Source organism: Procambarus clarkii, chromosome 29, assembly GCF_040958095.1.
Source record: "Procambarus clarkii isolate CNS0578487 chromosome 29, FALCON_Pclarkii_2.0, whole genome shotgun sequence".
In the NCBI taxonomy this organism is placed as follows: domain Eukaryota; kingdom Metazoa; phylum Arthropoda; class Malacostraca; order Decapoda; family Cambaridae; genus Procambarus; species Procambarus clarkii.
Genome location: NC_091178.1, coordinates 14,618,363 through 14,690,451, shown reverse-complemented (window position 1 = coordinate 14,690,451; position 72,089 = coordinate 14,618,363). Strand labels below are relative to the sequence as shown.

Sequence of the window (72,089 nt, the reverse complement as noted above, 5' to 3'; positions counted from 1 at the left end):
CCCATTAATATTAGGGGTATTAATCCCATGAATCCGCCTACCCGCCGAAGCCGGAAAAGCCAAAACAATGCTGCAATTTAGGATCCAAATAGATAAAATCATCAAGACAAGTGGGGGAACCTTTGACAAGCTGCTGCCTTCCTGTCCTCGTCGAAGCCTCATAACAGCTTCATAACCTGGGGATAACACCTCATGACCGCTTCATAACCTGGGGATAACACCTCATAACCGCTTCATAACCTGGGGATAACACCTCATGACCGCTTCATAACCTGGGGATAACACCTCATGACCGCTTCATAACCTGGGGATAACACCTCATGACCGCTTCAATAGAAGTCCGCATTTGCCTGAACACTTTCTGTGATTTGATGAAGGGTCAGTACATAGCCAGGAACAGAGAAGCGTAATTGTACGTCAAGAGAAGCGTAGATTTAACACGCTTAAATCATTGTATATGAGTTAAGAGTTTTAAATATGATACACACCAGAAGCGGCGAGCAGCATACATTATACAGGCTGGAACACTTTCCAGTATGCAAACCACGGGAATTGTTGAATATATTCAATGTGTTCTGTATCGAGGAACATTATCGGAACACTCTCCCTCCCTGGAACACTATCATCACCCTCTCACTATCCCTGGAACACCATCCTCACCCCTCCCAATCTCTGAAACACCGTCAACACCCTCTCTCGACCACTACATGGAACACACACACCCATCACTCTCTCACTCCCTGGAACACAATCACTCTCTCACTCCCTGGAACACAATCAAGACTCTCACTACGTGGAACACAATCATCACACTCCCTGGAACTCCGCCCATCCGCCCCGCACCCTCTCGACAACACCCTCAGTGACATCACCGTCGTAAGATGTCACCTCAGACGCCCTCAGAGCACTGGTAACCTCTCTCGCCCCAGCTAGAGACGACAAGTTAAAGCAGTCCGACTCCTTAGATTCATTCACGATGTTGTCTCTTATACATTATACACGCCATAAATTATGTATTACTCGCGCTTGATATCTTGCCCGATAATCCCTTTAACTGAATAAAGAACATTAAAGAGAAGCAACGGGAATGATTGATGTTACAAGTATTTTATTTTGTAATGTAACATTGCGCAAGATTTGTTCTCTCTCTCTCTGTAATCTGCTTGACCTCGTCCACCTGTCGAGTGGTCCATGGAACGCTGTTATGAAACTTTGGATTTGCTGTTTGTTGTTGACCTAAATATTAATTGCTTGTGCGTACTTGGTTCTGCGTCGATATGTGTGGATAATCTTCATATATATATGGTTTGTAACTATACATAAACCCTTACACCGATATTTCTAAGTGTACTTCAGAGGACATTCACTATTGTTGGTTTGAGTGTGATGGCGGATTATTATCTTCGTTCCGTGAAGATAATTGGTAATTCAGTGAAGATCTATTGTTAACTTTTGTAACGTTGTTTTTTCTGGCGGTTGTTTGAGTAAACTCGTATGTGAATCTCTCGTCACGAATGAGGTCGTTGTCTTCTCAGACTCCCTGCGCCTTCTTGTTGACACTAGGTATTCTGCTTGTCTTGGAATATTCTGTCTGTTGCTAGTCCTCGGATACTGATTGTCTGTTGCAAGTTCTGGGATACAGGGTGCAATATATCCCATGTCTTATATTCACAGTACCCAGCTCTTCCCCACAGTCAACTGCCAGCCTGGCAACTTCTTTAAGGGAGAAATTATCAGCCCTTTCTTTTAGTTTGGCTTAACTTACAAAATATAAAGTGCTAACCTAACCTAACTTAACCTAGCCTAATCTAACCTAGCCTAACCTAACCAGAAACGCACGAACCCAAGCCACACATGTAACCTAACCTAACCTGGCTTATGCATAGAAGACGTGGATATATGTGAGCCGCTGGTTTTCATAACACTTTGTAATGTGTAACTCTACAAGAGCTTCAGCGATCCAAGCTAAAGCTCGCTGAAGCTTCAGATTTTTAGCTGTTAAAGCATATATATATACTACTATAGCTCTCCCCAGGATTTCTACTGTAAAGTGCAACATGTGTTGTAATTATATCCCATTATCTGCACCCCCCTCTTCCTCCCATTCATCCTGTAACCCTCTCTTTTGCTCCCAGACTACATTATCCCTCCCTCAACAACCCCTTTCTCTCACTCTCTCTCTCTCTCTCTCTCTCTCTCTCTCTCTCTCTCTCTCTCTCTCTCTCTCTCTCTCTCTCTCTCTTTCTCTCTCTCTCTCTCTCTCTCTCTCTCTCTCTCTCTCTCTCTCTCTCTCTCTCTCTCTCTCTCTCTCTCTCTCTCTCTCTCTCTCTCTCTCTGTTGCCCAAGAAACATGACTGACGGTGATTATATCACACAAAATCTCCAGGAAGAGACCTTGTGTTATTTCTCTCAGGATCTTATTTTTTATACACGTCCTGATCATGGTCAGTTTCATCACCCGGAAGGCTGACACAAAGTAAGCACTTCCCCCTCCTGCCCATCTCCGGGATAGTTCACACTCTCCTCTTCCCATACTCCCCTTCAACGACCCTCATCCCTGCTGGCTGAGAGGCTGCTTGGATTGTGAGATAAGATGGTCGTACGGACCGGGAGCTAGAGCCTTTCTTGACCGGCTACAATCAAAGTAACACAAGCCGATGAAAGACAATTATGTTTGTTAAATATTAAATATATTAGAGAGAGAGAGAGAGAGAGAGAGAGAGAGAGAGAGAGAGAGAGAGAGAGAGAGAGAGAGAGAGAGAGAGAGAGAGAGAGAGAGAGAGAGAGAGAGAGAGAGAGAGAGAGAGAGAGAGAGAGAGAGAGAGAGAGAGAGAGAGAGAGAGAGAGAGAGAGAGAGGGAGAGAGAGAGAGAGAGAGAGAGAGAGAGACAGTCTATGTCTAAATTGGTCACAATGAATCCATTGTTAAGAGTTTTATCTCAATTCGCATTTTCATTTTCAAATTTTTCATTTTATTTGTGCCGTTCATGAAATGTCTTCACTTCAGTCATATCGCCATTGTCTATGCTTATCAAACCTTGGCCCAGGGAGGATTGACTGGGCGCCAGTTCCTAGTTGCTCGCTGCTGATCACCCAGCGTTGATTGCGACCCTGGTTCATAGCCGCCTGGTTGGTGGTGTTCCAGGGAAGAGTAGTAGGTTTACCATGAGCCATGGATAGAGAAAACCTGCTAACAGGAGCCAGAAGTTGGCTGCTCCTGTGTAAAACAAAAGAAAACAAGATGTCAAAAATCACACTCCAGAAAATGTCCAAGTGACAGGATGAACAACCCAGCGGGGTTTCTTCCTTTTGGGGGAGGTGTTGTACATGCTGCTATGTTGACCAGACCACACACTAGAAAGTGAAGGGACGACGACGTTTCGGTCCGTCCAGGACCATTCTCAAGTCTCACAATCGACTTGAGAATGGTCCAGGACGGACCAAAACAACGTCGTCGTCCCTTCACTTTCTAGTGTGTGGTTTGGTCAACTTACTTCAGCCACGTTATTGTGACTCATCGCCTGCATATGCTGCTATGGCGGTGTGTCCACTCACAGGATGAGTCGCGCTGCCCACTAATCTCGCCCCTCGGGGCAAAATAAAAAATAACAATCAGAAAATGATAGAAACGACCACGTTTCGGCCCGTCTTGGACCATTATCAACTCGTGCGAAAAGAAAATATGTTCTCAGTGTATCTAAGAAAGATCCCAGATGCTGCAATATACTGTGTCAGGTTTTGTGGTATCTTTACAAAAAATAAAAATAAAATTCCTTTGTGAAGTACAGTAATCCAACTTGTCGATCAGGCACAGCCCAATTGAGATAAGTTGGGAGAAAGTTCAACACCAGGAGATAAGACTCATTCCTGAACTAAGTCAAATCTCCTATCATTAAGTTATTATAAAAAAGGCAAGTTTCAGCTGTTCTACCATAACTAGATATAAGCCAAGGGCTCTACTGTTTTGATTACATAATTAAATTATCCCCAGCTCTTTATCACGATCATATTTAGCAATAACTCGTATTCTAAACTAACACCGAGTGACTGACTTATCCCAAGCTACGAGTCTCATATTAATCTTCTCTTGTAGTTTCGTTTAGATTTTTTGTTGTCTTTATTGGTAAAAATAACAAGGTATATATAAACAGATACAAATAGCATACAAGATGCACCACAACAACAAACTAAAATCATACAGGAAACAGTTATGAACGAAACACAACCAAAACAAGACATACAGAGGACATACAATATATACAGAGGACATACAATATATACAGAGGACATACAATATATACAGAGGACATACAATATATACAGAGGACATACAATATATACAGAGGACATACAATATATACAGAGGACATACAATATATACAGAGGACATCATTACAGTAGAGTATACAGCTAGAGACCTCACACGTCACCATACAACAGAGACCAAGGCATACACATGACGGAGCCTCAAACACACTGAGGCCGCTATACACCCACACAACATACACTCTATGGGCGAACTAGGAAAACAGCGCCATCAATACACTTGATGAATACACACAGACACGTGGCAGAACAAATAGGCACAAGGGGCACAACATGACTGGATACAATATGGATACAAGATGCATAAAAGACCACATTAACCATTGCAAATTGAGACCTGAATCCCACAGAATCAACACTTTACGACCTTGAAAACCCTGGAAGGTCATTCTCGATCCAAGATCATTACTGCTACAGATAACCTCGAAGAGTTTCCCAGCTCGTAAACTAAATACAAATTAATCCCCCGTGATTGAGGAGAGCTGCACAGGTTTCGTACGAGGACACATTAGTGATGGATGAATCACGGTCCCTTGTCTAATGCACGTCTCTTAATACCTGTTCTATACTAGTATAAGACGACCCAAGAAAATAGGGAACTCTTAGTGCATTTATTTGTAATTTCTCTGTTTCAAAAACTGTTTATTTTGCTAAATGGGTCTTTCAGGAATATTAATTTCCACGTTGGGTCATAGAGAACTTGCTTCAGGAAACAGCCCTGGATGACTGGTAAGAAATTATGTCCCAACATTTCCTGATTGGCTTAGCAAATTTATTCAACTTCCTTGTGGCAGTGTGTAATTAGTGGTGATGGTGGTAATCGAGCATTGGTGGTGAGAGACTGGGCAAGCGATGGTGATGATAGTGCCGGCGGTGATTGTGACGACACAGATGGTGGTGGTGGTGGGGGCGGGGGGGGGAGCGTTTGGGATTGGTGGAGGCTGTGGGAAGTGGGGATAGAGGGCACTGAGGCTAGTGGGTACATTATGCCACTGCACCTTCAGTTTCTCTCCTCCCTACTGACGTCTTGCTATCCCTCAGTCCCAGGGATAGTGAGATTCCACATTGCTTTGAGTAAATTTTTACGGGCTCACCATAGCCCGTGCTACTTGGAACTTTTTGTTCCAGGTAGCGAATCTTAAATAACAACAACAATTTGATTAAATGTCAATTTGTTCGCATGCAGTGTTTCATGCCACTGACAAATGTAGTAATTTGTAGAGAAAGCCCCTTTATTCTCTCTCCGTCTTTCACATAAACTAGGAGACATCAGTGGCATATGATGATATGGCTTATTAAGAATAACCTTCAAGAGATGAAACAAGGATTCATTCCACATACATAAGACCACCTATCGAAAATGCAGCGCCAGTGCAAACCTCCTTTCACGAAGCCTATATCTTGTAAATGACTGGAAAAAAATAATAATTTGACCATGAAACTGACCTTGGAACTGATGACTATGTATTAGATACGCAAAAAGGCTGAACCTCAAATAAATAGGGCCGATAAAAATATTCTCGGCCCTATTTATATGAGGAGAGTTAATAAATAGGTTAACCCAGGCAAAGAGGATTTGAGATCTCTGTTCTTCTACCCTATAGTGGAGTGGGTTTACTTAACTACTGAAAGTGACTGAAGTGCCTAAAACAATGACCAATTTCATTTCTAATCAGCACATGTGTATTGAGTGGTTTGTGATGCTGGGAGTAATGGTAGTGGAAATGGTTTGTTGTAATGGTGATGTTATTCGTACAATGGTGATAATGGTGATAGCATCGGAGGCGGTGGGAATAGGTCACTAAAGACCAGCAGGACTGTACACAATGACTGAAGACCATCCCTTAGAACTAACAAATAAAAACAAAAAGACACACCAGGAAGGAGACATAATGCAAAGTCTGGGGAACTTTAAGAGAGCCTTGAAGCAGCTCGATAAGGGGGGGCCCTCAGAACCGTCAACACTTCCTTCGTGAAGCCAGTTCTAAAGTACACAGTCCTTGCCTGGAGTCCGCACCTCAAGATGCGTATACACAAACGTGAAAAAAAAGATGCAGTCGTTTGCAAAATGGCTCGACCTTGATCTACATTGGATGGTGTACTCGGAAACACTGAAGGAGATGGATCTTGCTTTGTTGAAAGAGTAAATGAGAGAGAGAGAGAGAGAGAGAGAGAGAGAGAGAGAGAGAGAGAGAGAGAGAGAGAGAGAGAGAGAGAGAGAGAGAGAGAGAGAGAGAGAGAGAGAGAGAGAGAGAGAGAGAAAGAGAGAGAGAGAGACGGTATGATAGATAAAAACCCTGTCAAAGAACTCAAAGTTTGTCTCTGGCACAAATTTCAGTTTCTAAATCAATGCTGACTTTTTTGTTACATTGTTGGTCGTCCATAGATGTCCTTCCATTCACGACCTGGATCCTTTTTCCATCACTTTACGTGGTACATTTGTCAACGGCACTGGTCTGTCATTTAGTGTCTATTGTCTATATCTTTATTTTTTAAATATTGTGACTATGCTTGTCTTTTACCATAATTCTGAGAGATTTCCAGTCTTAAGCATTTTATTAAAAATGTTGATAGCGGATGACATAGTAATTCTGTAGTCTCCTTCAGCAGTCATGGCGATATTAAGTCTGGTCTCAGGGATTTTGTCGTATTTAGTTCCTCCATGTGTCTTTTACCTGGTCTATAGTGACTACAGAGGTAGCTTTGTAGATGCGTGATGTGAAGTTGTGTGGTGAAGGCTGTAGTGTGAGGCTGTGTGGTGGAATTTGCTGGTCGCGACACTCAAGGGAATTAACTCAAGGGAATTAACCAATGGGTAAATAATAGTCATGAAAAAATTCAGTGTGTGTGAGTAGGGGTCGGTGAGAGGTACCAAGGTGCTCAAGCGTGAGTCTAAGCCCCCAATTGACCCGGTGTTGACCCGGTGCTACCACTCATCCTGGGGGAATCTCCCAGGGGGTTCACATAGTTAACGGGTGAGACAGGAACGAGGTGGACTCCGCCTGGCAACCCTCTACGACATCAGATGGCGCCGAGATCTCGAAATTCCTTCTTAAAACTTCCTAAGCAACGGTGAAAGCATAAAACATTACCACCTACGATGTGCATGTGCAAGCACACGCTCATTCCCGTTGTTGCTGTGCCTCAGCGTGATGCCAGGTTTAAACAGGAGTAATTGTCGAGGCTTTGTTTTTGGTTCGGAAAAGTGCACAGTCGGCAACCACAGGAGGAAGCAATGGGGTTCTCCAATGCCTGGCGATTGACGTCACCCGAAACTAGTTTTTGTAGTCAGAGTAAAGTTTGGTCTATAAATGTTCGGTGCAGTGAACTTTTTCCAACGACCCCGTTCTATTTTAGGAGCGATTAGAGAATTTTGAAGAGAGTAATGCTGAATGAAGAGTCTTCCAAATGGTGCTTCCATTTGTCAACCTCCCCCCCCACACACACACATCTTTCACGCACTCGCGCGTGTGTGTGTGTACTCACCTAGTACTCACCTAGTTGTGTTTGCGGGGGTTGAGCTCTGGCTCTTTGGTCCCGCCTCTCAACCGTCAATCAACAGGTGTACAGATTCCTGAGCCTATCGGGCTCTGTCATATCTACACTTGAAACTGTGTATGGAGTCAGCCTCCACCACATCACCCCCTAATGCATTCCATTTGTCAACCACTCTGACACTAAAAAAGTTCTTTCTAATATCTCTGTGGCTCATTTGGGCACTCAGTTTCCACCTGTGTCCCCTTGTGCGTGTTCCCCTTGTGTTAAATAGACTGTCTTTGACACACACACACACACACACTGTGTGTGTGTGTGTGTGTGTGTGTGTGCGTGTGTGTGTGTGTGTGTGTGTGTGTGTGTGTGTGCGTGTGTGTGTGTGTGTGAGTGTGTGTGTGTGTGCGTGTGTGTGTGTGTGTGTGTGTGTGTGTGTGTGTGTGTGTGTGTGTGTGTGTGTGTGTGTGTGTGTGTGTCACGCGTTCCTCAGTCCTTACGATCAAGTATCAAGCTACGAGCATTTGTATATACTGGGCTCAATGTTTCTATCATTCTCTCTCGTAAATTGAACGAGAGATTTACAAATTTGTTATAGTTCTGATACGTGTGTTGTGTCGTATGTAAATATTTTGAATTGCAAATTTGCCTTTGAGAGGCAATCTGCAACTAGCTTAATCATGTATCCTCGTGAGGTTATAAGTCAGAGCACGCATCATATTTTTGACTAATGACCAATTATCCGGCTGTAATAATACGTGATTGCAGTCAGCCTATTGGCCCGTACGTGTTGATGATTTCGATAATTTCTCTACAAACTTAGTAGAGAAATTATCAGCCAGAGCTAAGCTGAAATTATCAGCTAAGATCAGCCTTCTCTGGTAATTACTTGGTTTGTAAGTCTTTCTTCGTATATTCCGCAGGCCCACGTACCCATCACATTCAGACTGATCCGGTAACTTCGCCAGGGGCCTGGAAAGTGCCCTCTTAACAGCTCTATGGTTATTTCAGCAACATTTCTTACACTTGCTGGCAAGAGGTTGAAGAGTTGCGGATCTCTTATCTTCACACTTTTCTTCCTTAATTTTTGGTTATGGCATTCCAGTTCTTTATTGGATTTGACAGTTTTATTGTGTAGGTTTCGAACCTGATACTGCAGCCTTTCCAGTGTCGATTTTGAGACATATGTTTGGCCTCTGTCCCTAGGAGCTCAGTTTGACAGCTTTCATGTTGTCCCAGTTGTCTAAGTGCTTCGCTGGCTCCATGTAGGAAGTAGAGGATCAGTATATTTTCTACCTATGCTATTTTATCTGCCTTGAAAGGGAATGTGAGGACTGAGCAATATTCCATACGAGATAACATCAGTGCTTGGAGGTGTAACTTCTCTTGTTTTGAAAGTTCTCATTATCCATCCTATCATTTTCTCTGGTTGCCTCTATGTGTTATTTCTTGTGCTCTCTAAATGTTACGTCTTGGGACATTATGATTATTCCAAGATTATTTTCTTGGTCGTTGCATTCTTCTGAGGACATCTGACACGGTCTTGAATGAACAAATCCACAAGGGCCATGACGAGGATTCTGTCTTCTGTCTTCCAGCGACGTGAGGTTTAATTCCCGTAGTCTCTCCTCGTAGCTCATACCTCTCAGCTCGGGTACTAGTCTGGTGGCAAACCTTTGAACCTTTTCCAGTTTAGTCTTATGCTTGACTAGATATGGACTCCATGCTGGGGCTGCATACTCCAGGATTGGCCTGACATATGTGGTATACATAGTTCTGATTTAATAGTTTAGTTTATTTTTTTAGTAATAGTTTAATTAATAATTTTTATTATTTCTCATAGTTTTTCATAGTTTATTTTTTCCTAATTTAATTGAATTAATTAAATTTAATTTAATTGTTCATAGTTTAATTCTGAAGTCACAATCGACTTGAGAATGGTCCAGGATGGACCGAAACGTCGTCGTCCCTTCGACTTGAGAATGGTCCAGGACGGACCGAAACGTCGTCGTCCCTTCGACTTGAGAATGGTCCAGGACGAACCGAAACGTCGTCGTCCCTTCACCTTCTAGTGTGTGGTCTGGTCATCATATTTCAGCCAAATGACTTCTTGCCTTCAAGTACATTTATGTAAATTGACAATTACCTGTGTCTCTTTACACCCATATGGAAACACAGGAGGTAGAACACGTGGTCTGAAACACCTGCATGAAACATCTTGATGGAATTAATAAATAGTTTAGAATTCCACACCGTTGTTTTGGCTTCGGGGAAAATGGTCCTTCTTACTATACTATGAAGTCCATCACAACACCACTCCACCCTCCTGAGTCACGCTCACCCACCACAGCTATACTCACCTAGTTGTGCTTGCGGGGGTCAAGCTTCGGCTCTTTGGTCTTATCTCTCAAGTCAATCAACTGGTGTGATAGGTCATGTAACCTGCTGTAACCTGATGTAACCACTGTCGCTTCATGTCCCAGAGACTCCACTTATGACTGGGTTTTAATTGTCACTTTGGTGGTTGCCGGAGCCAAGAGCTAACGCTTAACCCCCGGGGTGTCGTCTATTTAGAGCCTACCGTATGTAGGGTGGCAGCATGGATGCTCTCTAATGAGGCAGCAACACTGGAGGGCCAGTATGTATCACATGTTAGTGTGTAGCACATGTTAGTATGAATCACAAGTCAGTTTCTATCATATGTCAGTATGTAACACATATTAATATGTTACACACATATCAGTATGTAACACATGTCAGTAAGCATCGCTGGGAGTTTGTAAATCGACTGTACACATCCGGGACATGTGATTGTTAAGTAAACGGCTGACTCAGGTCGGAACTGAGGATATGGAGTCAGCTGTGGGAGTATTGTGGTAGGTAGAACCAGGTGTTAATGATGTCATGAGCACATATTGACCTATTATGGGTAAAGTATAATAGGTACTCTTTTTTACAATTTTACGAATAGCAGCACATAATGTTTTGCTATATGACAAGATAAAACTAGTTTTGAAATTATTTAGAATGTTTTAAAAGTAGAGTCGGATCGAGAATTGCCAGGTTAGGTGCTTCACGGTATTCCCAAAGGTATCATGCCATGCTGTACTCGCTTGATTGATGCGAACCCCGACCCAGACATGTTTGGCACATACCCAACAGCAATTACATTGCTGTTGGGTATGTGACCAGCATGAGTAAGTTAAGTCACTTATCTAACCTCTTTCCTTCCCTCTCACTCCACCCATCCACCTCCTGCCCTGCACTCTACACTCCTTACTCTCTCCCTTCTTACTCACTCACCCACTTACTCACACACCTGACTAATAAGATCCTCCTTCCTCGCAACAGATGCCTGTTGAGCTCCCACATAACAATTAGCTATACCAGCGCCTTTCACTCAACCTTGACGCGACGCAAATGAATTCAAGAACTCTCTCACACTTACCCCAATCCAGAGGCACACTACCGTGCCCTGTGTAAAGACCTGGCCGTGGTTCAAGACTTCCTCTCTCACTCTCTCTCCCGACATCCTCTGCCCCTCAACCCTCGCAGGAAAAGAAATTCCACACGAGTACTATTAAAAGCCGGAGGAAGGTATTTATAGACCAACCTTGACTCCTGCGACCCGCCGCCCCCTCTTATATATTTCTTCATCGTCTCCAAGACATTTTGTGTCTGTAGCCCTCCTCCTCCTCCTTCCCCTGAGCGTGCTGATGTGCACTGTAAGGGGGGGTCGTTGTGCTTATTTAACAGTGGGGTAAGGGGGGTTGTTGGGGTTAATTCTTTATGATGACCAGACCACACAATAGAATGCGAAGGGACGACGAAGTTTCGGTCCGTCCTGGACCATTCTCAAGTCGATCACAATCGACTTGAGAATGGTCCAGGACGGACCGAAACGTCGTCGTCCCTTCACCTTCTAGTGTGGGGTCTGGTCATCATACTTTAGCCACGTTATTGTGACTCATCGCCTGCTTAACTCTTTATGACTCGTCTGTTAGCCTTTTCTTATATACTTTTTTTTTGCTGACGGTTGAATTTTTGGTCGTATCTGGCCTACAAGTAGTCCTTACCCATCGGTGCTTGCCAATCAGTGTCTATGCCTCCTAGCCTTGTTATAATTGACCTATTCTGATGTCTGAATTTTTCTCACAGCTGGCCTTGAAGTTGTGGATGGAGGTGGCTTCCACAACTACTGCTTCCGTGTATTCCACTTGTTGGCCACCCGTACTGAGTACAAGTATTTTCTAGCATTACTGAGTTCATTTGAGTTTCAAGCTGGCACTTACATCCTCTCGCCCTAATTTCTCTTAATCTAAGAAGACGGTCATTTTCCAACTTGTCTATTTCATTCAGTATCTTGTATGCCGTAATCATATCTCCTCTGTTCCGTCTCGCCTGTAGTGTTCGGATATTTATTTGCCTTAACTTAGCTTTCTAGCTTTGCCCTATTAATTATAGCACTAATCTGTTGCAAACATCTGCACATTTTCAATTTTAGTTTTGAATTTTACGAGAATCGGATTTCAAGCCAGCATGGTGTATTATGATACGAGATTTGCATATGGTACTATGGATTATCTTCACGTATCTTTATTTAGATTTTTAAATGCCTTTTATAACATATAAAAGGACTTTTAAATATGCCTTTTATAGTTGCTCACATTCTGCTGATGTGTTCATGTGCCTTTTGGCATTAGAGCTGGAATTACATCCACTCTTTAAGTATTTCTGATTGCTGTAGTTCCCCTTATGGTGTAAGTTTATTTCGTCTTCTTTCTCCCTATCCCCTTTTCATTACCTTACACATGTTGGGATTGAACTCTGACAGCCATTTTTCTCCTTCCTCCTGCAACATGTCAATTGAAGCAGGGTAGGTGTGGGGTTCTTGCCTAGTTGGTGTGGCACTTTTGGTGTTGTTAAAAATCTTTTCAAGAATGACAATTCATACGAACATTGTTATATAAGTAATCTTGATGTTTAGTTCATATATCATGAAAATCATTGTTTCTGCCTTGTATCTGGTGGAGGTTCTTAGTCTGGTGGAGGTAGGTTCTTGTCCTTGGCGGAGGTTCTTAGTCTGGTGGAGGTAGGTTCTTGTCCTTGGCGGAGGTTCTTAGTCTGGTGGAGGTAGGTTCTTGTCCTTGGCGGAGGTTCTTAGTCTGGTGGAGGTAGGTTCTTGTCCTTGGCGGAGGTTCTTAGTCTGGTGGAGGTAGGTTCTTGTCCTTGGCGGAGGTTCTTAGTCTGGTGGAGGTAGGTTCTTGTCCTTGGCGGAGGTTCTTAGTCTGGTGGAGGTAGGTTCTTGTCCTTGGCGGAGGTTCTTAGTCTGGTGGAGGTAGGTTCTTGTCCTTGGCGGAGGTTCTTAGTCTGGTGGAGGTAGGTTCTTGTCCTTGGCGGAGGTTCTTAGTCTGGTGGAGGTAGGTTCTTGTCCTTGGCGGAGGTTCTTAGTCTGGTGGAACTTTTTGGCCTGAGTGGAGGTTCTTGGTCAGGTGTATGATGTGTATGCATGTAGTGGCGGCGGTTCGAGGTGTTTAAAGGACACTCACACATGTTTTGACTCCTATGTTGTGAGTGCTTTCAATATTTGATCGTGTGTGTTTTACGTTGTTGCCAGTGGGGCTCTCAACGGTGTTGCCAGTGGGGCTCTCAACGGTGTTGCCAGTGGGGCTCTCAACGGTGTTGCCAGTGGGGCTCTCAACGGTGTTGCCAGTGGGGCTCTCAACGGTGTTGCCAGTGGGGCTCTCAACGGTGTTGCCAGTGGGGCTCTCAACGCTGCTGTTGCCAGTGGGGCTCTCAACGCTGCTGTTGCCAGTGGGGCTCTCAACGCTGCTGTTGCCAGTGGGGCTCTCAACGCTGCTGTTGCCAGTGGGGCTCTCAACGCTGCTGTTGCCAGTGGGGCTCTCAACGCTGCTGTTGCCAGTGGGGCTCTCAACGGTGTTGCCAGTGGGGCTCTCAACGCTACTGTTGGCAGTGGGGCTCTCAACAGTGTTAACAGTGGGGCTCTCAACGCTACTGTTGGCAGTGGGGCTCTCAACGCTACTGTTGGCAGTGGGGCTCTCTCAACAGTGTTAACAGTGGGGCTCTCAACGGTGCTGTTAACAGTGGGGAAAAAGGTTCGCCTCTGATGAGTTTAAGCTTTCGTCAAAACAAAAAAACAGAACAAATAAAAAATGAGTGCTAATAAAGTAACATATATGCTAATAAGGTAACGTGGGCCAATAGAAGTAAACTGTTAGCTTGCACAGAGTAGCACTTGGGGACATCTCCGCCCCGCACGGCTTGATAAGCTTGCCGACCGCTGTTATTGCGGCGTTATTTAAGAAGGTTGTTATTGTTGTTGAGGTTTAAAGGTGTGTGTGTGTGTGCGTGTGTGCGTGCGTGTGTGTGTGTGTGTGTGTGTGTGTGCGTGTGTGTGTGTGTGTGTGTGTGTGTGTGTGTGTGTGTGTGTGTGTGTGTGTGTGTGTGTGTGTGTGTGTGCGTGTGTGTGTGTGTGTGTGTGTGTGTGTGTGTGTGTGGCGGGTCGTGTTATGGGGTGTGTGATGCAACACGCAATACTCTCCCCCTCAGTGTAGCAACTTGCGATCATGCGCTCGGCTGTGTTGATAAATTGACGGCGATCATTTTCTCTTTGTAGGTCCCGTCTCTCTGTCTCTTTTTTCTGTCTGTCTGTCTCTCTCTCTCTCACTCTCTTTCAGTTTGTCTCTCTGTCTTTCAATCTGCATGTGTGTGTGTGTCTCTCCCTCTCTTTTAGTTTGTCTTTCTGTCTCTCAGAGTCTCTGTGTCTCTCTCTCTCTCCCCCGTCGCAAGGACTGTGTACCATATAACTTTATGTGTACGAAGTGTAGACGGTTTTGATTATGGTACACCCTCTCTCCTGTATGATATATTACTCAGTATATACGCTATTGAAATTTTGTCTAAATAGAGAACCTACTTCATAAATTTTTGTAACATTTTGAGGATACGTTTCAATATTACAGTCTTGATACAGCCATATATTACAGTTACTGTGTATTAGCGGATCGTTGCTGTAGCTTGAGAGAGTTGGTCGTTGTGTCTGTAATGTACAGCGACTGTAGCTGTCGTCCTCTAAATCAACGACGTCGTCTAAATCAAATCTAAATCAATAAAAAGCATCTAAATCAACGACAATAACAATCGTTGTGGATGCATATGTTGCTCTTGATATTATTATTTACAATCCTGGAAATAAAGTAAATATTGTAAGATTCACATATGTGATGATAGTGATGACTACAGCAACAGTACGGTTAATGTTATTGCATAGTGTTATTAGACTCGTGTACGCCTGGTCTCCACACCTGGTCTCCACACCTGGACCAAGACCCAGGGCCACACCTGGCACATAACACCAAGTCCAAAAGCAACACTCCTCTTCGAATCTGCACTCACCACATACCTTACCCCTCACATCCTAAATAATACACTATACTCATCACCCTCCTCCTTCAGTCACTCAACATACTCATACACTCACCGACTACGATGATGGGTAACTCACCCCCGCGAACGGCTCTAGCAGGAGGCTTCAACCTCCACCTAATCCTCCTTCATTTTTAACTATCCCGGCGTGTCACTCAAGAGTAGAACAACGAAAGCGTTAGTGTCTCCGATCCCCGTTGTTGCCTCGTGGCAGACCCTTCTGAGGCAACGGGTCAGCGGTTATACCTTGCGTTGATTTCGGGGCTCAACGTCCCCGCGACCCGGTCCCCCTGACCATCGCTCTTTCACTTTTTCGCTACAGTGCCTTGAGTGGCCTGAACCCGTGGTGGAGTCACCAGTCTGATCTGTGACCTCACACGAGGACGTCTTGACCTCACACAAGGACGTCTTGACCTCACACAAGGACGTCTTGACCTCACACAAGGACGTCTTGACTTCGTAGATTCTCCTGTAGCGTCTAGCTGCCACTGTGCTGTTCACTATACCGGTATACCTCACTCTGCTAATTCATTAGTATTCCTCCACTTGACACCTTAATGGGTTCTGTTAGCTAAATATACTATTTGGTTTACAACTGCACTCCACCATGGCAACTCATCATTTAAGATGGTATAAACATTCCAAAATGGCAACGCTTCATCTAGAAGTGTCAACATGTAAGTCATTACGTATTCGAAGGCGTAATATCTTCCCTTTGGCCTGGAAACTGTTAAAATGTAATTGCCAGTGTGTCGCCCTGGGTGTGCCAGTGTGTGCCACACTGCTCGTGCCTGTGTGCCACCCTGGGGCTGTAGGTTCACCTGCCAGGACGAACCATTCCACCACCAACAGCTGGAGGAGTGGAGTTCAAATAATGAGGTAACGTGACTTCCACTCTGGTCACACCCACGTCCTGAGTGGGTTCAGGGTCCTGAGTGCCCAGGGCCCCTGAGTGCCCAGGGTTCTCATCGGTCTGATCAGCAGGCAAGTGGAGGTCGTGCACCTGTCTGTGGGACATTTTGGGACTGTGTGAATCTTAAAAGAAGAAGAGATTCAAGCAATAAGTGGAAGCCAGGGATCCATCACACTTCCCTCGCTTCCTAGGACTCAACGCTCCGGTTCTCTCATATTCCTCACCTGCAACGGAAACTTATCTGATTGCAAATTAACTTCAGTGTACTTTAATCAATATATTGATACAAGTTTTTTTTTTTTTGAAGTGGCGTATGTACAAAGTCATCGTCTCTCTCATCTTTCCCCCGTGACGAAGTCTGGCTCAGTGATGCAACAAACACTATAAGATGACCGGTAGCTCTTCCTGCTGAATACGGGCGACCACGACGTACCTTCAAACTGCCTGCGAAGAGATTTGTGGGCGGGTCGTAAGACATCTCATCTTTCCAGTGTAGCGAAGGTAGGTATGGCATGCTTCCTCACTCGGTCCGCGGCCGTGAGTGATCACCCCTTGAATAAGTTGATTCGCAAATATTTTAAGAGTCCCTGCACGATGATTGGGCATCACCTGCCCTTGCAAGGTGGCCCTGATACCCCTCCCTTCCTCCCTACTTCACCCCCCTAAAATATAATGATCAGTGGGTAATACTCGACTCTCATCATTGACTTCATTGTGGTCCAAGGAAGTCATAATTGGTTAAAAAATGATATATATGTAACAAAAAGTTTGTTAAACACTACGTTGGTGTGTAGAGTAAAACAGAACATTCCCTCCCAAGATATTGATATCTTGATTATTTTGGCATAATATTCACACTTGCTGAAAAGTATTATTGAACTCCGAAGGTTGTGGTGGTGGAACGCCGACGCGTGTAACCAAACAAGGACAATAGACTTGTATGCCACAGCATGAGCATAACAGTGAAGGATTGTAAACATTACCCAAACGCGGCTATCCGGGGGCATGTATCGGTGTCCTTCTCCGCGTGTATGCATTCAGCGACGGCGCTGACCTTAAACCCTGCCGGAATATGGAGGTATACTTGAAGGTTACAGGCAAGGCTGGTTGTCTAGTCTTGCTGAATCTGGTAGCTAACTGGCCTGAAACTTTATATATTTGTGGGATATTGCCCGCCTGATCGGCTAGATTAGTGGTGCTCGACGTGGGCCGTCTGCCCTCCTCCATCCCCTGGTGCTCTCTCTAGTGCTAATGTTGCTCTAGTGTGTATATATTCCAAGGTTGCCTCTAGTGTCTAAAAGCTCCAAGGTTTCTCGCCCAACCACTTGGGCTGGACGGTAGAGCGACGGTCTCGCTTCATTCAGGTCGGCGTTCAATCCCCGACCGTCCAAGTGGTTGGACACCATTCCTTTCCCCCCCGTCCCCATCCCAGATCCTTATCCTGATCCCTTCCAAGTGCTATACAGTTGAAATAGCTTGTCTCTTTTCACTAATAATTCCCTCCCTCCCTCCGAGGTTTCTCCAGTATATATATGATATGTTCAAAAGTAGCGCTTGTCTAGTGTGTTCCAACGCTGCTCTAGGGAATCTAGTCACTAAAGCAATCGAGGGGACAGATACAAACTAGAATGACTATCCCGATGCAATACGGCCCACTGTGGCTCACTCTAGAGTCCACCAATGAGCCAACTGCTGACCTGTGCCTCGCATAGGATAGCTAGAACCACCTTCTGCGTCGAAAAGGCAAATCTCTACTATGACTAAAGAAAATTTTTAAAGCAATGAAAACATTATGAAACAAGTCTTTACGAAGGCACACAACACTCCGCAAGGACATGTTTACACACGCACACGCACACAAACATGCACACACCCCACACACATTCGGGCTAACAGCTCGATCCTTCAGGCTCAAATTGGTGGCTACACACACAAACACACACACACACACACACACACTCAAGGGTAAAAACAAGGAAGGAGAGAGAGAGAGAGAGAGAGAGAGAGAGAGAGAGAGAGAGAGAGAGAGAGAGAGAGAGAGAGAGAGAGAGAGAGAGAGAGAGAGAGAGAGAGAAAGCGAGAGAAAGAGAGAAAGAGAGAGAGAGAGAGAGAGAGAGAGAGAGAGAGAGAGAGAGAGAGAGAGAGAGAGAGAGAGAGAGAGAGAGAGAGAGAGAGAGAGAGAGAGAGAAAGAGAGAGAGAGAGAGAGAGAGAGAGAGAGAGAGAGAGAGAGAGAGAGAGAGAGAGAGAGAGAGAGAGAGAGAGAGAGAGAGAAGAGAGAGAGAGAGAGAGAGAGAGAGAGAGAGAGAGAGAGAGAGAGAGAGAGAGAGAGAGAGAGAGAGAGAGAGAGAGAGAGAGAGAGAGAGAGAGAGAGAGAGAAGAGAGAGAGAGAAAGAGAGAACGAGAGAAAGAGAGAGAGAGAGAGAGAGAGAGAGAGAGAGAGAGAGAGAGAGAGAGAGAGAGAGAGAGAGAGAGAGAGAGAGAGAGAGAGAGAGGTGGGGGGCGGGCGGGCAGTCAAGCCTGGATGGCTGCCTCCGGGAAACAGTAACTGAGGACTGGCTCAGGGAATTGGACGCGTGGCCAGAAAATTCAATGACTGGGCATTGCACACTGAGTTGAGAATTGTGAGAGAAGTAGGAGGAGGAGGAGGAAGAGGAAAAGGAGAAGGGGGAAGAGAAGGAGGCGGAGAAGGAGACGGAGGAGAAGAAGGAGAAGAATAATTCAGAGTACGAAGCAATCATGCGCAAAACCAATGTCAAGAAAACTAATTAAACAAATATAAACAACCTATTGATACAAGCAAGTGTACACTGTCGACATTTCCTCTACCTGACAGCCAAACAAAAATCGATTTACCGGGACAAATTCTAAGTTTCTCGGACATAACTGGCGATCAAAGAGGTGCAAATGTAATTTAAGAAGGTCTTTAACAATCTCAGCACGTAGTTCAGAGTGCTTCGAAGTGCCTCTGTATACTCGGGAGATAAGCAACGGCCTCTTGATAGCAGCATCTTGAAGACCGTGTGAGGCTTGGAGGAAATTCCATTGTGTTTCTTATCCTGTCAGAATCGAATGTTTCTGTCATGCAGTTGAGACCATAGGCTCCAGTCATCTAGTCAGGACTATACTGCTCCAGTTATCCAGTCAGGACCACATTGCTCCAGTCATCCAGTCAGGATCACATTGCTCCAGTCATCCAGTCAGGACCACATTGCTCCAGTCATCCAGTCAGGACCACATTGCTCCAGTCATCCAGTCAGGACCACATTGCTCCAGTCATCCAGTAAGGACCACATTGCTCCAGTCATCCAGTAAGGATCACATTGCTCCAGTCATCCAGTAAGGACCACATTGCTCCAGTCATCCAGTAAGGACCACATTGCTCCAGTCATCCAGTAAGGATCACATTGCTCCAGTCATCCAGTAAGGACCACATTGCTCCAGTCATCCAGTAAGGATCACATTGCTCCAGTCACCCAGTCATATAGGCTCCAATAATCCAGTTAGAGATAAAGGCTTCAGATGACCAAACCACACATTAGATAATGTAGAAACGACGACGTTTCGGTCCGTCCTGGACCATTATCAAGTCGTGTGTAACGTCACACACGACTTGATAACGGTCCTGGACGGACCGAAACGTCGTCGTTGTCTCCTCATCTTCGGATATGGTGTTTGGTCATCATATCTTCAGCCACGTTATTGTGAGTCGTCGCTTGCATACAGGCTTCAGTTATCCGCTTAGAACCGTATATTCCAGCCATACAGACCGAGACATCGGATGTAGTCTTCAAATTGCTTACTCTCTTGATGATCTTAAATATAATTTTTGACCAGGAAACATTAGTGTCAACTAATGTTTAACTAACTAAAGGAGTAATAAGATTTCCCCATGTGATTAGAAGTGCTGCTGTCACCAAAAAAATTATTCACCAAGGCAACAAGTGTTAACAAACTGACCAGGAAGACGTCCAACTTGGGCCAGGCGGGCCAGGTGATCGGGCAAACGGCCAAAAGTGACGTTCTTTTTAAGAGGACAGGTTGGATGACGAGGCAGCCTTCACCAGTGTTTGGATTTTTTTTTTTTTTATTAAGATATGAGGTACAGCTGCATTAGTGCAGCTACCCTAGACTATATGAAGTGGAGTACAGTGTGTCAAAAAAGCTAACTAGGTGATGCTAAAAAATCCCCATCACACAGGATGGTTAGTCATACAGAGGCATGTGATAAGCGGTCTGCACTGGCAGACTCCGGATGCATTTTGAGGATATCAACAACACAAGATTGAATAAGGTAGCAGTGGTAATAAAAGTCCCCATCTCGCAGGATGGTTAGTCATACAGAGCATGTGTTTAGTAGCCTGCACTGGCAAATTTTGGGTACACTGTGAGGATATCTTCAAGAATACGAGAATGAATAAAGTAATTGCAAAGCTCCAGGTGAGAACTGATTTTTTTTTTATTAACATATTAGGTACATCTGCATTAGTGCAGCTACCCTAGACTATATGAAGTGGAGTACAGTGTGTCAAAAAAGCTAACTAGGTAATGCTAAGAAATCCCAGTGTTGGGAGACCCCCCTGGAATAACTCTACGGAACTCACCCTGAACATTTCAACTTTTTTTTTCATGCTTTCATATACCTATCCCACACGCTTTTTCTTCCACATATGTTTGATTAGTCTAAATTTTTCTGTATGTTTTTGTACGTCAACTAAGAGAACTGAATAGACGATAGGTTATAAGAACAGCTAAGAAAATTAAGGCTTTTAACTGATAATGCACAAAATTTAGCCAAATTAAGACGATTAATCACACACATTATTAACCAAACTAAGAAGATTAATCACACATTATTAACCAAACTAAGACGATTAATCACACATTATTAACCAAACTAAGACGATTAATCACATTATTAACCAAACTAAGACGATTAATCACACATCATTAACCAAACTAAGACGATTAATCACACATTTTTAACCAAACTAAGACGATTAATCACACATTTTTAACTAAACTAAGACTATTAATCACACACAATATTAACCAAACTAAGACTATTAATCACACACATTATTAACCACACTAAGGCGATTAAGCACATGGCAACCATTAATATCACCGACTAAGGACGGACTTTAACTCACGAGGGAAAACATGAAATTTTCCCTAGACTCATCGTCCCAAACGTTTCTGGAACTTACACAAGAGTCTGTCAGTTATCAGGTTTCCCCCCAAGTGAAAGCTGAGGCGGCGGTTGTCATGGCGCCAAGACCTTAATGTTCTTCCTATAATTTCCAGGTTATCGCCTGCAGCGTGACTGGCGGCGCCCCGGGCCCTGACCAGCAGGTTGACTGTGGCCTCCAGTACTGGTCTCCACGCTCCTGGTCCTCAACGTTCCTGGGCCTCCACGCTGTTGGGCCTCCACGCCTCCTCCTCAGCCTCTAGGCTTGAACGGCCTACACTGTCCGCCAGTAATCAATACTTCCCTTTGCGCCTGTAGGTTGTGCGCGCGAGAAGAAGAGAGAATGCTCCAGCAGGTTATCGAGGGTGCTGCTACACGACAATAATAAGAGGCTTCTTCAGCGCCCCGACCAAAACACGCAGAGATACGACGCTTCTGACCAGTACAACTACCAGGGAGACAGAGAGAGAGAGAGAGAGAGAGAGAGAGAGAGAGAGAGAGAGAGAGAGAGAGAGAGAGAGAGAGAGAGAGAGAGAGAGAGAGAGAGAGAGAGAGAGAGAGAGAGAGAGAGTCCACATTGTGCTTCACAGTAGCAAAAGAAGCGCCAAGACTGTGCTGCACCAAATGCATCATCGTGTCTCATATCCCCGAGGTAGACAGCTTTGTCTATGAAGAAGCAGCATTATCTCTGTTTACTGTTGACACCCCTCCAGGAGACGCTGCAGGAGACGCTGCAGCACATTACCAACCGCTGCTTTACAGCTTGATATATACATTCAGGTCGCTTTGGTTTCACAAGCTCTTTCATGTTCTACTTCTCCCTGTGATACAACCCAAATTGTTCTGTCGTACTGTCTGCTGCTGCTTCAAGACTTCCCGTGTCTGCTACCCCCAACCTCTGCCTCACCACTCAGGAGCTGACAATCGGTGACTTCGTCAGGAAGTACCATTAAGGGCGCCTTCAGCCCCATATACGAAGTTCCTTGCGGCCACCTCTCCGTCACTACTCAGGCAGCAGCACCAGCTTCAAAAGTGCTCGCGAAATACCTGTTCTGGTGAGAAGTACCCGTAAGCCGCGGAAAAAATATGTAACACTTGCAAATGAAAAAAAAGGGCTGTTGGGTTTAACTTCCTCTCAGTGCCATAGTTCCCGCGCTGCATCCGGGAGCTGGACCGGGTATGTGACGTCACATCCGCGCCACGACGAGGAACGTTGGTGGTCAGGCGGGAAAATTCAGATGTTTCAACACGTGGATTATACCTCCCTCGTTTGTTTAACAATTTGTTAATCAGTATACACATGTTCAAGAGTCAAGGGGAGAGAGGTGTACACAGTAACTGATCCTCCACCCCCCCCCTAGAGAGGAGGAGGAGGAGGAGGAGGGAGGCTCTTTCCCGCGCAGACGCTCTGGCGTTCCGAGGTGATCTCGACGGGACGGTCCCTTGCCAGCTGCCAGTTCAGTGTTGACCGCCGGAGCTGCCGTCGCACGCTGCCGCGCTACGGCCACTTTTACTTCCACCACCCGGGGGACTGTCTGTCTGGCCGGGGCCTCTCAACCCACAACTCTCAACCCACACCTCTCAACCCACAACTCTCAACCCACAACTCGTGGATTCTATTTAAAAAAAATAAAGCCGTTCGTGTGAGAAAATGTGATTTGATTTATGAGTGCATTGCAAGAAACGTGTGGATATATTATTATTTATTTAAATCAAGACTTCGTGTGAGTTTAATAAGGAGCTTATAGAAAAAATCACATCAATGGTGATTTTGTGTAATTGTTTCAAGTGCCACAACTCTACAAGAGAAAACATACCCAAAGAGCCATACTCGAAGACCTGTGAATAATAGTTTAAGACAAAAAATTATATATCTGTATATATATATATAAATATATATATATATATATTATATATATTATATATATTATATATATATTATATATATATTTATATATATATATATATTTATAAATAAACACGTGCCTGACATTTTATCTTCGCTATGGCTCCTAATATCTCGCTGAAAGATATAAGGGAAGAGAGCGAGGAGACGAGCCAAGAAGCCCTCTTGGCTTTCCCTGAAGCCTCAGTGGCCGTGGATGTGCCGGAGGTGTTCCTGCCCCACCTCCCACACGAACTACAGAACCCAGACAGTCCCAACTTGCATTTCCTCCAGCGGCACGACATCCCCAGCGCCAGGTCCACCCTCAGGGCCTACCGACCTACCCCCGCCACCCGCGGTCCTGATGCCCTCCTCATCAGCGAGCCTAGCGATATTACAGTCTTGGAAGACGCCGCTAGCGTCATCCACAGACAGCCCACCGTAACCAGCGACGCTCCTGAGATATCCACTCGGGTACATAGTCTACAATTTACCAAAGAACCGGTCTTTAGAACTGCGGGGGAGGCGTCGGGAAAGGTGATTATAGTTCAGGAACAGGCGGGGGGGCCAGGAACTGAGCCCTCCTCCACCCTCCCCACCAGCACTCATAGTATAGATCCAGGCGTGCTCAAGCTCCCGGGCCACGAGCCAGAGGCGCCAGCTGATCTGGTCCTCGTCCATCACGAGCGAGCCATCGACACTCGCAATCAGACGGGTCTTAACGGATATTCGTGAGAGATGACACCACGTCAATCACTCCTGAAGGTACGTTACTTATCCTTTGCTACGTTCTAATGGGGCACGTTTGTCACGTCTGGTGAGACGTGTATTGGGCCGCGCGGCAGGTGAGGACGTGTCATAATGTGTTGTGAGGTTTCATCTTATTTGGCTTCATTATCGTATAATGTCTTCACAAAACACCAGATGATAATAATTAATCTATAAAGTCTTCATGACAAGTGAGCCACACTGACGTATCACCTGTCATCATGACACACAAGGGAGCCACAATGACGTCCCACTGACAAAACTCCACCAGATTTAGTGACAAATCACAAAACAAACAAGCCCTCCGATGACAGAATAAACAACCCAGCGGGTTTTCTTCCTATTGGAGGGGGCGGTGCTGTACATGCTGCTATGGAGGACTCCTCACTCACAGGATGAATGGTACTGCAATATAAACTTGCCCCTCGGGGCAAAATTAGAATTCATGAGCACCTCGGTTACAATGCTCGTCTCCTGTAATGTGAGAAAAATACGCCATGACACCCCCATGCTCTCATAACAAACGTATAGCCAATTGGAGACCAAGTAAGCCACCCCGGGCTATGTACAGGATCCAGAGACGTGACTTGCAGGCAGGTTTTACACACCTTTCTCTCCCCTAAGCTGTATAACACACATGGAGCAGATGACAGACCCCCCAAGACAGCACTCTGATTTAATATAAAAGCTCTAAATACTCGAGATTATATATATATATAATATATATATATATATATATATATATATATATATATATATATATATATATATATATATATATATATATATATATATATATATATGTGAATCTGCAGGGCAGGTAGCCATCCGCGCCCTTATTTATATAACGTGATTTTCACACTGACGTGAAATTTAAGTTCATTCCTTCATTAGAATGAATGAACATATCACTATATGTTGTATATATATCAATATAAGTTGTATATCACTCTACATGTTGTATAAAACAATTAGCTGCTAGCTGATAGCCACTCGAAGACACTCATATATATATATCTCTGTCATGTCTTCTTGTGTGTGATAACCGTAGAGTATATGTCATTCGTGAGAGTTGTATATATATCAATATATGTTGTATGTCTACATGTTTTATATCCATCCGTGAGAGTGTGCCGGCATACGACCCACTCCCGCGAGAGCTGCTAGCTAAATGGCTCTCAACCTTGAGGGCGGGAAAAAACATTCCACGGTAGACTCACTGTTCTGAGCGTGTATGTGCAGGTTTCAAGACTTTTCCCACACTTCCCCTGCAGCCTTGCTCTGGGCTGTCTAGCCACGGAGCCTCTGGTAGACAAGGATCTGGAGCACACCGGGGTGTCGTTGATCCAAAGTAGCATCTAGGAAAGGGTGTCTATGCCTGCTAGAGTGGGATTGAACACCACTTATTAACCGCTCGGTGAGGCTGACTATATGGTTTCAAGATCATTGTTTTGGTTAATGTTGGGAGGTTTGTCGTTTATGACCGCATTTTTTTCTGTTTAATCCGGCTGGTGTGATGTTTGAGGTTGACTAGAGGTTGTTGTGAGTCCTCGATCAACGCTTGCAGTGTCACGGCGCCTGCAGGTGCAGCCACCAATGTTTTTCAACTGTATTGACAAAAGGAAGAGTAGAGAGAGAGAGAGAGAGAGAGAGAGAGAGAGAGAGAGAGAGAGAGAGAGAGAGAGAGAGAGAGAGAGAGAGAGAGAGAGAGAGAGAGAGAGAGAAGAGAGAGAGAAAGAAAGAGAGAGAGAGAGAGAAGAGAGATGAGAGAGAGAGGGAGAGAGAGAGAGAGAGAGAGAGGAGAGAGAGAGAGAGAGAGAGAGTAGAGAGAGAGAGAGAGAGAGAGAGAGAGAGAGAGGAGAGAGATAGAGAGAGAGAGAGAGAGGAGAGAGAGAGAGAGAGAGAGAGAAGTGCGCGCTTCTTACAATACAGTATTCCCTGACCGGACCGTTAATTAAATCCAATAACACACACACACACACACACACACACACACACACACACACCACAGACGGGGACTGGTGGCTGAGTGGACAGCGCTCTAGACTATTGGACCTAGGGGACCGGGGTTCGATTCCCGGCACCGGCGGAAAACAAATAGGCAGAGTTTCCTTCACCCTGATGTACCTGTTACCTAGCAGTAAATAGGTACCAGGGAGTTAGACAGCTGCTACGGGCTGCTTCCTGTGTGTACTCACCTAATTGTACTCACCTAATTGTGCTTGCGGGGGTTGAGCTCTGGCTCTTTGGTCCGCCTCTCAACCGTCAATCAACTGGTGTACAGATTCCTGAGCCTATTGGGCTCTATCATATCTACATTTGAAACTGTGAATGGAGTCAGCCTCCACCACATCACTTCCTAATGCATTCCATTTGCTAACTACTCTGACACTGAAAAAGTTTCTTTCTAACGTCTCTGTGGCTCATTTGGGTACTCAGCTTCCACCTGTGTCCCCTTGTTCGCGTCCCACCAGTGTTGAAAAGTTCATCCTTGTTTACCCGGTCGATTCCCCTGAGGATTTTGTAGGTTGTGATCATGTCCCCCCTTACTCTTCTGTCTTCCAGTGTCGTGAGGTGCATTTCCCGCAGCCTTTCCTCATAACTCATGCCTCTTAGTTCTGGGACTAGTCTAGACTGTGTGTGTGTGTGTGTGTGTGTGTGTGTGTTGTGGTGTGTGTGTGTGTGTGTGTGTGTGTGTGTGTGTGTGTGTGTGTGTGTGTGTACTCACCTAGTTGTGTTTGCGGGGGTTGAGCTCTGGCTCTTTGGTCCCGCCTGAGTGTGTGTGTGTGTGTGTGTGTGTGTGTGTGTGTGTGTGTGTGTGAGGGGGGAAAACTAGTTAGTAGTTAGTAACAGTTGATTGATTGACAGTTGAGAGGCAGGCCGAAAGAGCAGAGTTCAACCCTTCGCAAACACAAATAGGTGAATACACGATACTGCCCAAGGAGGTGCCTCGTATATCATGCAGGAGTGCACGCAAGACGCTGCTATATTCCCAACAGGAGTGTTGCGTTGATTCCCATTTTACACCGAGATATAGGCACGGCCCCACACCAGCACCTGACAGGCAGCCTGTGAGCCTGGTAGAGAGCCTGGTAGAGAGCCTGGTAGAGAGCCTCCACCCACCCACCTTCACGAGCTGCTGCTCATTCGACAGGTTATCCCTTAATGACTGTAACCTGTTATGTTATAGTGGGTCAGATAATTCTGCTCAGGTTTCTTTTTTTAGCCCAGCAATAGAGTTTTTGTACCATGGGTGAATATGTCGCTTTTGGTTTGATGTATAGGTTGTCAGTTTGTATGATTGGTTTCCGATGTATAGATGTGTTTTTAACTATGTTACAGTCTATGGTTTCATTAGGCCAAGAATCTATACTATAAAAATACAACCTTATCTTACCTTGAGGTTACCTTGAGGTGCTTCCAGGGCTTAGCGTCACCGCGGCCCGGCCGTCGACCAGGCCTCTTGGTTGCTGGACTGATCAACCAGGCTGTTGGACGCGGCTGCTCGCAGCCTGACGTATGAGTCACAGCCTGGTTGATCAGGTATCCTTTGGAGGTGCTTATCCAGTTCTCTCTTGAACACTGAGTTTACAAAGGACAATGTTTTTAACTCAACATTTTCATTCACTTCCCCCTTGTGTTAATGCTATTTTCTGAATTGCTGAGTTTATGTTAACTGAGACTTGTGAGTGGACATGGGTACCCAGGCGTACAGGTACCAGGCAACGGATGTAATTCCGGCCGCGTGTTGACGGGTTGCGTGCGGCCTTTGTCAGCCTCACGCGCCACTGTGCTGCTTGAGTGCTACTCACGCGCGTGAATCATGATGAGTCATGAGTATTATGACACCCACTAATTACCCGGCCCCCCCCCCCCCCCCCCCCCCCCCCCCCCCCGTCCTGCGAGATGACGTACAATTATCAATGATTATTTTGTTATATTTTCAAAACATGTGATGTGAGACTGCCAAATGGAACACTACTTGATGGTAATGGATTTGACATTTTCAAATACTTGTATGGTTATCTTGAGATGATGTCGGGGCTTTAGTGTCCCGCGGCCCGGTCCTCGACCAGGCCTCCACCCCAGGAAGCAGCCCGTGAAAGCTGACTAACACCCAGGTACCTATTTTACTGCTAGGTTAACAGGGGCATAGGGTGAAAGAAACTCTGCCCATTGTTTCTCGCCGGCGCCAGGGATCGAACCCAGGACCACAGGATCACAAGTCCAGTGTGCTGTCCGCTCGGCCGACCGGCTCCGGCTCATGGTGGGACAAGGAGGATCCGCATCCTTATTGGTCTCCTTGTCTTGGCTCGTAGAGGCAACGTGGACATTGCCAGTCTTGCGTTGGCTGAATTGGTTTTGTTAACGTACTTTCTCTGATGACAGGTTTTGGGGGGGTTACATATACTTCCACATGGAAGCTGTCTGCCTTCTATACTTGGCCGCCAGGATGGATTATACTTGGCCGCCGGCAAGTCTTTTAGACTTGGACGTAAGGTAGATCTAGACTTGGCCGTAATCAAGGCCTAGTCTCAGTAGCATCGACCTTCGAATGTCAGAATTGCTACGCAGAACGATATTCATTTCGCCAACCGTGAGCTAAACTGCAAGAGCTAAGAACTCTCCGACACACTACTTGCCAAGCGATTTACCTCCAGGTCCCCAGTTAATGCGGGTACTCAGGGCGTGCAGAGTGACGAAACGGTGCTCAATCGTCTCAACTTGCCCTGGATCCTAACCCGGGCCTCAAGCCTACGTAAATAGCTTGCTAAACCCCCATATACGTAGGGCCTCCTACCCTGCAGGGTGTGGGGAACAGAGCAATAGCTCTTCCCAGCCGGATTTGGATAGGTGAAAAGTTTTTTGTAGGCCGGGCAGACATAAGAGAGCAGAAGCTCTATCCAACAGAGCCTAGGCAAGGAAGCAATATTTCAAGATCTTCAGAACCTATGTAGCATGGAAGCAGCAGTACTTTAGCTCCTGGACCTAGGCAGGGAAGCAGGTAGTTCTACCATGTCCCTCATGGTGTGGGCGAGAGAGAGAGAGAGAGAGAGAGAGAGAGAGAGAGAGAGAGAGAGAGAGAGAGAGAGAGAGAGAGAGAGAGAGAGAGAGAGAGGAGAGAGAGAGAGAGAGAGAGAGAGAGAGAGAGAGAGAGAGAGAGAGAGAGAGAGAGAGAGGAGGATGCCTGGAAACAGCGCTGACGCATCAGGATGTGAGTCAGGAGAGAAAGAGTGGGGTGGGGGGGGGATGCTGGGGGGAGATGCTGGGCGGGGAGGGAGATCAGCATCAGACCGGGGGAGCACCGACAGTCAGGCGGTAACGAGGAAGCACGAAATGAATCACTTGAAGTTCGAGGTTCGAGGTTCGAATAATAAGCAATCCGGATAACTTGCTCTGAAGAAGGAAAAAAAAAAAGAGGTTATTATCATAAAAAGTGGATTTATCGGTCAAGTTTCCAGTAAGTGTCGGTAGTTCAGTAGGACTGTCTGCTTCCCTCAGCACTCGATACTGTTCAAGTGTTTATAAGCTGCTGAGATTCGTATCTCAGCTCAAAGGATTTTTTAATTTCTTCATAATAATAATAAAGGTCAGTGACTAGTGGTTAGAGTGTTGCTACTGTTGTATGCCACGGAAGTGCAAGTTACGATCACTTCATTCACGTATTAATGTTGATGGGTCATTACACCATCATGAATTGTGTAAAACCCTGGTTTGTGTCTCGGAGAGGCTGCAGGATCCAAGTAAGTTTAGTAGAACTGGTTTCAATTCTTTTGACCATGTCGTAGCTCAGTCGATTAAGGCAGCGCCTGAGATGCTCTCTGACGTAGGTTCAAATCCTCGTCACGGCCCTTGTGGATTTGTTCATTTTATGAGTCAATTTACCTTCATCTTAGACACCTTGGGTACGAGACGAGTGTGGCTTTTGACCTCAGTCTCTTTCCTTTGTACGGAGAAAGTGTGTTATCTTGAGATGAATATGGTCACACACCCTTCATCACCGTTCAACGCTCCAAGGTTTCCCTGATCAAAGTGTTGTTTTCAAGTCTTCTTTTAAACATTTCAGATGGATTAATGCAAATTTGACAGTCTTCCCCTCACCCCATCTTGAGGTTATCTTGAGATGATTTCGGGGCTTTTTTTTTTTTTTAGTGTCCCCGCGGCCGGGTCCTCGACCAGGTCTCCACCCCCAGGAAGCAGCCCGTGACAGCTGACTAACACCCAGGTACCTATTTTACTGCTAGGTAACAGGGGGCATAGGGTGAAAGAAACTCTGCCCATTGTTTCTCGCCGGCGCCCGGGATCGACCCCGTAACCACAGGATCACAAGTCCAGCGTGCTGTCCGCTCGGGCCCGACCGGCTCCCTCCCATCCCCCTGGTCACTGACCCAAGTGTTTGTTTACACTCTGGCACTAATTAATAAAGCGACAAATGACTGAGGTGATGTTTGCTCGAAACGCTTGAATACAGTGTTATCAGCACCCTAAGAACCACTTTCACCTCGACACAGAGGGGCATTGTGCCCCATTCCTCTCACCTTCACCTGTGCCAAACTGTTACAGTCACCTTGGCATCATTGCCATCATGTGCGCATTGCTACCTCAGCCTGTGCAGTGCAGAAGTGACATCTTCACTTGAGTCACATTCACGTGATAATAAGTCTTATCTTTCCTATACCCTCACTACCTTTACCTACTGCATCGTCCTGTCCCACTGAGGTTATTGTGTTGTATTATTAATTAGCCCGAACAATGTTGTTATCTATGGTCTCGAGTTATTACTCAGTCCTGTTAATGTTGTTATCAATGTCGGTTCATTCATATAATCCCGCGGTTCACCTCCCGTATTTCCTTGAGGTGTGTCAGACTTGCCTTGAATCGTCTTGAGAATGGTCCAGGACGGACCGAAACGTCGTCGTCCCTTCAACTTCTAGTGTGGTCTGGTCAAAATTGCCTTGAATCTCTGGGTTTCTCAAGCCAATCTAACCTTGGCTTTGGGTGCTGGTTCTTTCCATCACTATTATCCTGATCTTCACCCCCAGCAGCTATACTGGCTGATGGTGTAAAGGGGCGAAGATACAGAAACCTCCCCGCTGAGGTCCTTCCAACCATACACAATACAAAATACACGTCCCGATTAATATCTAACTGCTGACGTCCTCCCAACCGGGTCTCTGTTTCTCTCTCTGTCTGTTTTTCTATCATAGATGCAATTAAGAACATATCACGCATCTTCCGGGCATCCAATCTCCTTCCAGACTCCTGCAAGCACCTTCCAAATGCCCAATCCTCTTCCAGACGCACAAACATCTTGAAGATCCCAAAGCACCTTCTAGATCCCTAAGTACCTTCGATGCCTTTAAGAATCTTCTAGACGCCCAAACATCTTCCAGACCACCAAGCATCTTTCAGACCTCTCTAGCATCTTCCACACCCTCCAAGCATCTTCCAGATCTCTCTAGCATCTTACAGATCCCCAAGCATCTTCCAGATCTCTCTAGCATCTTTCAGACGTCTCTAGTATCTTCCAAACCCCCCAAACATCTTCCGAACCTCTCTAGCATCTTCCAGACCCACCAAGCATCTTCCAGACCTCTCTAGCATCTTCCAGACGAGACTTTCTTGGCCTAAACTGCAGCGTGCAGCCTCTGCCAGTCACGTGGTCCGTCGTCATCGATCTCCACCTGACCCTGACAACAAACTTTTGTCCGCTAGTTTTGTCCGGCTGAATCCAAGTGTCCCACCTGGCTCGTCGACGCTCTGATACCTAATACCTTCACCCGCGTTATCCTTATATTCTCACAGGACTGGATGTTTATGTACACTTACGCTTGCCTGGGGTGTACATGTACACTTCTATAGCTTGGATGTACATGTGCCCTTTCGCTAGCCAGGATGGACATGTTCTATTTCCGTTAGACTGGGAGTACATATACACTTTTGTTAACCTGGGTGTACGAGCACTTTGTAGTTAGCCTGGGAGTACATATATACTTTTCTTAGCCTGGGAGTACATGTACACTCCCAGTAGTGTGGGTGTTGTGCCACTCACCCACCAGATGACTCTTCTTCCCACCCAGAACACTCATTACTTAAAAATCAAGATTTTCTTAACTATTGCTTAACTCTCTCTCTCTCTCTCTCTCTCTCTCTCTCTCTCTCTCTCTCTCTCTCCCTCTCTCTCTCTGTTTCACTCCATCCTTACATTTCTTCAACCATCGTTTCCTTATATTTCATTTCGACCCAAGATGCAATCGGACGTCAAGGGTTGGGGGGGGGGGGGGAGGGGGAAGTTGAAGAAGCCTTGCAATCATTGGTTATCGGCGAATGTTGCAACTGAGAGCACATAGAGGCATCACCATCAAGCTTCAGGGGGGCTTCGAAGCGATACAGGAAGTCCGCCAGCTCAAAGCACTTTTTTCTTAGTGGTGAAACATTGTGACAGACACAGTTGGCCGGCTGCTGTGGCCTTTTACTGAAGAACTGAGCCATATTGTGTGTGTGCACAATACTGCTGGGGTGTCTGCACCCGTGACCAACACTTCGTGGCTTCATTGTGCTTGCTGGCGTGTGTGTGGTGTGTTTCACGTATTGAGTGGTGTATGTGTGTGTGTGTGTGTTTATATGCTCGAGTCTAAAGGCTTACAAGGTCAAGCTTCGTGTCCACAAGTCCTTCCAACTATTGGTCATTAGTCTGATATATGTTTTTTGTGGACTAATTATTTTATTCGTGTGTGTGTGTGTGTGTGTGTGTGTGTGTGTGTGTGTGTGGTGTGTGTGTGTGTGGTGTGTGTGTGTGTGTGTGTGTGTGTGTACGTGTGACCTCCGGCCAGGAAAGTGGTAATCCACCTTCTCTGTTTTGTGGGGAAACACAATCCAACACTTTTTACACTATAACTAGAGACAATTTTTATTTTAGCACTTTATGGAGGTTAATGGATCCCTGGCGTGTAATTTCCGGGTCTCGATTGGCACAAAAGTCAGTATCACCAACGACGAAACACTTGGGAGTGAGTTTGTTACTGTGTCTACTGAATTTTATCAATTATATCAGTCAGAATACCTTCATCTTTTTTTCAATCTTATTTGTTCCTTCTTCTCGGTCTTTGTAGTCTGTTTATCTGTCTGTCTGTCTGTCTGTTCTGTATAAAATATCAAGCAACAGAACAATGGCGCATGATGCAGTGGTGCAAGCCTTATCGGACGAGGCACATCAGACCATGCGTTCGTGCATGTTTCGTCACAGCCACGGACACACACACACACGGACAAAACATCTAAAGAAAGCCCAAACCAGTACCCACACACACACACACACACACACACACACACACACACAAACACACACAAACACACACACACACACACACACACACACACACACACACACACACACACAAACAACACACACACACACACACATCACACGCACTTAATGCATACACATATAACGTACTGATGTAGACACAATGGGACACATACTGAAGCATACAGGCACCAACACACGTGTATACATAGACACCAAGTTCAAAATCGAACCTCCTTCTAACCTCTCTCACTTTCAGGAAATAATAAAGTATTCAAAGTTTAATGTTGCTAAGGATCTTTGATTACGCAATGGCCGGTGACGCGTTGCCTAGCGACCGTGGGAGCATTTAGAGAAAAGTGGCAAGGTATGATAACGAAGCCTATTGTCTTTGCTGAAGGCTAACTGGGTCGCTCAGTGCTCTGGAAACGAACAAACTCGCTCAGGCAACGAATAGTGGAACGAACGAATAGCTTGTGTCGCAAGCCCCGTCGATCGAATTTTCTCTTTCCTTTGAAACTGTCAGCACAATGGTGTTTTTTTCCTCTTGTCCTGTGTGAGGTTGTCGGCGGGAGTGAATGTTTCGGGTTGTAAGGCCTCCATTGGTTGGTATTTCAAGAGAACTTTGGAATGGAAGGTTGTATAATGACTGGTGGGAGAATACAGAGTTTAGCAGTATTGTTATAAGTATACAATGTTGACAAGTTAAGGGAGGAAAATAAGGAGTGCTGTGTTAAGGTAATTTTCAGGAGAAAGTATTCTGTCATTACGACTATATAGTACTTGGGGAAGGGTTAAGGGGATAATGACTTGGGAAAAGGACGGAAAAAATGAAATGGTGCCCAATTGGGCGATCGGGGATTGAACGACAACCTGTATGAAGAGTGGACTGTTGAGTCGACGTGGACCTGGCTCTCACAGCCTGATCTCGCGGTTTTCCACAACGTACAGAATCGAACGTCCTAATCTAGCCAGAAACGCCCTAACCCAACCCCCCCTTTTAACCTAAACAACCGTTACATAAAAAACGGGATTTTTTTTTAGCCTTTTGCGTTTCATAGCACGTTGTATTTGGTACGCAAGTTACCATAACAATGGTTCTTAAAAGTTATCCCAGTGGGATTGAATCCCACTCTAAGACACATCTTATTAAATAAAACCAAACAAACTTACAGACAAAATAAAACTGATATGAAAAATGAAACCTTATAGACAAAATGATACTTGAAACCAAGTAATACTATTAACCATTGTCAGCACTTCAAAGGAGAAGGCGTCACCTTCAAGGTAACTATCTAAATCAAAATTATACTTAAACCAGTTTCCCCTCTGAAGCAAGAGACCCACAAATGACTCTGGCTCTTAACTTTCACTTCCGGGGGGAGAATATACCTGTATTGTGAGTCTCTGAACCAGATCTCGGGGACACCAGCATTATTATGATATCTAAATTGTGAGGGATAATTATGAGGGATGGAGTAGATGTGGTATAAAGTATGATTTGTGAGTGTGTGTGTGTGTGTGTGTGTGTGTGTGTGTGTGTGTGTGTGCGTGCGCACAATTGAAAAACAAACTGTGTTTACTGGGGTTGAGCTTCAGTTCCAGATTTTTAACCATCTGTCGACTGATAACGTGGATGGTCAAAAATCCCTTTAATTTTTTCTGCTTATCCATCAGTGTCTTTGAATTATATTGATATCTTACACGACGTCAATATGTCCGTCTCATTCGTCGCTACACCAGTGACGCAAGATTCAGTATACTGAATGTATATATACGTATATACACACAGACACACCCACCCTTGAAGCCAATAACGCAGTTCACTCTCACACCTAAAATACGACATCTTACACTCACCTTGACATATAGAGATTTAACTTTTACAAAACGGATCAGAGGACACGAAGTGACCAAATCAACACGCAGCTGGAAACTCAGATGAGTCACAGAGATCTTAGGAAGTTTTCTTAGAGCGTGCGAGTAGTGGAAAATGGAATGCACTTAAGGAGCAGGTTGTGGAAGCCAACTCTATTCATAATTTTACAATTAGATATGATAGGGAAATAGGACCGGAGTCATTGCTGTAAACAACCGATGGCTACAAAGGCGGGATCCAAGAGTCAATGCTCGATCCCGCAGGCACAAATAGGTGAGTGAGTGAACTCAAATAGGTGAACACACACACACCTGACTAACTGGTCAAGTTTGAGGGGTCACACGAGGACGCATGAAGCCAGTGGGTTAAGGTCTCTAGTCAGGTGTGTGGGGGAGAGGTTGGGAGAACGCGGTGTGAATGGGGAGGGGATGGGGGCGCCGTGGATGGGGGGGAGAGGGGGAAGTATATGAAGGGGGTCCTCAAACACTGGGGTAGACGGGGGAGGTGGTGGGGAGATAGGTAGTCAAACTCGGTACCAGTATTAACTAACAATGGGTGACGTGAGTCAAAGAATTCTCGGATCACATCAGTGGGTCGTCTCGAGTCCTCCTCCTATATTATATATATATATATATATTATAGGAGGAGCTTTTGGATACAAAAATCACTAACCTATGGAAGAGGAGGGACAGACTGGATTGAAAGATTGATGCCCATGATGCTCTCTTTCTCCTCACAAGATGCCTATCCTTCCCTAAGTTGACTTTCCTTCTGAGGTGTTCTCCATCCTACAGCGGCCCTAAATTAAACGAGTATGACATCCTTCTGAGGTCTATGCTGGGGAAAGTCCTGAACCTCCTCTTGAACGACTCTCAATGGGAGCAAGCAACACTTCCTGTAAGATTCGGCGGCCTTGGTGTCCGCACAGCCTCCCAGATTGCTCTACAAGCTTTCCTTTCCCATGCATCGAACGACCTCGTAAGAGATATCCTACCAGAACCCCTGAATGATTCAGCAGGGATACACGATCCTGCTCTCATTGAATGTTCAAATCAGTGGGATGCTCTTGCAGCCCCAGCACCAATCATAGATCCAACAAAAAACAGTCTGGGTGATACAGCCCAATTGTGAAAAATAGCTGATGCCATGCTCAGTGCTGGAACATCAGATCAGGAGAAAGCCCGCCTCAGAGCAGTGCTTGCCTCCACCCCGAGTTATGTCACTAGTACTTCACTGATTATCACACACAAATCACAGTCTCCACCGACTCGGCCCACTTGTTCCCCACCGGAACAGGTTTTGAGTTCAGGATTGCCCTAGGTGTCTGACTCTTGTCGACCTCGGCACCCTCCACATCACTTCTGAGGAGTAACAATTGTATGGCAAGAAGGAAACTACACAGATGAGGGTAATATGACAGCCTTCCAATGGGGAACAGAAAATGGGGTCGGGTACGCTCAACAGATGGCGTTGACATCGTCAGACCTACATACACTTCGGTGTTGATCAAGCCGGTGTTGATCAAGCCAACCACGGATAAATAGCAAAATCAGTCAAATACAGGCGATTGGAAGGTCAATACACCTTTGTTCCCATAGCGTCTGAGACGTTCGTTGGTCCGACTTTTTGGTCCCGCCTCTCAGCAGTCAATTGTCTATATATATGTATATCTCCCCTAACTAACGTATAGTTAGTGCACTAATTAGCCATGTTCTTTATCATCGCCTCACCTTCGTAGCCTCATGTTTCCTCTTCTATGATATGCACAACTTCCCAGTACATGTGACTGTAGAGTCCAGGGACGCAGGTTCGATCCTATTCCATTGACAAGGCAAACAACCTCTCCCACCCCCACCCCAGCCCCTGGGGATGGTGCCAGACTCAGCCTAGCAACGAGAGCCTGGAAGAAACAGTAATTCTGAGTATTCAAAGTATTGGTGGTTGGATCGTTAAGCTGCCAGAGGGACGTGGACCCTTCTCACGTTACCTTATATTCGCACCACCCGCCCGTCCGCCCGCCCACCCGCCCGCCAGCCGGGTAGCAACACCTTTCCATGAAGAGAGGGAAGTGAGGGGGAAGGGCTACGTGGAAAGGTTCTTTCTCCTGATGGAAATCAGGTTCGCCTGAACGGAAGTTGCCACGCGCGCGCGCGCGCGCGTGTGTGTGTCATTACTCTCCGGTCACTCATTTTGTTACTCATTCCTCCTGACAACCCCGACTCATCCGGGTGTGTCTTACTTCCATCCTAGTCCACTCCATGTGTTTCTTACGAGAAACATTTCGTCTTTGTCTACATTGTTAATGCCTCTTAATAACTGATACGTCGCGACCATGTCCCGTTTCTTTATGTAACGAAGGGAGGAAAAGTTTCTCCCTGTCTCCTGTACTGTAGCGAGGTCAAGTCTCCTCAGGTTGACTAGACCACACTTGAAGGTGAAGGGATGACGACGTTTCGGTCCGTCCAGGACCATTCTCAAGTCTCCTCAGGTCTTCACGTAGAGTGTATGAGTAGAGTCCTCATGTACGTAGTAACGGTGTATAGTGTCATCCACCAGCAGGCTTGAAATGTCCTGCTAACGCGTATTGGACTTTTAGGAACTTAATACATTAGCGTCTATATCCAGCTGCTGGAGTTTGCTCGAGTGACTGTTTATGAGGGAGGTTAGTAGGTGTGTGACTGGTGTGTGAGGGGGCTCTCTAGCTCTCTGTGTCTCGGTTAAACCTGCTAACCATCACTTGTCCACACACCTGCCTCTCACTCTGCCTTCCACACTGGGTTTGTATCTTCGATCCTTATGTTATACATGGATCTGTGGGACGGTGGGACCATCTGGTCCCACCGATATGGACGGTGGGACCAGATGTATCTACACAACAACCCATTCCTGGCTGTGGCGTCACCATCGCTGACAGAGTGAGATAGGGAGTCGACCCATTCATAGGTCCTGGCGTCACGGCTACAGATTGAGTGAGGCTGGAAGGTGATCTGCTTCGTTGGGTCCTGCAGTAGTCCGTGAGATTTAGGAATAACGCCAGCAGACAGACCTCTCGAAGCAGACATGTGAACACGACCCCTGGCGGTGGAAGGACGAGCGATTTCGAGGACTGTCACAATGACGAGGACCGTTATACAGCGGGGACTGTGTGTGTGAGTGTGTGTGTGTGTGTGTGTGTGTGTGTGTGTGTGTGTGTGTGTGTGTGTGTGTGTGTGTGTGTGTGTGTGTGTGTGTGTGTGTGTGTGTGTGTAGCCAAGGTCTGCTGTCTGCAGAGGAGGATGGCTCTCTACCTTGGCACGGTGCCACAAGGAAGTTTAACTTCTATAAAACATGTACCGAGTATATAAAGGAATGAGTTAACGATGCAACGGACGAGTCTACCCCCTTCTTAACTTTACTTGCAAGGGAAACCAAGAAAATATTAATTTTTGGTTGAATCTACTGTAACACGGACGAGAAAAATCACAAATATTATCTTTGTCTTAGTGATTCAGCCCCGTGTCTTCTGTGTGACGTCAGCCTGTGTCCTCTGTGTCGTGATGTCAGCCTGTGTCCTCTGTGTCGTGACGTCAGCCTGTGTCCTCTGTGTCGTGACGTCAGCCTGTGTCCTCTGTGTCATGACGTCAGCAGAGTAATTTTGATATCAAGCTCCTTACACACACACACCAAGACGTTGCTTCACCTGGAAGGTAGTACTCTTGTCTCTCTCTCTCTCTTCCTCTCTCTCTCTCTCTCTCTCTCTCTCTCTCTCTCTCTCTCTCTCTCTCTCTCTCTCTCTCTCTCTCTCTCCCTCTCTCTCCCTCTCTCTCTCTCTCTCTCTCTCTCTCTCTCTCTCTCTCTCTCTCTCTCTCTCTCTCTCTTTCTCTGGGACGTCTCATATCCGCGGTTGGGTTTACACTATCGCTACCTGTGGCACTCTGAACATATTTGTATCTGGAGTTACAGATTCATAAGACTTCCACACCAACGTGTGTGTGTGTGTGTGTGTGTGTGTGTGTGTGTGTGTGTGTGTGTGTGTGTGTGTGTGTTCTGGGGAGACGCATGGCCAGGTTCCTTGACTATGACGCGAGTAGCAACACCTACACCTGTTCAAGGCTGCAGCAGCATTACGGAGGACCATCAGAGGAACACGCTCCTGTCACGTGGCTGAGACAATACTGTTGTACTTCACTGTATATCATTGCAATATCATGTATACTAACAGTGTTCTCGAGAGCAGCACACAAGCACGCAGGTAAGCGCTCAAGCACATGCCCATGAAAACATACACACACACAATGAAGGGTGATGAAAAACCGGACTTGATTTGATTCTGATACTGTGAACGACGTAACTGTAGGGAAATGCACTTTTGGAGCTGCGGTGGGAAAGCGAGATTACTGTGTACTGGCACATGAGCAGCTGTGCGTCTGCTCACTATCAAGTTTATCATGGATCACAGAACCCAGAGGAATGATAACACAAGAATTAGTTAACCCCGAGGTTTAACCAAGAATATGTGAAAACATTATGCACAAGGACGGAATCTTTGAGAAACTACATAAATAATAGACCACCAGAGAGGAAAAAGCAGCACCAGAGGCCAGAAATAAGTTCCCTCAGAACTTAGCCAAGCGGAGAGCTAATTTTTAAATGACATAGAAGCTAAAGGAATGACCCAAACGAAGGTATTCCACAGTCAAGTCACGAAGAAAATAATGGTAAATGAATAGGTGAGGAAATTGAGAATTGAATGAAGACCCATTTACGAAGAATGACAAGAAAGTGTGTGAGGAACTCAAGACGAGAATTCAGGGGCCAGATTCACGAAAGCACTTACGAACCTGTACATCTTTTTTCAATGGCGGCTTTGTTTCCAATTATTAAACATTTAATGAGCTCCGAAGCACCAGGACGCTGTTTATAATAATAACAACAGTTGAATGGGAAGTTCTCATGCTTGTAAACTGTTTAATAAATGTAACCAAAGCCGTCAAAGATTGAGGAAAGATGTACACGTTCGTAAGTGCTTTCGTGAATCTGGCCCCAGGTCTTCATAATAGAGATGAAATACCAGAAATGAGATGGATGGAGCCAGACCAAGCATCATTGCAACACACTGAGATCACCAGAGATAAAGTGCGGAGTGGGATCAGCCAGCATCTTCCCATGTGTAATGAAAAAGAAGATTTTTATTCCTGTGTTTGTCGTTAACTATAATTTATAAAATGTCACTTCGGAAAGAACTACCAAACATTTGGAAGACCGCCCCTGAAGTACCATTATTCGAGAAAGATAGACAAACTAGAAGCAATAGACTACAGACCAGTGTCCAAGTTATGATTTAAACGTTAGGCCGTCAGGCCGCTGCGTCCAACAACCTGGTTGGCCAGATCACCAACCAAGAATTCTTGTCAGAGACCGGGTCACCGGAACGTAGATCCTCGAAATCACCACAAGGAAGCATGATGTAAGGTGATGGAGAAGCCCGCAAGACGCTATTAGAACATCTGGAGACAAAAGATCCTATACAACACAACACCAGCATGGACTCAGGGGTGAAAAATCTTGACACACAAACTTAAGGGATTTTATGATCGCAAACTAAAATTAAAAACTGGATAGACTACATATATTGGAACTGTGAGAACCCTACAATACAGCACTTCGAACGAGACTATTGTCAAATTGGTGAGGCAAGCAGGAGTGAAAGGAAGTGTCTCCTAGGAGAGTACCTAAGCAACAGAAGACAGAGAGTCATAGTGAGAGGAGAGACTTCGTTGTGGCGAATGTAACCACCGGTGAACAGCAGAGGACAGCCCAAGAATCAATTCTGTTCATGAGCTATGTTAATATTTTTCCAGAGACGAGTAATAAAAGAGAGAACACACAGTCATTGCGTCAAGTATAAATATCACAGAGTCATACACTTCTAGCAGGTCGACGTTCGATCCCTGATGGTCCAAGAGATTGGGCAGCGTTCCTTTACTCTGTCCTTCCATCCCTTCCCCGTGCTAGTGTCCTACTGGCTTAAATTAGCGCTTTCTCCTCACAGTTTAATTTCCAATCATTGTTTAATTGGAAAGATGAAGAGACAAAAGATGGAAGATAATAATGATTATAGTGGAGATGGAAGTGGATGGGGGTGGAGTGTGGGCGGAGATGGAGGTTGATGGAGCATGTGGGTGGAGAGAGGGAGGGTGGGTGGGCTGGGCGGGACTATCTCTGCCTGGTAACCAGTGAAGGCTCGGAGAATCACCAGACACCGTCGCTATGCACCATGCAGACGGCATCCAGCTGAATAATGAATGCAGAACAAATAAAGTTTTTCTGTGGTGTCTGCGGGTCGTGACCCGTCGCTGCCCAGGTATCTTGAGAGCACTTCTGCATTCCTCAGAACTATTTAATTCTCCAATGTGTTGCAAGTTAATGTATCCCCCCCACTTTTGTGCTCCGTTTTCTCATTTGGGGTTTTCACTCATAACTGGAGATTATAGCAATGCAGAGTGAGGTAGTTACTGGTATATAGATGACTGTGAGGCAGGTTATAGATACAGTAATGCGAGACTTTTCCACCGCTCCATTCCTGCTGCCTTTCCCATTCAAACGAGAAACCTGTTCCCCAGTTAGACAGTTATGTGTCCATAATTTAGCACCGAATATGTATCTAACTTGATTTTCCTCCCCACTTATACAGTTATATTATATATATATATATATATATATATATATATATATATATATATATATATATATATATATATATATATATATATATATAGATATATATATATATATAGATATATATATATATATATATATATATATATATATATATATATATATATATATAAAAGTTTGTGAGGGTACCACCTCTGGTGCCAATGTGGGGACCCATAGCCTCGGAGAAGAAAATAAAAAGTATTCAGAGGAGACCTTGTGGTTTCTCACTGAACACTAATATTATCTTCTCCTACCACCCCCATTCTTTTGTATGTACACATATATATTTACTTTATTTGAACTTTGTTACAAAAAAGGAGTTACATATGGGTTACAAAGATGGTTATCATAGGTTGTCGAGTTCCTCCAGCTCCTCAGATGGCGGGCAGGAACCCTGGATGCAGTGCGCATTTCCCCTCTGTATCGCCACACTGAGGCGCTGGAAAAGAATACATATATATATACACACGTGTGTGTGTGTGTAATTACCTAAGTTTAGTTACAGGATGAGAGCTTTTTTTTCGAGAGTGTGTGTGTATAATCCCGAAGAAATTAACACACGATGAATAATGTGACAATGTCTGACCACGAACGAAAATGAGACAGGAAATTCCTCAAGTACTTTCGTATTAATCCAACATAGGTCAAGAGATGAGCTGGGCTGTGACCACCGAACATGGGTCAAGAGATGAGGTGGGTTGTGACTTCAAACATAGGTTAAGAGACGAGGTGGGCTGTGACCTCCAACATGGGTTACGGGATTTTAGTCAGTTCCCTGCACCCGGCTGCGACAGACAGCCTCGATAAGCTAGCTGCTCGACCCTGTGACAAACATCTATTCCTTCTTGCTCGCTCCAGCTTTAAAGAAAGAGAGAGAGAGAGAGAGAGAGAGAGAGAGAGAGAGAGAGAGAGAGAGAGAGAGAGAGAGAGAGAGAGAGAGAGAGAGAGAGAGAGAGAGAGAGAGAGAGAGAGAGAGACAGAGAGAGAGAGAGAGAGAGAGAACCAGAATAGTCACCACAGCGAGTCAATATAAATTTTAACCTCTGTGATAACATTCAAGAGGCAGACCTTTACGGCTCCTCGAGGCAGGTGGTGTGGGCAGAGGGCGCTGTCACCTCGAAAAAGAGGAAATACCACCCGGGGAATTTCCTACCTAAAATATACTTTCTCCTGTTGCCATCGGAGCATCTTCTCGGGGCTACTGAAACGTTAGCGATTATTACGTAATAGAAAATGGCAAGAATAATGGTAGCATCAATTGTGTTAACTTGTGATTGGATTATATTAATGGTGTTGACGATGCCTAGGGTGTAGGGAGCCTCGTCTAGGGTGTAGGGAGCCTCGTCTAGGGTGAGGCGAGCATCGTCTAGGGTGTGGCGAGCCTGGTCTAGGGTGTGGCGAGCCTCGTCTAGGGTGTGGCGAGCCTTGTCTAGGTTGTGGCGAGCCTCGTCTAGGGTGTGGCGAGCCTCGTCTAGGGTGTGGCGAGCCTTGTCTAGGGTGTGGCGAGCCTCACCTAGGGTGTGGCGAGCCTCGTCTAGGGTGTGGCGAGCCTTGTCTAGGGTGTGGCGAGCCTCGTCTAGGGTGTGGCGAGCCTTGTCTAGGGTGTGGCGAGCCTCGTCTAGGGTGTGGCGAGCCTCGTCTAGGGTGTGGCGAGCCTTGTCTAGGGTGTGGCGAGCCTCACCTAGGGTGTGGCGAGCCTTGTCTAGGGTGTGGCGAGCCTCACCAGGTGTGTGGCGAGCCTCGTCTAGGGTGTGGTGAGCCTCGTCTAGGTTGTGGCGAGCCTCACCTAGGGTGTGGCGAGCCTTGTCTAGGGTGTGGCGAGCCTCGTCTAGGGTGTGGCGAGCCTCGTCTAGGGTGTGGCGAGCCTCGTCTAGGGTGTGGCGAGCCTCGTCTAGGGTGTGGCGAGCCTCGTCTAGGGTGTGGCGAGCCTGGTCTAGGGTGTGGCGAGCCTTGTCTAGGGTGTGGCGAGCCTCGTCTAGGGTGTGGCGAGCCTCGTCTAGGGTGTGGCGAGCCTCGTCTAGGGTGTGGTGAGCCTCGTCTAGGGTGTGGCGAGCCTCGTCTAGGGTGTGGCGAGCCTCGTCTAGGGTGTGGCGAGCCTCGTCTAGGGTGTAGGGAGCCTCATCTAGGGTGTGGCGAGCCTCGTCTAGGGTGTGGCGAGCCTCGTCTAGGGTGTGGCGAGCCTTGTCTAGGTTGTGGCGAGCCTCGTCTAGGGTGTGGCGAGCCTTGTCTAGGTTGTGGCGAGCCTCGTCTAGGGTGTGGCGAGCCTTGTCTAGGTTGTGGCGAGCCTCGTCTAGGGTGTGGCGAGCCTTGTCTAGGGTGTGGCGAGCCTCGTCTAGGGTGTGGCGAGCCTTGTCTAGGTTGTGGCGAGCCTCGTCTAGGGTGTGGCGAGCCTCGTCTAGGGTGTGGCGAGCCTTGTCTAGGGTGTGGCGAGCCTCACCTAGGGTGTGGCGAGCCTCGTCTAGGGTGTGGCCAGCCTTGTCTAGGGTGTGGCGAGCCTCGTCTAGGGTGTGGCGAGCCTTGTCTAGGGTGTGGCGAGCCTCGTCTAGGGTGTGGCGAGCCTCGTCTAGGGTGTGGCGAGCCTTGTCTAGGGTGTGGCGAGCCTCACCTAGGGTGTGGCGAGCCTTGTCTAGGGTGTGGCGAGCCTCACCAAGGGTGTGGCGAGCCTCGTCTAGGGTGTGGTGAGCCTCGTCTAGGTTGTGGCGAGCCTCACCTAGGGTGTAGCGAGCCTCGTCTAGGGTGTGGCGAGCCTGGTCTAGGGTGTGGCGAGCCTCGTCTAGGGTGTGGCGAGCCTCGTCTAGGGTGTGGCGAGCCTCGTCTAGGGTGTGGCGAGCCTCACCTAGGGTGTGGCGAGCCTCGTCTAGGGTGTGGCGAGCCTTGTCTAGGGTATGGTGAGCCTCGTCTAGGTTGTGGCTAGCCTCACCTAGGGTGTGGCGAGCCTTGTCTAGGGTGTGGCGAGCCTCGTCTAGGGTGTGGCGAGCCTCGTCTAGGGTGTGGCGAGCCTTGTCTAGGGTGTGGCGAGCCTCGTCTAGGGTGTGGCGAGCCTCGTCTAGGGTGTGGCGAGCCTCGTCTAGGTTGTGGCGAGCCTCGTCTAGGGTGTGGCGAGCCTTGTCTAGGGTGTGGTGAGCCTCGTCTAGGGTGTGGCGAGCCTTGTCTAGGGTGTGGCGAGCCTTGTCTAGGGTGTGGCGAGCCTCGTCTAGGTTGTGGCGAGCCTCGTCTAGGGTGTGGCGAGCCTCACCTAGGGTGTGGCGAGCCTCACCTAGGGTGTGGCGAGCCTTGTCTAGGGTGTGGCGAGCCTTGTCTAGGGTATGGTGAGCCTCGTCTAGGTTGTGGCGAGCCTCACCTAGGGTGTGGCGAGCCTCACCTAGGGTGTGGCGAGCCTCGTCTAGGGTGTGGCGAGCCTCACCTAGGGTGTGGCGAGCCTTGTCTAGGGTGTGGCGAGCCTTGTCTAGGGTGTGGTGAGCCTCGTCTAGGGTGTGGCGAGCCTCGTCTAGGGTGTGGCGAGCCTCGTCTAGGGTGTGGCGAGCCTCGTCTAGGGTGTGGCGAGCCTGGTCTAGGGTGTGGCGAGCCTGGGGCTGCTCATGCAGTTCCCACTAACTTTCATTGGCCAGCAGCTCCGACCGTGATGGGGTAATAACGCCCGAGGAGGGCTTTGTCTGGCTTGACCTCAGTCACGCTTAATGGTGGCTTTAACCACACCATGATGTTCACGCTTTTATTATTAAAGTAACATATTTTTAGTTATAAAGTAGGATATCTCTCTGATTGTCTGTACAAGGTAGAATACCAGACACTTGGGGCTAGTCCCGTTAAACTTTGTCGGGTGAATGGTGAGGGTGAGAGGATTGACATAGGTGGGCCCCATTGCCTGCACTTAATAGAGGTCAGCCCTCAAGGCACCCTGCATGAAGTTAGTGGAAAGGAAATGTGTGGTGCTGAGTCCATAGAGTTTCAGCACTGAGCTACTGACAAGTTAATTTCATTTTCTGATGGTAGATTGGCATTCTGGGGGCTCCCAACTCTTCAAAACACAATCGCTTGGAGTCGACCCGTGCATTTCCTTTACCACATTAAAATAAGTACTGAGTATATATATATATATATATATATATATATATATATATATATATATATATATATATATATATATATATATATATATATATATATATGTATATATATATATATATATATATATATATATATATATATATATATATATATATATATATATATATATATATATATATATGAGGGGTGTCGGGGTTTGAACAGCAACGCAAATCAAGCTGCTGCAGAGTGCGTGGGTGCCGCAACAAAACAACACGACATTGTTCGCCTCGCACCAGTAGCAGCCCCACATGCAGGGGACTTCCTGTTAGCAACCCCCAATGTCGGCAACTGGCACACGTCTCACACAACACGCCCTCCGAATTGCTTTCCCAATCTTCACCAGATATAGGTGTATTTGCGGCGAGGTGGTGGCCGACAGGTCCGGCCACCATGGCCTACTCTTCCAAAGCACAGGTGGGATGACACTCGAGGCACAGTGAAGTTAACGACATCATCAAGAGGAGCCTCACCACAGCTGGATGCCCAGCTGAGAGAGAGCCCCGTTACCTAACGCCCCGTAACTCTGCTGCCTTAAATGGTCGCCCAGATGGTATCACAGTGAACCCCTGGAAGAATGGCATGCACTTTTTATGGGACTACACGTGTGTATCAACCCTGGCTAACACCTACACTGACTTTAGTGTTGCACACAACCAGGTGGCGCTGCCACTCACAGGGAATCAACCAAATCCCGTAAGTCCACAGAACTTGATCACCACTACAATGTTGTCCCCATTGCTTTTGAAACACTCCGGAAAGTCTTCTGTTTCCAATTACGTTTGAAACTTCCCGTGTTTGAAAACACTGCTCACGCCTGTACACATTGAGTGGTGGGACTCTTGCCTGAGGCCACGTAAACCCGCCACGACTGTGTTTTGTTTGGTTCCAACAGCTGATGTTTGTGGTGTTCGCCAGCCTAAACTCTCTCGTCCGGTTGCATTAATTATAAATAGAAGAAAAGTTAAGAGAGACTTCCTATCATAAGATTTTATATTTCTCTGAAAACCTTCTACTTATGAAGCTGATTTGGTTTGAAAGGAAAAAGAGGTGTTAGTGTATGGAGGCAATAATTGTGATGTTTGGTATTGTGCACGAATGTAATGTTCATTACATTCGTGCAAAGGTAATACCGAGACAGATTGCCAGGCTGTTCTGGAAGAACATTGAGGATATGGATCCTTATTGAACCAAGTGTTACTTGTTTCTGTTTTACTTAGGCGGAGTATGAGTATTTATGACTTGTATGGTCGCTTCAGTAAGAGTTTGCTCCGTGTGTTTAACAACTTCTGGTTTGTTTGTAGTGGTGTTGGGGAGCTTGGCGCATGCGCGCCCCGAGCCATATCTCACCCGTTATGTTAAACTTCTTAACTTCCAGGACATTTTCTTACAATAACCTCGGTGTATTTGTCCCTTGCATCTTGCAGTGTTTCTCCGCTCTCATTACTCCTCTCCCCATTCTCACGACATTGCACTTATCTGTGCAACTTCACACTTTACTCACCTAGTTGTACTTAACTAGATGTACTGGCGGAGGTGGAGCAATGTTGTGTTTGGGGCCGCCTCTCAACTGTCAATCAACGGATTTTTTTCACACACACACACACACACACACACACACACACACACACACACACACACACACACACACACACACACACACACACACACACACACTAGTATGTGTGTGTGTGTGCGTGAATAAGAAGCACTCCCCACCAAAAAAAAGTGATATATATATTGTGTGAAGTTGGCGTTGTTTACATCAAACCTGACACGTTAAAAGTCCAAAATCTCTAGACGTATCCAGAACACGTAAAAATTTTGCCCATTTTATTATTTTCCTCTGAGGAGTTGACTGTCTACTAAAGGCTCTAAGTTCTCACTTTGAACCCGGGACAATATTTAATATCTATTAATTATAAAACCTCACCAGTTTCAATCATTTATCATCCCATGTCGCTGATCACTAATTTTGTCCCGTGTATGTTAATCCTTTAAACAAAATATTAATTACAAATGCTCAGTATTTTGTCTTATATTAATTCTGTGTATTCGTGCCTACAGGAGCCACGGCCCTGATCCTGGTGGGGATCTGCACGGTCTTCCTCGTGTTCATCTGCCTCATCTTCTTTATTCAAAAGGTCCGACGCCAGAGACTAGAACGCAAGGTTGAACAAGACGGTGATGTTGTTAAGTAAGTTACCAACTCCAACACAACGTTTTTCAGGTCAAACTCTGTTGGTTTAGAGACATCTTCTGATGCACCTGAGACAACTGACGTCAGAGTCCTATAGTGCATCTTTTCTCACTTTAGAGATGTACAGTTATATATAGTTAAGAAATTGTGTTAATTATCTTGATTAATTACGTCTTGGACTATATAAAATATATGCCTTATCAGTTCTTAATGGTGGAGAGGGTTCGTGTACGCCATTAAGTGATGTTCACCCACTAATGCTGTCTTCGTATGTGTTCTTATGATTGTGTCTACCCACTAATGCTGTCTCCACCTGTCTTGTGATGATTGTGATGAGTGTTGTGTTCCTCCGTAGGCCGCAGACGACCTACGAGGCTGCCGGCTCTTCCCACTACCACCCCAACCCCCTCTCCCTGCTCCCGCCGGCGCTCCTGCACGCCCTCACAAGCCTCACCTTGTCGGCGCACCATGAGAGGCATGAGGACCACCTCCCGCCTTCCTTTCTCACGTAAGTATATAACAGCTTAAAACCTCCTTTTATGTCCTTTTAAAAATATAAAAGACTTTTTTTTAAACGTATGAAAATATATAACCTTTTTTTGTACATATCAAAACATAATGGCCTTTTTATGTACACAGAAATGACGAATTTAGATAAGAAAAAAAGTGGTCTTTTCTTCATACTGATAAGATGAACAACGTGCTCTTAAATGAATATGTCAATGCTTGTTATTGGAGGTTTAGGATGGAGACGTGTTTTTTGGAAGTTTATTTAAGGATTTGGAATGGTGTGCTGATCTGGGGTGTGTTTCCACAGCATGGAGCCTCCACAGTCAACCAACAGCCTTGGACGCCTCTGGTTCTCTGTCTACTATGATTACGTCGAGTCCACTTTGGTGCTTCGAATACTTCATGCCAGGTGAGAGAGAGAGAGAGAGAGAGAGAGAGAGAGAGAGAGAGAGAGAGAGAGAGAGAGAGAGAGAGAGAGAGAGAGAGAGAGAGAGAGAGAGAGAGAGAGAGAGAGAGAGAGAAAGAGAGAGAGAGAGAGAGAGAGAGAGAGAGAGAGAGAGAGAGAGAGAGAGAGAGAGAGAGAGAGAGAGAGAGAGAGAGAGAGAGAGAGAGAGAGAGTGTGTAACACGAATCAAGTAGGGATCCAAGACAAAAGCATATCCAAACTCCCCCATTTTGAGGTTGCACCCAAATTCTTCCCTATGCACATAGGTGTGTCTTGGCATCTTAACCAGAGGTGGTGAACATTTCTCCTGCAGATACACCAAGGGGCGGGGTTCGAGCACCAACCCGGGGGACGTGTGGGTGGAGGCGTGTGTCCTCACCCCCATGAACATGGTCAAGGGCTCCACCAAGACTGGCACCAGGAGGGCCAGCTCGGCGCCAGTTTTCAACCAAACCTTCAGATTCAAGGTACGCTTCTCAAGCACGCTTTAATGTCCAGGCTTTTTGTTTCCAACTCTTGCTCCACCAGATCTGGAGGTTGAATAGGCCTGCAACCAGGGTCTGGTTGCAGGACTAACCCCCCCTCCACTAATCATCTTGGGGATGCACTATTTGCAAAGCTCCATCACCCTGGAACTCCACTTCGTATAACGGTCATAAGGGGGTCTACAGTGTCCATAACGAATCCGTGAATATAACGGTTATGAGTTTCTGCACTGATTAAAACAGCCCCGGGGGGCTACATTGCCTATAGCGGTCACTAGAGGTTGCTTGGTTCATAATGGACACAAGGGGTGTTATACACTGTTTCTAACGACCACAATCTTGAGATGATTTCGGGGCTTTAGTGTCCACGCGGCCCGGTCCTCGACCAGGCCTCCACCCCCAGGAAGCAGCCCATGACAGCTGACTAACACCCAGGTATCTATTTACTGCTAGGTAACAGGGGCATAGGATGAAAGAAACTCTGCCCATTGTTTCTCGCCGGCGCCTGGGATCGAACCCGGGACCACAGGATCACAGTCCAGCGTGCTGTCCGCTCGGTCGACCGGCTCCCTTCAAGGAGTCACATTGTCTATAAAGACGACAAGGAACTCACACTGCCCATAACAAACACTTTGAAACGACCCTATGCAATTTTTGTGCAAATATTACTTCAGTTTTCACAACTGTTCTATCTTTCGAGTCAATAATATGTCTAACCTTCACATGAAAAAAACAACAAACCTCCATCTATAATTCCATGGTTCTATACAACCCCATTTCTTAACCTTTAGTCTTTACTAAGATATTTTCCTATTCTAAACTTATATTAACTGTAGCCATTGTTTCGAGTTCTGCTTTGTGTTGACGTTCTTAATTACACATCTGATTTACTTGCGCCACGTATTCTAACCCATGTAACCCATGCAACCCAAGTATTGTGGCCTCGTAGCCTGGTGGATAGCGCGCAGGACTCGTAATTCTGTGGCGCGGGTTCGATTCCCGCACGAGGCAGAAACAAATGGGCAAAGTTTCTTTCACCCTGAATGCCCCTGTTACCTAGCAGTAAATATGTACCTGGGAGTTAGTCAGCTGTCACGGGCTGCTTCCTGGGGGTGGAGGCCTGGTCGAAGACCGGGCCGCGGGGACACTATAAAAACCCCGAAATCATCTCAACATAACCTCAAGATAACCTCAAGATAACCCACTGTCTTCTTTGAAATACCCATGTCTTAAACCCAGTTTGATATCCCACCAATAGAATGACACCCCCCCAAGAATGACCCCCATTAATACCATTACTAGTGTCTGCTGTAACCAACTGTACGTGTGTTTCAGGTGGGTGACGAGGAGGTGACACAGTACCTACTGAGGCTGACACTGTACGACCGACACCCGCAGAATGGCGAGAAGGCAGTGGGCTCCGTCATCGTCCCCCTGAGCACCGTCGACCTCTGCTCCAGCGCCACTATATCCAGAGACCTCCAGTAACCACCTGGAAACTTACACGCCGATAAAATATTGTACAAAGATTCGCTGTCAAATAAGAAATAATATGTGAGAATTGTGGTGTCGAGTTAATAAACGACGAATGATAAGAGTTAAGAGTCTGGTTCTCGTGGCTCCTACTTAAGAGTTCCAAGAATATGTTAATAGTCATTCATAGTCTTCCGCGGTGCAGCTGGCTTTTGTGGCCTCGCTAAGACGTCGAGAACGCGAGGACAGCTACAGCTTGCAAGACAGTGCAAACGAGATCATCGTAAAGTGACGCTTTCCGGCAATTTTCGTCGTGGTTTTTAAAGCGTGATGGTACGACAAGCTTACGAAAGGACATTTGAAAACGAGTGAGACGTCCTGTGATTTACATATCCATATTATGCTACTGAACATTGTCTTGAAGAAGCTTATAACGCTATTTTTGGCCACGCTGGAAGTTTCATTTGGGTACCTGGTTCCTAAATATATTTTAAATTGTAAAAGTAATAATCACTTAGTCTGTGCAATATTGATGGGAATATTCGCTGTGTACTTTGGAATTGTTTTCATGTATATTGTGTCTTTCTTCGCTTGCCACTAAGTGAAAACCAGTACGGTTTCCCCCTGGCATTGACCCAAAGAATATATTGCCTACGAATATGATATCTGAATATTATAATATTTGATATAAACATTATATATATATATATATATATATATATATATATATATATATATATATATATATATATATATATATATATATATATATATATATATATATATATATATATGTGTGTGTGTGTGCGTGTGTGTGTGTGTGTGTGTGTGTGTGTGTGTGTGTGTGTGTGACAAAAAAGCTGCAGGAACACGCAAGCTATAGATCAATAAGAACTAAATGACCCGGCCAGGATTCGAACCCATGACTCCCAGGATCACCCCCAAACGTTCACTGTACCGTGACCACCGCACCATTGGTCGTCTATAGACGATAAATTTTACACACACCTAGCCATGTCGTCAAACTTTGTACAGCACTATCCTTGTCGTGTTCTGAATTGTCTTTCATTACAGTATTAGTCCGAGTCAAACTTCAATCTGGAAAGAGTGAATCAGTTTTGCTGTAAAATTTCCAGTTACCATCGATTCATCGTGTCGAGGCTTCTCAGGCCCTTGATATGATTCGGAGAATATTAAGACACGAGATCAATCTTATTCAGTGAAGGTGATTTCTAGGAATTATTTGTACTCGATTCTTAACAGTGAAGATAATTGATATATTATCATTTACGAGCCTCCAGTTGTATGTACAACTCCAGTTGTGCGCTTCCAGTTGAATATTCTCGTATTAATAGAGACGAATATACAAGTCTGAAAATGACCAGTTGCATTTTCAGTTCTTCTAGTTTTATTCCGGTCGTCTCAAATATATTTTGTAAATTCTTTGCTCTGCGCAAATTTCTCTACCTGTCTACGCACGAGAAGACATAGAGCGAGTAGAACTGATTCTACAGTCGGAGGTTCTTCCATAACACTTGTGATATATATACATAGAGGTGAGGATCACAGTACTTGTGTGTGTGGAAGGAGATGGGGTCTGTGTACTTACCTAACACTGGCAAGTGAGATATAGTGAGTATGTGTGTGTGTGAGTGAGTTGGGTGTATGTATGTGTATGTGTGTGTGAGCGAGTTGGGTGTATGTATGTGTATGTGTGTGTGCGCATGTGAAGTTTTGCTTGTGGTTATTGAGCTCCAGCTCCTGGCTCTGCCTTAACCCATCGGTCGTGTAGTTTAATGACTCGTGGCCGTTTAGGTTACTCACCTAGTTGTACTCATCTAGTTGTGCTTGCAAGGGTTGAGCGCTTTGGTCCCGCCGCTCAACCGTCAGTGGCTTCGGTAACTCTAGGATCTGTTGCGCCTCGTCCTATCTAATCTTGACTGGAGTTGGACCTCCATCCCTCAGTTCATTCCACACAGTACTCGTGCAAGAAGGAGATGCTTTCTAGTGTCTCCGGAATTGAATTGTATTTCGCTTTCTTCTGTAGCGTTTCGTTTGGTTTCCATTCACACTGCACACTCTCCTTGTTCGTCCTGTCTTGAGTATACCTGGAACATACCTGGAGAAGGTTTCGGGAGTTCTTCTACTCCCCGAGCCCGGCTTGGGGCCAGGCTCGACTTGGGTTAAGTTGGTTTAACAAGTTGTTGATTGGAGCGGCCCGCCGGTCCACATATCCACTACAGCCTGGTTGGTCCAGCAATCTTTGCAAAAACTTGTCTAATTGGTTCTTGAAGAAGTCCGCCTCTGTTCCGGCAATATTTATAATATGGCCGGAATATTATAATATTGTTATAGAGTATAATTATATATTATAATATATAATATTGAATATTATATATATTATAATTTTGCAAGAATATTGCTGCGAGAGTATTGAACAGCCGTGGACCCCTGATGCTCAGACAGTGTTCTCCGATTGTGCCTATGGCACCTCTTATTCCTAGCTGGTTGAGTATTGTTTACATTGTGATCAAGTCTCCTCTGTTTTCTTTTTACTTTTATGGTAAGGTTCGATTCTAAGAACCTAGCCCGATCTACTTAGTTCTGGAACTAGTTTTGTGAGAAATATTTGGATCTTCTTCAGATTATATTGTGCTTTATAAGGAGGCTTGTGTGTGTGTGGGGGGGGGGAGGGGGGTTTACATGTCAACGGTAAATGCTCTAGTGCTAGTTTCACGTAATTGCTGTTTTGTGTTCTAGATTTTCTCTAGAACACAAAGCTAGATTTTCTCTAGATTTATATTTGGCAACTTTGCCAATGCCGCTGATGTCACCCTGTTTGCATGTGCCACAGAAGGTATGCTAGGCGTGGTGTCGATTCCCAGGGCCTCTCACCCGAACCTCTGAGCTGCCTCCACCTGAAACTGTGATCTCCACATTCCTCTTTATCCGCATTTAAATTGTCTTGAATTTATCGAGCCTACATTCCAGTACCCAGTGTTGGTTACTGTTGCTCGAAGGTGATACAAATTGTCTTGGAGTGTTTTATTGAATGTTCATCTCATTTTCACTTCATCTCGGAGCACTGACATGTAGAAGAACATTTTATTTTCGAATAAATCTTTCAGGAAAATATGAAATAGTGTAGGTGTTATGAACTGACATTCTGGGACATACATTGTAGCTTCTTTCCATTTCGCTACTTCCTTCTCCTCCTCCTCCTCCCTGTGATTTATGTTTATGTCAGGTATTTTCTCACTTAAATTACCATTTTTGTTCATTCTCCTCGATTCCCAAGCCTGTTTTTATTTAACATGTTGTATATCGGTCTCTTATGAATGTAATGTGTGTGTGAAAATGTAGGTTGTGTGTGTTCCGTAGTATTTCTGACAACACTTAAGTCACTAGTATTCAGGCGATTCTGATCTTTGCTAAGTTTCACTAGCACTATACTGTAGTATATTTGTATTCCATGTAATTAGTAATTATTGAAGACTGATAGATGTCCCTTTTTTCATAGAATCATATCTATTATTTTTAATTTTTGTTTTTTCATCCTTAGGATTTTAGTCGAAATATATTTACATACTTAAAATGTATTATTGAAACAACCTTGTCGATGAAAATGACAAGGAGTCTTGCTATGTCTGCCTGTGTGTGTGTGATAATCTTGGTGTAAGTATTCTTATTTATTTCTATTTGTAGATAGAGTGAGTGTAACGTGAAAGGAATAAAGCCTATGCACCAGCAAGTGTTTCACTGACCTATGAGTGTTGGCACCGGAGGCAGAGGCCCCTGAGCTTCTGACCAATAAGGATAAACATTTAAAACCTCGACTCTGATTAAATTGATGACGTGGTAGTGACGTCACGGACTTTATGCATACCCGAACCCAGTGGTTATAATACCCCAAGACGGACTTTGGGTCGACGTGAGGTTGGGTTGGGTTAGGTTGTGTTGGGTTTGCTTAAAGAGTCGGGATGACGGAGGGTGTTGACAATTTACTCAGGTCTGAGACCTGAGTAAAGGTCTCAGACCTGGCCTCAGGTCTCAGTACTTGAACTCTTCAAGTTCAAGTACATTTACTGAGACAACAAAATACATCTCAAAGGGATAGAGTAGCTTAGTCTATTTCTACCCCCCCCCCCCCAAACCCTCCCCTTTGCAACACTGTGGCGATGGGAGGGAGATAATTAACTGCTACGTAAGATTAGAACCCATTCGTTCCCATCTTGCCGGTTTCTTGCACATCCGGCCTCAGAAATAAGGGTTAAAACACAGATTATCCGTCTAAAGGAATTTAAATGCGTCTTATATCGTAATCTCGCCATATCTTACCTTTTCTTGTTTGATTTAACAGTAACTGTCTCTGATCTTCCATTCAGTAAGTTAACTTACGAATAATTGCAAGAGACTATAAGAAGGTGAGGTAATTATGAGGAGAAAGCGTTAAGCCAGTATGCCTATATATCACTTAGAAAGGGAACATGACGACAAGGATCTGGGATAGGGCGAAGGGAAGGAATGGTACCCAGCCACTTGGAACATCGGGGCTTGAACGCCGACCTGCAAGAAGCGAAGCCTGCCTACTTACCTTGTGGCTACCTTGTGAGGGTCAACTTCCCCGAGGCCCGGTGTCTGACCAGGATTACTGGTTTGTATTGTCAACCAGGCTGTTGGACGCGGCTGCTCGCAGCTTGACCTATGAATCACAGCCTGGTTGATCAGGTATCCCTTGGAGGTGTTGATGGAGTTCTCTCTTTAACACCGTGAGAGGCCTGCCAGTTATGCCCCTTATGTGTAGAGGAAGAGTGTTGAAAAGTCTTGAGCCTTGGATTTTAATAACGTTGTCTCTTAGCAAAATATTTCAAGTCCCAAGCAAAAATGTCTGAGACTGACTGCTCTAGAGGGTCCCTAAGGCCACCACAGCGGCGCCCTCACCAACCACTAAGTGCACGTTAAGAGAGCTGACCATAGTTCAGGACAAAAGTAACTTTCCAGTGCACTGTATATGTGTGTGGAAAGTAGACATAATTTACTGGAAAAAATAATTCAATCGTGACAACACAGTCCGTTGACCAGTTGAGGGTAATTACTAATATGGAGTTCTGTAGCAGTGATCTACGTCCTCGATTCCCAATCTAAACACCTGGGTTTAATTCCTTAGCTGGACAGAAACAGTTGGGGACGGTTCCTTTTACCTGGCGCCGCTGTTTACCTAGCAGTAAAATACGTACCTGGCGGTTTGTCAAACTATTGTGGTTATATCTTGAGGAAAACCAGTACTTGCCTTACGGGGGCCTTGATAAGACAGGTTTCCTGTCCACGAAAACAGGAATTACTCTGTATTTCACGACAATAGCTTTACCCTCACTATCATATAGTTACTATGTTCTTCTGTCTGCTGGAAACAGGTTCGTTAGGCACGGCTGGTTAGACACCTTTTCTTACAGGACCCTGTACCTGTTGCTTCTTGGCTACTCGAAGAGGGTCACTCAAAGTGCATTTTTTATTAACACATTTAGGTATATCTGTATGTGTGCAACTGCCCTAGACTATATGAAGGGGGAGTACAGACTGTGTACTCCCCTTCATATAATACAGAGGCATGTGATAAGTAGTCTGCACTGGTAAACTCTGGGTGCATTATGAGGATATCATCATGAACACCAGAGCGAATAAGGCACCAGTGATACTAAAAGTTCTCATCTCTCAGGATGGTGAGTCATACAGGGCCATTTGTTCAATAACCTCCACTGGCAAATTTTGGGTGCACTATGAGGATATCTTCAAAAACACGAGAGTGAATAAACTCATTTCAAAGCTCTAGGTACCTCATACCAGCCGATCTGAAACGTCTAATAACAGGGCATTCGGTGATGTAGTGTGGGAGATTATGCCGCAGTTCCTGCTTACAGAGTTTGCACCTGGAGTGCTCAGGATTGGGAGATCGGTCACCTAATTTCCGATCCGTCTCAGGATTGGGAGATCCGTAGCCACCTGCCACAGGTAACGGTAACCCAACCTGTTCCTGGCAACCACTGTGTCGCACAGTCTGGTCGACGTTTTGTGCTGCCCATAGATATAGGTTTCAGATCTGAACAAATCATAGTTTTTTTATATTGGTGCTTTCAGGTCGTTGGGAGTCAGTAATTTCTCTCCTATTGGACCTGAGTGTTTGGAACAATATAGGTTTGACAGCAGATATGGGGATACCTAAGTCTAATTCAACTTCATCTTTGTTTCACGCTAATTTGACTGCAATGTCTGCGTCATTATGATGAGTTATATTTATCTAGATGAGTAAATAAACAACTTAGCTTTCACCTTCAAGTCACGGTTACGAAATATTCCTGCATTGGCAAAGCCAGTGAAATACACATCTACAAAACAATTAATAAGAAGTATGATATAAGAGATTTGTTTAATATACGAAATGTATCGTTCTACGCGTAACAACATATTATATTAAATGGTTATAGCCAACGTAAAAGATTAGCGAAGTTACCATGTTAGAGTTCATTATCAAAGAAAACGTAAGTAGGTTTACTATAAAGAAAACGGTAAACATTTTTTAATTTGAGCGAAAACTAAATTGTATTTATGAGTCTTCCCCCACATTGTCGGGAATAGTTAACTTGCTAGGCATATCATGGTCCCTCTAGCTAAGAGCAAGTCTGTCAACACGATCACCCACCCAGTGCTGATTAGATCCAATAGTGCTTAACCTGACTGACGAAGTGACGTGCACATCAACTACTGCTCTTAAACAGTTACAGCATAGCGTCTGAGATATTCTCGGACGTAGGTTCGAACCCTCGTCACGGCCCTTATGGATTTGTTCACCAGAACGTATGTAGAATGTTTCATAAAAAGTAACCCCTAAGGTGTATGGCCAGTGTGTTCAAGAAAAGAGTCAGTGTGTGTGAGATTAGATCCGAACATTAACCAATATTTCTCTTGAGGTATCTGTGGATGGGGCTATCTATTTACTAGGTGAAAGGGTGTATTAGATGAAAGGAAAAAGCCTCACCCATTTCTGTTCCACCTCCGGTATTCTCGATTACGACTCAAGGACGCCTCTGTCTAACCAGGGGTCGAGGTTAAAATTACTGATGTTAGCACAGTGACTGTTTTTTGATTAAGGAGATTGTTGAAGATGTCGAGAGGTGATAGGTTATTTTTTTCCTGCCTGAAAATTTGCCTACAACGCCAGTGGTCAAAGGTCAAAAGTCAGTTGGATAGAGAGCCAATACTGCACTCCATTCTCTTGATTTGCCACTCCGTATAAAATCTAACCTCCTACCTACCCTAACCTAATCTAATCAGAAACGTACGAACCCAAGCAACCCGACCTAACCTATCGAGACCGATCCATAGAAAACACAGATATTTGTGAGTCGTTACTTTTCATAATAGGTTGCATCAGCAACATTGTTAACCATAACGTAAAAAAAGCAACCTATTAGTCGAGAGGCTGGGCTGATATAAGTAAATTATACAATATCCCCTGTTTTCCATTTTCATTTCTTGTCAGTGTTAAAAATATATGAAATACTGCATAAGTTTATCTCAAATTTTCCCTCATATGAGTAAGAGTGCATGACCAGCGACTTGTGTTTCAAGCTGTGGAGAGACAGCAAACGGTGGTTCAAGGGATTAATGGAGTAATTAGGCCTTTTGGGATGTGAGGATCACAACAGGTTGGGAATTGACCACGCGAGATCAGAGCTTGGCAGAGAGAGAGAGAGAGAGAGAGAAGGTGTGACAAGAATGCTCTAGTTATGTCTGGACAAAATGCCTACAGCGGTCCAGGAGGTGGCTGATGCCTTGGCTGATCACCTGATGCACGGCTCAGGAGTCGACAGTTGGCCAGGTTTTGAGAATGTCACGAGGGAGACATGACAGGTTCGTCCAGGGTATTCTAACGAAGCCCTCCACTGTGGTGGTGAGTTAAGCCACTAACTTGATGTTGGAGAGTCATCAGAAGTGTGGGGGTGTGAAGGGGTCCGGAGACGAGGTCCCCAGAGCTGTGTATGGGTCACCTCATTCGATTGTGTTCAGTCGACTTGGTGTATGTATGCATGAATACGACGCAGCCACCACAGGAGGCATGACTTAAGTAAATTCTGAGTTAGGGTTAGGATGTTAGGCTACGTTATCTGGACCCGTCAAGGTCCATTGTGTGTCCCGGGTAGGGTCCAGGGATGTGGACCGGTATGTGTACCGGGAACGCGGCGTATAAGCTGTAACGTAAAAGAGATTTATTTAATATACATATAATAAACACCAAATATATTTGGACTTCGGTTACCTTACCGTGTATATTCACATATGTCACGAACCCAGCGGGACGTCTCACAGAGACTGTTAGGAGTTTATTGGTGAATGTGAATATTAGCGACGATTTAACAACATATAAATTAATACATGCATTACATTACAATATATACAAGTCTCCGTTTTCTACAACAGAGGCCCATAATAAGATAATTCCCGTTACGTACACATTTCCAGTCTTTTAGAATATGTGTAGTGATGTCAGTCGTTTCGCAACTATCTTATACCGTTATACGAGTGCATTAGTAGGTTTCTAGCACCCGCCAAAGTGGCCTCGTAGCCCCAATCACCAGCGCCACTCAACACGTCCGCTGACATAACAATTCCATAAAAAAAAAGATTTCGTAAAAACACCCACAACAAAACACGTCATTCAACTGAAGCCTCCAGCACGCAAGCGCCCGACGGCGGCCCCCTCAGTGAACAGATGTTTCGAAGCAATATTCTTTACGCAATCAGTTCATGAAGTCAGTAATTGAGCGAGGCCGCTACGTGCATATTGGCAGCTGTCATGCCCAGCATACCCTTGAGAGGAGATTGAGGACTATCAGAGTGGTACGGGGACGTCTGTTAGTCGTGTCCTTCCGGGGAATGATGTTTGTATGAATGATTAGGCTCGTTGGAGGTGGATATAAAGGGTAAGAGCGATTGATGCTGGTAATATTAACATTCGACTATCATTAATATTATTATTAATGGTAATATTATTCATTTGATTATTATTTTTGTTATTTTATTAATTCCCAGCAGGGCCTGAAAAGATTCGATGAATCTCCGTAGACTTTTAACTCTTCATCGGTCCGTACCCTCATCATCATATCACATGCCTCTGTATGACTAACCATCCTGTGTGATGGGGATTTTTTAGCATCACCTAGTTAGCTTTTTTGACACACTGTACTCCACTTCATATAGTCTAGGGTAGCTGCACTAATGCAGATGTACCTCATATCTTAATAAATAAAAAAAAAAAAAAAAAAAATTCATTTACTATTCGTAATAATACTATTATTCGTAATACTACTACGAATAAAAGAATAATCACATGTTTCTGAACATGTGACATGAGAATAATGAGTCCAAGTAATGAGTACGTGTAGGGCACGGTAGTGTCTTTCCTGCACGCCTCCTGACCTGACCAAGGACGCGTCAACCCCTATCTATCTATCTTGAGATGATTTCGAGGCTTTAGTGTCCCCGCGGCCCGGTCCTCGACCAGGCCTCCACCCCCAGGAAGCAGCCCGTGACAGCTGACTAACTCCCAGGTACCTATTTACTGTTAGATAACAGGGGCATTCAGGGTGAAAGAAACTTTGCCCATTTGTTTCTGCCTCGTGCGGGAATCGAACCCGCGCCACAGAATTACGAGTCCTGCGCGCTATCCACCAGGCTACGAGGCCCCTAGACTAACCAGGGGGCACGCCCCCTTCTAACCTAACTAAGGGCACGTCTCCCTTAGACTGTCTAAGGGCACGTTAAGTTAACCTCACCCCGAGAACGTCCCTGTAACCTAAGTTAACCAGAAGATATGCCTAGCCAAGCCTGGGCACGTGTACCTAGTCAACCCTGGGCACTACCTATTCAAGTCTGGGTACGCGTACCTATTCAACCCTGAGTACGCGTACCTGATCAACTCTGGGCACCCCCTTAGGTGGAGTAGTATGTACAATCCAGGTACTCTCATTTCCTTATTAAATCCAGTTTCGTTGCCTTGAATCCCAGTCTTTAATTCTCTTGTTATCTATGTGTAGCAAAGCTTTAAAACCAATTATAGAAGAATAATAATACTCATTAAATGTTAACATAATGTTTCATTCATTTTACAACCCAAATATATATGAGGTGAAGAGGCTTGGACAAATTCACACGAGCCTTGATGAGGGTTCACAAGGATTCCTTGTGAATTTGTTCACTGTTATGTTACGTTATTGTGATTTCACTGTGTACTGTGTGACGCGTTGTTATATAGTCTGGACCAAACCGGAGCGCAGGCCGACTGACCCTGCGTCACGTCTGACTCCCCGGGTGCGTGACGCAGTCCCTAGAGCACACTTGTATCGTTTGCTTTTTATACCAATTGCATCTGTTGCCTGCGTGATTAGTTCGTATAGTTCCTGGTCAACTTGCTTTGCCTCCTCCTGCAAGGAAGTCAGATGCAACGGTGTCAGTCATTCAGCCAACACACTGCACAGTCCATTCTCTCTCTCTCCATTTGCCACTCCATAAAAAGTTTAACTGTTTTGCCTCACCATGAACGTACGGACCCTAGCCACCAGCAGCTGACCCATGAAGGTCGATGCAGAGAAAATGTCAATATGAAATTGCTTGAATTTTTACTAATATGTTTCATTTTTAATTCCTCTAAAAAAAATCCACGTATTTGGCAAGAGGATGGAAAGAGGATATATATATACATATATATATATATATATATATATATATATATATATATATATATATATATATATATATATATATATATATGTACATATATATATATATATATATATATATATATATATATATATATATATATATATATATATATATATATATATATATATATATATGTACATATATATATATATATATATATATATATATATATATATATATATATATATATATATATATATATATATATATATATATATATATATTGTGACGGTAACGCGTTGGTGTTCGGCTGTTCAAAGCTAGGGGTATGGCCTCGTCACATAGTATTAAAAAAAAATAGAAAATCTGGAACTTCGTCTGTGGTAAGGTAAGGAGAAGACACACAAAACACAAGTAAACTTTAACAATGGAATTTTAATTACGTTAAAGAAATAAAACATGAATAAAATGGTCAAACAAATTCGTATAATAAAATCAATCAAAATAATAAGAATAAGTAAATGACACAATGAAAAGTTACGTTAAGACAAAATAACAAGAAGTGCAATATACAAGTATATGAAAGGTGCTGGAATATTGGCTTTAAGCTATCACCTCTCTCAGTATACGTACGCTAAAGCTTACGTCTAGCAGGGAGAAGTGTTAACTGTGAAAGCACGGAATATTCTGAGGACTGAGGTCGTGGCGGCCCCAGACATCAAGTAGTATGGGGGGGTGGAGTGCAGTTGCAGCCCGACCGGCGACCAATCAGAGGAGCCGGCAGCAAGACAGGTAGTTTGGCGGTTTGAGTCTGAGCAGGTGTTCTTGGCTGCATACATTTTGCTCTCTGGCAAACCTTGCTGGTGTTGTTGTCGTTGTTGGACATTTCTTCCATAGTAGTTTTATATATTTGTTGCGACGTAGTTGTGGAGGGAAGAGCAGGCTCAATCTCTTGAAGGAGATTATCGTCACAATATATATATATATATATATATATATATATATATATATATATATATATATATATATATATATATATATATATATATATATATATATATATATATATATATATACACTATAAGACATCTATTCTCAACATTGCGTCGGGGTCACCAACTTTCCCAAGTCAACATTAACAGATGTTGTTGTTTTAGATTCAGCTACTTGGAACAAAAAGTTCCGAGTAGCACGAGCTATGGTGAGCCCGTAGTGGACTTACCTGACATAAGAATGGTGCTGTAGTGTAACTATGACCACCCATGTTTAATCGCTTCTTTGAATATTCAACGTCTCATATACAGCTAAAAGTCTGAATCATTGCAATAAGATCGGAAACGAAAAACTTGTAACATAAGAGATCTAAATATACTCGTATAACTGATAGGTATATCTGATACACAAGGCCTACAATGCTTGACCAGACCACACACTAGAGGGCGAAGGGATGACGACGTTTCGGTCCGTCCTGGACCATTCTCAAGTCGATTGTGACTTGACAATACTTATTACTGTGTAATAAGGACTCAAGGCAAATGGGTATCTAACATGAAATGATTCTCCAGATACGTTTTCAGTTCGTCAATCTCGGCCTAGACAATCGTTCAGGTTGTCAAGTGCCTAATAATTAATATAAATGATTGTCTAATTAAAAACCATATAACATTTAAGAGATTACTTCAGATTTAAAAGAACTAAAAAAATGCCCAAAGACATTTGGGCATTTGGGCACTACAACATGAAAGTTGTAGCATTAAAAGCTTTGATAACATTTGTAATAACAGGTAATTGTATGGTCAGCACAGTAACCGGACCAGACAATGTGGTGTAGTCATTGTGGTAATTCACCTTGGCTATAGGCACATCTGGCAAGGTAATGAGGCTGAGTCACTACCATAATATTCAGCTTGTAAACTCTGTGACAAACCATTAAGTCATTCACTTCTGAAGATGAAAGGCATCAACACGACCCTTCTTGCAGATGAGAGGCATCAACACGACCCTTCTGAAGATGAGAGGCATCAACACGACCCTTCTTGCAGATGAGAGGCATCAACACGACCCTTCTGAAGATGAAAGGCATCAACACGATCCTTCTTGCAGATGAGAGGACTCAACACGACCCTTCTTGCAGATGAGAGGCATCAACACGACCCTTCTGAAGATGAGAGGCATCAACACGATCCTTCAGAAGATGAAAGGCATCAACACGACCCTTCAGAAGATGAGAGGCATCAACACGACCCTTCTTGCAGATGAGAGGACTCAACACGACCCTTCTGCAGATGAGAGACATCAACACGACCCTTCAACAGATGAGAGACATCAACACGACCCTTCTTGCAGATGAGAGGCATCAACACGACCCTTCTGAAGATGAAAGGCATCAACACGACCCTTCAGAAGATGAGAGGCATCAACACGACCCTTCTTGCAGATGAGAGGACTCAACACGACCCTTCTTGCAGATGAGAGGCATCAACACGACCCTTCTGCAGATGAGAGGCATCAACACGACCCTTCTGCAGATGAGAGGCATCAACACGACCCTTCAGAAGATGAGAGGCATCAACACGACCCTTCTGAAGATGAGAGGCATCAACACGACCCTTCTGAAGATGAGAGGCATCAACACGACCCTTCTTGCAGATGAGAGGACTCAACACGACCCTTCTGCAGATGAGAGGCATTAACACGACCCTTCAGAAGATGAGAGGCATCAACACGACCCTTCTGAAGATGAGAGGCATCAACTCAACCCTTCTGAAGATGAGAGGCATCAACACGACCCTTCTGAAGATGAAAGGCATCAACATTCAACATCACCGTGACCAGGTAGGCCAGGAGAAAACAGCAAGTCATTGATTCTGTTTGCTGCTACAGTGCAGTCGCAGCCGACAGCCTCACCCCGTTAGGGACGATATGGCCGTGGCCGAGGGAGGGAATCCGCAATTGCAAGAATTCGTCTAAGATTCGAAATAGAAGCAACAGCTGGACCACAAAGTTGCAAAGTTTGTAAGACGTCGTCTGGACCACTACCTGAAAGATTGTGCCCGTCTAAGAGACATTAGAAATATATGCAGTATAATTACCCAGTATTATTTGCGTTAGAAAAGCCCTTTTTAGTCAAATATATTTTTCTCAAAAGGTGCCCCCACTTTGTACGTGAACTTGAGAGTTGTAAGATGTTACTCCCTGGGATACAAAGTGACAGGATGGAAAAAAACTGGGGTTTCTTCTTACTAGTAATAAGGGAGCTTTACATTCCGCTATGGCGGTATATTTGCTCACAGGATGAGTGACGGTGCGCCATAAACTAGCCCTCCGGGGCGAAAATTAATAATTTCACAATAAACTAAAAAGTAGAGAGAGAGAGAGAGAGAAAAACGCGCTCACGACAACGACGCATTTGTTGCCTAATAACTCAATAACGGTGGCATCACAGAGATGAGCTGCTGCTTGGAGACACGGGGTGCTCTATGTGGCGTCATCCCTCTTCAATTGGTGGGTGTGTATGTGACGTCAGTGGGTGTTGCTGCTACGAAGATGTCGCTGATTGGCTGACATGTTAGTGGGCAGGCAGTCCCATCACTCTATTACGCATACAGTATAGTGATTGAGATGTGGAGTGGCGTTTACGCACGAATGAGACCTGGGGAGCAACTGTGAAAATGTCAACTGCTTAGGGAGATTATTTGCTTTCTCAACAATTATTGCCGGTGGACAAGCGTTGACTGTCGACCCTCGTGTGTGTGTCCAGCCATTTTGATTAGTTTGCACAGTTTCTTGCAGGTCGGCGTTCGATCCCAGATGGTCCAGATGGATGGGTATCGTTCCTTCACTCCGTCCTTATATCCCAGCTCTTGTCTTGTACTCGTATCTCATTCATGTATTGTATAGTCATACCGTCTTACCGTTTTCTCTCCATAATTACCTCATCTCATCTGTGGCTACAGCATCCAAATTCATCTGTGGCTACACCATTCGACCTCATCAATGGCTACATCATCTGGCCTTATTCATCACCTGGTTCTCTCATTTGCTTCCTCTGTTCTATTTCATCGTCTCATCATTTATCGACGACATATCATCTATTCCACCTTCCCCCCTAGGCAATATTGTCTATTTTATCCCATTTTTCTGATCAATTTATGTTACCTTTTAGGTCAATGTTAGCCGTCCGGTGGTGCTTATGTAACCAAAGTCTGCTTAAATAGATAAAAAAATTATTTTTAAAGTAAATGTTGCCTTAAATTTTCTCTCTCCGTTTCCAGATATGCTCTATGAACTCAGTTTATATATGTCGTACCTAATAGCCAGAACGCACTTCTCAGCCTACTATGCAAGGCCCGATTTGCCTAATAAGCCAAGTTTTCATGAATTAATATATTTTCTCTAATTTTTTGCTTATGAAATGATAAAGCTACCCATTTCATTATGTATGAGATCAATTTTTTTTATTGGAGTTAAAATTGACGTAGATATATGACCGAACCTAACCAACCCTACCCAACCTAACCTAACCTATCTTTATAGGTTAGGTTAGGTTAGGTAGCCGAAAAAGTTAGGTTAGGTTAGGTAGTCGAAAACAATTAATTCATGAAAACTTGGCTTATTAGGCAAATTGGGCCTTGCATAGTAGGCTGAGAAGTGCGTTCTGGCTACTAGGTACGACATATATATATATATATATATATATATATATATATATATATATATATATATATATATATATATATATATATATATATATATATATATATATATATATATTATAGAATAAAATAGAAAGTTAAATAAAATGCTTTTTATCTCTTGGTTTCTCAGACTGGCTGTTATGTTCAATTATCAAGTTTCTAGCAATTATGGTGTTGGATGTCCTACAGCGGCACCACCACTGTCTCCACCACCACCACCACCCCTTGTCCTCCAGTACCAACCCTACCCCATTTACCACACCGCCACCAGCACCACCAGTACCAGTACCAGCATCACGACAACCAGCACCACTACCAGTACCACCACCACCATCAGTACCACCACCACCACCACCAGTACCACCACTACCACCAGCACCACCACCAGTACCACCACCACCACCAGTACCAGTACCAGCACCAGCACCACCACCACCAGTACCACCACCACCACCACCAGTACCACCACCACCACCAGTACCACCACCACCACCACCAGTACCACCACTACCACCAGCACCACCACCAGTACCACCACCAGTACCACCACCACCACCAGTACCAGTACCACCACCACCAGTACCACCACCACCAGTACCACCACCAGTACCACCACCACCACCAGTACCACCACCAGTACCACCACCACCACCAGTACCAGTACCAGCACCAGCACCACCACCACCACCAGTACCACCACCAGTACCACCACTACCACCAGCACCACCACCAGTACCACCACCAGTACCACCACCACCACCAGTACCAGTACCACCACCACCAGTACCACCACCAGTACCACCACCACCACCAGTACCACCACCAGTACCACCACCACCACCAGTACCAGTACCAGCACCAGCACCACCACCACCACCAGTACCACCACCAGTACCACCACCACCACCAGTACCACCACCAGTACCACCACCACCACCAGTACCAGTACCAGCACCACCACCACCACCACCACCAGTACCACCACCAGTACCACCACCAGTACCAGTACCAGCACCAGCACCACCACCACCACCCAGTACCACCACCAGTACCACCACTACCACCAGCACCACCACCAGTACCACCACCAGTACCACCACCACCACCAGTACCACCACCACCACCACCAGTACCACCACTACCACCAGCACCACCACCAGTACCACCACCAGTACCACCACCACCACCAGTACCAGTACCACCACCACCAGTACCACCACCACCAGTACCACCACCAGTACCACCACCACCACCAGTACCACCACCAGTACCACCACCACCACCAGTACCAGTACCAGCACCAGCACCACACTACTGGGTGATGGACACGTGCGCTACCAGTACAAGGCCGTGTTCCGGCAGCAAGGAAGGTCTTGTGGTTGTGACTGGGTCAGTGTGATGTGGGTCGTGGCTAGGTGCACCTGGCTCAAGTGAAGGGGAGCAGCAGGAGCAGCAGGGGGAGCAGGGGGAGGAGCAGGGGAGGAGGAGCAGAAGGAGCAGGAGGAGGAGGAACAAAAGAAGCAGAAGCAGGAGGAGGAGAATGTGGAGGAGGAGGAAGAGGAGGAGCAGGAGCAGCAGGAAGAGCAGGGGGGAGGAGGAGCAGGAGGACCACGAGGAGGAGGACTATTAGCAGGAGGAGGAGGAGGAAGGTGCTCTGGGAGGCTTGTGTGCGTGCATTCACGCACGTGTGGGTGAGGAGAGGAGAGAGAGAGAGAGAGTGGTTGGGTGTTGACGTTGGTTAGAGGAGCCTGCAGAGTTAAGACCCCATTCCAAACATGCAATTTGATGCAATGGCTCCGTTCTCTCGCTTTTGTGAACATATTTACATTTCAAATTATGTATTAAGTTAGCTTCGGCCACTTCGTCTCACCCACTGCACATATTTACAATATTAACGCTGAAAGAGACTGAACCTTTACGGCTGTGAGTAAAGTTCCCTCAGTCTTTCCTCGTAGCTCAGACTCATCCGCTCAGGCTCCAGCCTCGCTGCATATCACTGGATCTTTCCGAGTTTTGTCTAGTGTCGGGATTGCATATTACAGCACGGGATTCCCCTCGGTTAAATACATGACCCGGAAGGCTCCTTGGACCAGATTCCTGAAGGCTACAGCATAGACGTTGTCCAGTTTGGCGCATGACGCTGATGGTAGTCTTGTAGTGTGTGTGCGCCTCGGGCATGGCCTATATGGCTAGGTTGTCTTCAAAGGTCTATCGCCTTCGCTGATGCAGTGATATGTCCTGCTATCATGCCATGCGGGTGATTGTGGATTCTCGTTCTTATTCGTAAGTGGGTTAACGACTATTGTAGTCATTGTCAGACATCATGTGTAGTGTGCCTGGAACGTCGACTCTCGCTGACATGTATTGTTACATATATTTTGGAAAATGAGGACAGAGTCGGCATTTACCATTTATCTTATGGTAAATACGAATTTGCGCACATCTCTATGGCACCGTGTCTGTCTCTTGTGTTAACCCTTGGCACCGTGTCTGTCTCTTGTGTTAACCCTTGGCACCGTGTCTGTCTCTTGTGTTAACCCTTGGCACCGTGTCTGTCTCTTGTGTTAACCCTTGGCACCGTGTCTGTCTCTTGTGTTAACCCTTGGCACCGTGTCTGTCTCTTGTGTTAACCCTTGGCACCGTGTCTGTCTCTTGTGTTAACCCTTGGCACCGTGTCTGTCTCTTGTGTTAACCCTTGGCACCGTGTCTGTCTCTTGTGTTAACCCTTGGCACCGTGTCTGTCTCTTGTGTTAACCCTTGGCACCGTGTCTGTCTCTTGTGTTAACCCTTGGCACCGTGTCTGTCTCTTGTGTTAACCCTTGGCACCGTGTCTGTCTCTTGTGTTAACCCTTGGCACCGTGTCTGTCTCTTGTGTTAACCCTTGGCACCGTGTCTGTCTCTTGTGTTAACCCTTGGCACCGTGTCTGTCTCTTGTGTTAACCCTTGGCACCGTGTCTGTCTCTTGTGTTAACCCTTGGCACCGTGTCTGTCTCTTGTGTTAACCCTTATCCTCTCCTACGTTCCAGTATTATTTATTGTATAAATGTCATCTTTTTTTCACCTGTGAGTTTCCCAGAATATTTGGGTCTCAATTGTATCCTCTCTCTTTCTCTCTCTCCAACCCCTTGGGTTGGACGGTAGAGCGACGGTCTCACTTCATGCAGGTCGGCGTTCAATCCTCGACCGTCCAAGTGGTTAGGCCCCATTCCTCGCCTCTTATCCCCCATGTCCTATTCCAAATCCTTGTCCTGACCCCTTCCAAGTGCTATATAGTCGTAATGGCTTGGTGCTTTCTCCTGATAGTTTCTTTCCTTCCTTCTCTCTCTCTCTCTCTCTCTCTCGTTTTCAATGTGGTTAGGTCCAACTCCTACAATCTATACTATATTATATAGTTAGATATATATATATATATATATATATATATATATATATATATATATATATATATATATATATATATATATATATATATATATATATATGCAAACAAGCCTGAATGGTCCCCAGGACTATATACAACTGAAAACTCACACCCCAGAAGTGACTCGAACCCATACTCCCACAACTGGTATGTACAGGGACGCCTTAATCCGCTTGACCATCACGACCGGACAAATAAGGAAGTGATAGCCGAGGCTATATGAACCACTTCCCCGCCGGCACTCGGATGGTAATCTTGGGCATAGCATTTTATCAAATCACCTCATTCTTTGGGGCACACGTGAGGAACACAAATGCAAACAAGCCTGAATGGTCCCCAGGACTATATACAACTGAAAACTCACACCCCAGAAGTGACTCGAACCCATACTCCCACAACTGGTATGTACAGGGACGCCTTAATCCGCTTGACCATCACGACCGGACAAATAAGGAAGTGATAGCCGAGGCTATATGAACCACTTCCCCGCCGGCACTCGGATGGTAATCTTGGGCATAGCATTTTATCAAATCACCTCATTCTTTGGGGCACACGTGAGGAACACAAATGCAAACAAGCCTGAATGGTCCCCAGGACTATATACAACTGAAAACTCACACCCCAGAAGTGACTCGAACCCATACTCCCACAACTGGTATGTACAGGGACGCCTTAATCCGCTTGACCATCACGACCGGACAAATAAGGAAGTGATAGCCGAGGCTATATGAACCACTTCCCCGCCGGCACTCGGATGGTAATCTTGGGCATAGCATTTTATCAAATCACCTCATTCTTTGGGGCACACGTGAGGAACACAAATGCAAACAAGCCTGAATGGTCCCCAGGACTATATACAACTGAAAACTCACACCCCAGAAGTGACTCGAACCCATACTCCCACAACTGGTATGTACAGGGACGCCTTAATCCGCTTGACCATCACGACCGGACAAATAAGGAAGTGATAGCTGAGGCTATATGAACCACTTCCCCGCCGGCACTCGGATGGTAATCTTGGGCATAGCATTTTATCAAATCACCTCATTCTTTGGGGCACACGTGAGGAACACAAATGCAAACAAGCCTGAATGGTCCCCAGGAGTATATACAACTGAAAACTCACACCCCAGAAGTGACTCGAACCCATACTCCCACAACTGGTATGTACAGGGACGCCTTAATCCGCTTGACCATCACGACCGGACAAATAAGGAAGTGATAGCCGAGGCTATATGAACCACTTCCCCGCCGGCACTCGGATGGTAATCTTGGGCATAGCATTTTATCAAATCACCTCATTCTTTGGGGCACACGTGAGGAACACAAATGCAAACAAGCCTGAATGGTCCCCAGGACTATATACAACTGAAAACTCACACCCCAGAAGTGACTCGAACCCATACTCCCACAACTGATATGTACAGGGACGCCTTAATCCGCTTGACCATCACGACCGGACAAATAAGGAAGTGATAGCCGAGGCTATATGAACCACTTCCCCGCCGGCACTCGGATGGTAATCTTGGGCATAGCATTTTATCAAATCACCTCATTCTTTGGGGCACACGTGAGGAACACAAATGCAAACAAGCCTGAATGGTCCCCAGGACTATATACAACTGAAAACTCACACCCCAGAAGTGACTCGAACCCATTCTCCCACAACTGGTATGTACAGGGACGCCTTAATCCGCTTGACCATCACGACCGGACAAATAAGGAAGTGATAGCCGAGGCTATATGAACCACTTCCCCGCCGGCACTCGGATGGTAATCTTGGGCATAGCATTTTATCAAATCACCTCATTCTTTGGGGCACACGTGAGGAACACAAATGCAAACAAGCCTGAATGGTCCCCAGGACTATATACAACTGAAAACTCACACCCCAGAAGTGACTCGAACCCATACTCCCACAACTGGTATGTACAGGGACGCCTTAATCCGCTTGACCATCACGACCGGACAAATAAGGAAGTGATAGCCGAGGCTATATGAACCACTTCCCCACCGGCACTCGGATGGTAATCTTGGGCATAGCATTTTATCAAATCACCTCATTCTTTGGGGCACACGTGAGGAACACAAATGCAAACAAGCCTGAATGGTCCCCAGGACTATATACAACTGAA

General features: G+C 45.4%; 2 protein-coding genes across 2 annotated transcripts; both read left to right on the top strand.

The window, feature by feature from the left end:
- Window positions 1–12,673: 12,673 nt before the first annotated feature.
- On the top strand, window positions 12,674–18,943 carry LOC138369600 (uncharacterized). Its single transcript, XM_069333023.1, has 3 exons — window positions 12,674–12,690; window positions 13,432–13,930; window positions 18,809–18,943. Exons 1-3 carry the CDS (start codon window positions 12,674–12,676, stop codon window positions 18,941–18,943), a joined length of 651 nt encoding a protein of 216 aa, XP_069189124.1.
- A 2,987-nt stretch (window positions 18,944–21,930) lies between these two features.
- LOC123765083 (uncharacterized) lies at window positions 21,931–54,867 on the top strand. Its single transcript, XM_069333520.1, is given in 7 exon segments — window positions 21,931–23,971; window positions 23,974–24,012; window positions 48,075–48,204; window positions 48,563–48,715; window positions 49,025–49,126; window positions 49,476–49,629; window positions 50,983–54,867. Coding segments are annotated over 7 exon segments (1,335 nt in total). The 5' UTR covers window positions 21,931–23,367; the 3' UTR covers window positions 51,136–54,867.
- Window positions 54,868–72,089: the final 17,222 nt, after the last annotated feature.

What these genes read in the sequence shown, in the direction of transcription:
- LOC138369600 (XM_069333023.1), top strand. An exon ending in TGTTAACAGTGGGGAAAAAG is followed by an intron (nt 13,931 to 18,808) that starts GTTCGCCTCTGA and finishes TGAGAGAAGTAG; the next exon opens with GAGGAGGAGGAGGAAGAGGA.